The sequence below is a fragment of the Hylobates moloch genome, unplaced genomic scaffold (assembly GCF_009828535.3).
Source record: "Hylobates moloch isolate HMO894 unplaced genomic scaffold, HMol_V3 SCAFFOLD_12, whole genome shotgun sequence".
Classification (NCBI taxonomy): domain Eukaryota; kingdom Metazoa; phylum Chordata; class Mammalia; order Primates; family Hylobatidae; genus Hylobates; species Hylobates moloch.
The window spans coordinates 49,619,645-49,686,549 of record NW_026652287.1 but is presented as its reverse complement, the minus strand read 5'-3'; the positions used below and the strand labels follow the sequence as shown (position 1 = coordinate 49,686,549).

General features: G+C 52.0%; 2 protein-coding genes across 4 annotated transcripts in view; both read left to right on the top strand.

Moving 5' to 3' along the window:
- The first annotated feature begins 9,240 nt into the window (after positions 1 to 9,240).
- MED26 (mediator complex subunit 26) lies at positions 9,241 to 63,081 on the top strand. Of its 3 annotated transcripts, XM_058425837.1 has the most exons (4): positions 9,241 to 9,693; positions 9,973 to 10,101; positions 59,507 to 59,581; positions 60,233 to 63,081. In XM_058425837.1, exons 1-4 carry the CDS (start codon positions 9,622 to 9,624, stop codon positions 61,886 to 61,888), a joined length of 1,932 nt encoding a protein of 643 aa, XP_058281820.1. In that variant the 5' UTR covers positions 9,241 to 9,621; the 3' UTR covers positions 61,889 to 63,081. The 3 variants fall into 3 exon arrangements, with proteins under 3 accessions (XP_058281820.1, XP_032025937.1, XP_058281821.1); XM_032170046.2 differs by lacking the exon at positions 9,973 to 10,101; XM_058425838.1 differs by lacking the exons at positions 9,241 to 9,693; positions 9,973 to 10,101 and adding an exon at positions 13,166 to 13,357.
- A 2,391-nt stretch (positions 63,082 to 65,472) lies between these two features.
- The window catches only part of SLC35E1 (solute carrier family 35 member E1), a 21,576-nt gene continuing 20,143 nt past the window's right edge, over positions 65,473 to 66,905 (top strand). The window contains exons 1-2 of the mRNA XM_032170045.2: positions 65,473 to 65,952; positions 66,315 to 66,385. Coding sequence (XP_032025936.1) covers positions 65,532 to 65,952; positions 66,315 to 66,385 — 492 coding nt within the window. The 5' untranslated portion in view covers positions 65,473 to 65,531. The remainder of the gene's footprint in view (positions 65,953 to 66,314; positions 66,386 to 66,905) is intronic.

The following is a 66,905-nucleotide window of genomic DNA, read 5'->3' as shown; positions in this document are numbered from 1 at the left end:
TCTGCCTAACAGGCTGGGGGGAGGTGCAGGCTAAGGGCCTACATTTCTTTTCTCTTTCTTTTTTTTTTTTTTTTTTTTGAGACACAATCTCACTTTGTCACCCAGGTGAGGCAATCATGGCTCACTGTAGCCTCCACCTCCCCCAGGCTCAAGTGATCCTCCCACCTCAGCCTCCTGAGACTACAGGCACATACCACCACAGCTGGCTAATGTATTTTTTTGTAGAGATGAGGTTTCACTATGTTGCCCAGGCTGGTCTTGAACTCCTGGGCTCAAGTGATCCTCCTGCCTTGGCCTCCCAAAGTCCTGGGGTTATAGGTGTGAGCCACTGCACCTGGTTAAGGACCTGTGTTCCTAAGGAGCTCCCTGGTAATGCTAATACTGCCGGTCCGTGTACCACACTTTTGAGTAATGAGGGCCTGTGTTAAGCAGCACAGTAGCCAGGAGCCACGTGTGGCTGTTTCAGTCTCCGTCTTAGTTAAATAAAACTAGAAAATCCAGTGCCTCAGTGACTGTAATTGCATTGCATCGAGGAAAGTTCTAATTGGGCAGTGCCACATCTTAAAGGACCGAATGATCCACTTTTTCTTTACTTTTAAATTTTCTTTCTTTATATTTTTAAAGACAGGGTCTTGCTCTGTAGCCGAAGCTGGAGTGCAGTGGCACTATCTTAGCTCACTGCAGCCTAAACTTCCTGAGCTCAAGCTGTCCTCCCACGTCAGCCTCCTGAGTAGCTGGGACTACAGGCACATGCCACCACACCCAGCTATTTTTTTATTTTTTGTAGAGATGGGGTCTCACTATGTTGCCCAGGCTGGTCTTGAACTCCCAGGCTCAAGCAGTCCTCCCACCTCAGCCTCCCAAAGTGCCGGGATTACAGGTGTGGGCCCCTGTGCCTGGCCAGCTTTTTCTTTAAAGCCGTATTAGTTTCCTCTTGCCACTGTAAAAAATAACCACAAACTTTGTGGTGTCAAACAAAACAAATTTAGTCTGGCTAGCGTGGTGAGACCTTGTCTCTACTAAAAATACAAAAACTTAGCTGGGTGTGGTGGCGCATGCCTGTAATTCAAGCTACATGGGAAGCTGAGGCAGGAGAATTGCTTGAACCCGGGAGGCAGAGGTTGCAGTGAACCAAGGTCATAACACTGCACTCCAGCCTGGGTGACTCTCAAAAAAAGCGAGACTCAAAAAAAAAAAAAAAAAAATTCCACAAATTTATTCTTTACAATTCTGGAAGTCAGAAGTACAGAATGGGTCTCTGCAGGCTAGCATCAATGTGTCCGCATAGCTGGTTCCTTCCGGAGGCTCTTGGGGAGAAATTTTCCTCGTCTTCTCCAGCTTTTAGAGGCTGCCCACATCCTTGGTTCACGGCCTCTTCCTCCATCTTCCAGACAACCAATAGCCTGTCGAGTCTTTCTCATGACACCCTGTCTCCTAATTCTGACTCCTCTACCTCTTTCTTCCCCATTTAAGGATGCTTGTGACTCCATTGGGGCCACCAGGAGAATCCAGCAGTTGATGAGTTATGTTAATTTCGCCTGCACCCTTAATTATCCCTTGCCATGACATATTTACAGGTTCTGGGGATTGGGATGGGGACATTTAGGGGAGTGGGGGCAAGTACTCTGCTAACACAGGGTCAAATTATATCTATATGTGTGTGTGTGTGTGTGTGTATATTTTTTTTTTGAGACAGGGTCTTGCTCTGTTGCCCAGGCTGGATTGCAGTGGTACAATCTCGGCCCATTGCAACCTCTGCCTCCCAGGTTTAAGCGACTCTCCTGCCTCAGCTTCCCGAGTAGCTGGGATTACAGGCGCCTGCCACCAGGCCCAGCTAAATTTTTTGTCGTTCTCTTAGAGGTGGGATTTCACCATGTTGGCCAGGGTGGTCTCAAACTCCTGACCTCAAGTGATACGCCTGCCTCAGCCTCCCAAAGTGCTGGGATTACTGGCGTGAGCCACTGCGCCCGGCTACTCTCTTGATGTTGCCTTCTGTGTTGGGGTACAACTCTGCACCTTTGTTTCTGGGAAGCTCCATTGGCTAGGGTGAGTTTGTTGTTTTTTTCCTTCAGGTCCACCCTCCTAGTTGGTTTTGGACATCAGCACCTTGGTCCTTCTCTCCTGTCTGCTCTTTGGGGAAATGGCTTATATTTGGTTCAGAGTGTGGGAACCCTGAGCTCTGGGCTGGACTTTTTCTTTTTCTTTTTCTTTTTTTTTTTTTGTCAGACGGTGTCTCACTCTGTCACCCAGGCTGGAGTGCTGTACTGTCTTGTCAGCTCACTGCAACTTCCGCCTCCCAGGTTCAAGTGATTCTCCTGCCTCAGCCTCCTGAGTAGCTGGGATTACAGGCATACACCACCATGCCTAATTTTTGTTTGTTTGTTTGTTTGTTTGTTTGTTTGTTTTTTAGTAGAGATGGGGTTTTGCCATGTTGGCCAGGCTGGTCTCAAACTCCTGGCCTCAAGTGATCCACCTGCCTCAGCCTCCCAAAGTGCTGGGATTACAGGCATGAGCCACCGTGCCCAGCTATGGGCTGAACTCTTTAGCCAGCCCCAAATCCAGCCACATGACTTTGGCTGGGTCACTCCTTTGAGGCACGAAGACCACATCACTGGTTGCATGCTTGGGTGCCCAGTGGGACAGATATGAGAAGACCCACTCAAGAGTGGTGAGAAAGAAGGCTGGATGGGAACCCAGGTGGGACAGGTTGTCTGCACTTCGTGGCTATTATGAGCAATGCTGCTATGGACATTTACATGTACACGTCTCGCTGTGAATATGTTTTCAGTTTTCTTGCTTTTTTTTTTTTTTTTTAAGACAGAGTCTCACTCTGTTGCCCAGGCTGGAGTGCAGTGGCATGATCTCGGCTTACTGCAACCTCCACCTCCCGGGTTCAAGAGGTTCTCCTACCTCAGCCTCCCAAATAGCTGAGACTACAGGTGCCCACCACCACACCTCCCTAATTTTTTGTATTTTTAGTACAGACAGGGTTTTGCCGTGTTGGCTACACTGGTCTCAAACTCCTGAGCTCAAGTGATCCGCCCACCTCAGCCTTTCAAAGTGCTGGGATTACAGGTGTGAGCCACTGCACGCAGCCATGTTTTCAGTTTTCTTGGGGGAGATTCCTAGGAGTAGAATTGCTGGGCTGTGTGTTAACTTCCAGGTCTCCTTAAAGCTTTAGCCTGGGCTGGGTAGAGCGTGGTTTCCACTGCATTCTCTTAGCCACAGTGAGTTGCAGGTTCATCCCAGCATCAGTGGCGGGCGGGAAGTGGGGATGACACGAGGACCTGAGTATCCAAGGGGGCTTCATGGAGTCCTCATGTGAAGTCCCCAGCATGGACCCTGACACATCGTAGGTCATCAACAAATGTCACTCCCCATTGTCACTCTGTTTAGTACTAAGAATAATGATATAAAACTGGGACAGTAAGGAAAACACAAACTGTTGACACCTATATCCGAATCTATTAGTCTGCCTAATAGAAAAGCCACCATCAGGATTTTGGAGATTACAAGCTCACTTTAGATTAGCCGTACAGGAGTCAGTCCTGGAGGCTCCCAGAGATCAGAACAATCCCAGTGCTTGACAGGATGGCTGGGAAACAATACATGTGAATGCCGGAAAATGCGGAACTAATCTAGGAAAAAGTGTAAGAAGAAAATAAACATCATCTGTCATTCTATCTATCAGAGATAACTGCTGTCAATATTTTGTTTTCCTTCCAATATTTTTTCTATGCACTCTGTGCATAAGTATGTATATTTTAATAAAAGTATAATTAAGATCACAATGTATATAGTTTATACGCTGCATTTTATTATTTATTAGGAGCGTTTCTCCATCAATTGTGGGTTCATTTTTGTTGTAAGAGACAGGATCTTGCTCTGTCACCCAGGCCAGAGTATAGTGGCGCAGTTGTAGCTCACTGCAGCCTCAAACTCCTGGGTTCAACCGTCTCAGCCTCCCAGTAGTTAGGACTGCAGGCGTGAGCCACTGTGTCTAGCTCAATACAGGTTTTCTTAGTGACAACATCACACACACACACACACATACACACGCACACTTAATTTACTTTGGAAGTTTAATTTACAGCAGTGTACAGCTTGGTGAATTTCTTCCTTTTTTTTTTTTTTTTTGAGACAGAATCTCACTCTGTTGTCTAGGCTGGAGTGTAATGGCACCATCTCAGCTCACTGCAACCTCTGTCTCCTGGGTTCAAGTGATTCTTCTGCCTCAGCCTCCCGAGCAGCTGGGATTACAGGCGTGCGCCACCTGCCTAGCTAATTTTTGTGTTTTTAGTAGAGACAGTTTCATCATGTTGGCCAGGCTGGTCTCGAACTCCTGACCTCAGGTGATCCACCTGCTTCTGCCTCCCAAAGTGCTGGGATTACAGGCATGAGCCACCGCGCCTGGCCAGCTTGGTGAACTTCTACATGTACATACACCAGTAAGGTCACCACTCACATTGAGGCTTAGATTATTGTAGCACCCACAAGGCTCCCTGTGGCACCTTCTAATTCATAACCTTCCCATTGTGGGGAATTGATCATAGTTTATTTACGTATCCCCTATTGCTAGGCACTTACATTGCTTCCAATCTTTCACTCTTACAAATAGTGCTTCAGTGAACTTTCTTGTACATACACATTTGTCTACATCTGATTGCCTCCTTCAGATAAATTTCTAGAAGTTGTGAATTTCAGTACGCTTATACCCACAGGGTCAGAGGGTATGAGCTTATTAAAATGCTCCCAGTTGGCCAGGCGTGGTGGCTCATGCCTGTAATCCCAGCACTTTGGGAGGCTGAGGCAGGTGGATCACCTGAAGTCAGGAGTTCCAGACCAGCCTGATCAACATGATGAAACCGCATCTCTGCTAAAAATACAAAAATTAGCTGGGCATGGTGGCGTGCACCTGTAATTCCAGCTACTCAGGAGGCTGAGGTACGAGAATCACTTGAACCCAAGAGGTAGAGGTGAGCCCAGATGGTACCACTTCACTCCAGCCTGGGCAACAAAGCGAGACTCTGCCTCAAAAAAAAAAAAAAAATGCTCACAGTTAATGACTTTTTTCGTTCCTTGGTGTCCCAGCTGTGTTGTGTTTGTACAGTGCAATTAAAGTATTGTATTCATGAATTCCCCCCAACCAGGTTCCAGGGTTTGGCTTCAGAACTGGATTCTCAGGAACAGGTATCCTTTGTGTATCCCCATCCCTACTTGAAGATGTGATTTAAAAATTGAGTTCTTCTACCTATCTTTGACATGTCAAGGTTAGTCAAAACCAATTTAAATTGGTTTCACTTTTAGAGTAAACAAGACTTAGTGCAAAGCCAAGCAGAACTATGAAACTCATCTCTAGGTACTTCTGAGATAACTGATACGGTTGAATGAGTTCATATATGAAAAAGGGTTTTAAAAGTTTCCACCAGCGGCCGGGCGCGGTGGCTCATGCCTGTAATCCCAGCACTTTGGGAGGCTAAGGCGGGTGGATCACGAGGTCAGGAGTTCGAGACCATCCTGGCCAACATGGTGAAACCCCATCTCTACTAAAAATACAAAAATTAGCTGGGTGTGGTGGCACCCGCCTGTAGTCCCAGCTACTCAGGAGGCTGAGGCAGGAGAATCGCTTGAACCCAAAAGGCGGAGATGGCAGTGAGCCAAGATCACGCCACTGCACTCCAGCCTGGCAACAGAGTGAGACTCTGTCTCAAAAAAAAAAAAAAAAATTCCGCCAGCCTGTTGAACCCAAAGCAAACATAGGGGTCAAAGCAGGGTGGTTGTTTTTGTCACACTGGCTTTTTCTGTTAATCCCTGGAGCCCTCACATCCCTGTGCTTTAAATGGCCTGTCTCTCAGGGGTTGCTTCTGACATGTCTGATGAGCGCATTCCTGCTGTTGCTCCTGGCTATTACAAGGTGTCGCTGTGGAAGACTGTTCCTGTACAGCTGTGTGAACCTGCCTCGTCACGGCTTCCTCTGCAGTGCTCTTGAATATCCCGGTTTCTGCTTAGCCCACAGTAGTGAGTCCAGGGAGAAGCATCCTTCTACTCCCTCACTGTCCAGGTTGGCTGAAGATGCTCTGCACTTGACCTCCTGACACTAACTTCCTTGCCTTTTCCCATGGCAAGAGCAAGTCATGGACTCTGAGCTACTTCCTCTCCCTTTCTTCTATTTATTTTATTTTATTTTATTTTCGTGATGGAGTCTTGCTCTGTCACACAGGCTGGAGTGCGGTGGTGTGATCTTGGCTCACTGCAACCTCTGCCTCCCAGGTTCATGCAGTTCTCCTGCCTCTGCCTCCCAAGTAGCTGGGAATACAGGTGCCCACCATCATGCCTGGCTAATTTTTGTATTCTTAGTAGAGGTGGAGTTTCACCATGTTGGCCAGGCTGGTCTCTTAACTCCTTACCTCAAATGATCCACCCACCTCGGCCTCCCAAAGTGCTGGGATGATAGGTGTGAGCCACCGCACCCAGCCCTTCTTCTCCCTTTCTCTTTGGGGTTCCCCTCACTAACAGGTGAGGCAGCTTTTTCAAGGGCATTCCAAGCACAAAAGACCTTGTACCTAAATACTATAAGGGACCTGTCATTGAGGAGGAACCATCACAGCAAGAGGAATTATCTCATGCCACATCTTTGCATAACTGACAGGATCCCTGGCAAGGATGTCTCAATGCAGAAAGTTGGCTAAGTGAACTGCAGTATCTACCTTGGACCTAAAAGAACTTGCTAATGTTTTCAAGACTACTATTCAGTGGCTGGCTGATTTAATCTTTGCATTTACAAAAGCACCCTTTTACGTATATTAAATGTGGAATAAAAATATCCGTGTTTTGTGTATCCTGATGTATATAGTATTATATTTTATGAAGTATTTCATTCATTCCAGAAATAGCCCTTGAGACCCATGGTGTACCAGATCTGTAGAAATTGAAATGCATTCATATGTCTGGGGGGTGTGTAATGCCACCGTGTATTTGATGAAACTTTCATTGACTTACTCCACAAATATTATTTTTTCTATCTACTGGGGATACCAAAAAGAGCCAGTGCCCTTGAGGAACTAAGTCATGTCAGTGCTTCTTAGTTTTTAAAAAATTGGTAAGTTGAGTACTTTCCAGATGTTTATTTTTCAAGACAGTCTTGCTCTGTCACCCAGGTTGGAGTACCGTGGCATGATCTCAGCTCACTGCAGCCTCTGCCTTCTGGGTTCAAACAATTCTCGTGCCTCAGCCTTTTGAGTAGCTGGGATTACAGGTGTGTGCCACCATGCCCGGCTAATTTTTGTCTTTTCAGTAGAGAAGGGGTTTCACCATTTTGGCCACGCAGGTCTCAAACTCCTGACCGCAAGTGATCTGCCCACCTTGGCTTCCCAAAGTGCTGGGATTACAGGCATGAGCTACCAGGCATGAGCCACCGTGGCTGGCCCCATTTTGTTTGTTTGAGACAGAGTCTGTTGCCCAGGCCAGAGTGCAATGGTGCGAACTTGGCTCACTGCAACCTGCACCTCCCGGGTTCAAGCAATTCTCTTGCCTCAGCCCCCTCTAGTAGCCAGGATTACAGGTGTGTGCCACCATGCCAGGCTAATTTTTGTATTTTTAGTAGAGATGGGGTTTCACCATGTTGGCCAGGCTAGTCTCGAACTCCTGAGCTCAAGTGATCGCCCGCCTCTGCCTGCTGAAGTGCTGGGATTAGAGGCTTGAGCCACCACGTCCAGCCCAAATGTTTCTTAAAACAATCTGACCCATGCAAAATAAATTGCCTCTTATGTAATCCTTTATTTAAAAAAAAACTGTACATCCGAGTTAGAAATTAAGAGAGGCAAGATCAGAATATGCCTGAAGAAGGCTTATGTTTATTTTGCTTATCAGAAATGAGATAAAGAATTATCTCCGAATGGGCCGGTTTCCAACTTGGACCATGTACACCATGTACACAATGCACCACATTCTGGGAGGGGCGAGATTGGGAGCAGTAAATGACAAGTGTTTTGCCCGTGTTTCTTTTCTCCTCCAAGTGTGATGTAAAACTTGTCACGTGCAGAAGCACGCAACCATAGCCACGTGCAGAAACAGCCGTTTTTGCAAATGAAAATATTTCCCAGAAGCACAACAAATACAAGACTAACAGGTGTCGGACAGCTCCAAGGCACACATGTGGTTCTCATCAGCGGTCTTCCTCCTGTTTTAAATCTAGGTCTTCCTGTAACAGTGGGAAAAAAAAATTTCTCCCGAGGCTGCCGAGCTTGCCTTTCCACCCCGTCTCACAAGAGCATTTCCAACAGAGCTCCCAGAGAGAGGGGAGCAATTACCAAGGCAATAAACAGGGTGGAGGCAGGAGGGGCGCCCTTAAACTTGACATCTGCGGTTCTGGGCTTAACCCCGAAGTCTAGGTGACCTTGGGCCTCTGTTTCCTCCTTTGTGACGTGTTTGGTTAAGAGGATGAGCATCTCCGTTTTACAGAATCTCCAGGCAGGGGCGGGTGGAAGGGTCTTTCAATCACGGGGTTCTCTGCCGGTAGAGGGGGCGGGGAGACTGTGCCCCCACAAGGGACGGCGGCAATGGCTGCAGATTGGGGGAGGGGTCGCTTCGGAGGCCAGAGATGCCGCTCAACTTCCGACAGATTGGGAGACCCGCCCGACGACAGAGCGATCCCGCCCAAATGCCAGTGGTGCCGAGGTGGAGAAGCCGCGGCGTAGACGCAGATTTGCAACCTCCGGCTTTCCGGCGTTCCCAGCTACGGCGGGCGGCTTCTGCCAGAGGCGCTTTGCCGCCTCACGTTTTCGCGATCGGGGTCGCGCGTGGCGGTGCAGACCCCCGCCCCGCCACCACACCCATTCCCACACCCTCTGAGGGGCGGGGGCGGCCGCGGCGACACCCCCGGACTCCGATGACCCTTCTGCGCGCAGAATCACAACTTGGACGTCTGGTTCCCTCGCCCTCAAAAAACTCGACAGCTGCTCAGCCTGCGACTCCCGCCCCCCAGTCACGCGCCGGGAAGGCTCTCCCAGAGGAAGGATTTTCCCGCCGCCCTCCCCGCTCTGAAGTAGCAGCCGCGAGCGTCCGGGTTCAAGGACTCTTTGCGCGCGCGCTTCCGTCAGAAAGCCCCGCCCCGTGACCCGGGCGGGGTCCGTTGCCCCGCCCAACCTCCTCCCAACGGCTGCCTAGGCCGGGCGGCGGGGCGGGGCGTCACGGGTGGGCGAGTGCGCCTGCGCGCGCGTGCGCGGAGGCGCGGGGCGTGGCGCACGGGCAGCCCCGCCCAGGCCTGGCGTCTCCGCCCGCCCCATCTCCCAACCTCCTCAGCGTGGCGCCGACGCTGCGTGCGGCGCGGACTACCCAGAGTACTCCGCGCGGGGGCAGCTCAGTGGAGTTTGGTTCTCGAGGCGGCGGCAGCGAGCGGCGGCGGCTCCAGCGGCTCCTCCTCCTCCTTCGGTGGCGGCGGCGGCCCGGGACCGAGACTCGGCCCCGGCTCCCCTCTCCGCCACCCCGCGCGCCTCCAACCCCCCGGCGCCGCGGGGAACATGCGGCTCCGGCTCCCGGAGGCCGGCGAGTGAGTGACCCCCGTCCCCCGCCTCAGCCCGCCCGCCCGCTGGCCCGGCCGCAACCCCCCGCCTCGCCCAGGCAATGACAGCGGCTCCGGCGTCTCCGCAGCAGATCAGGGACCGGCTGCTGCAGGCCATCGACCCCCAGAGCAACGTAAGTACCCGCCGCGCGAGCTGGGACGGAGGCCGCATGGGCCCGGGACCCTCCCCCTCTCCTGCACCCCTCGCCCACCGGGCTTCGGGGGACCCGTCTGGCGCCCACCTCCCCTTGAGGGCCGCTGCCATCCCTGCCTCTCACTTCTCGGGCCCGGGCCGGGGGCAGGTCGGGCAGCCCGGCAGCGCTCGGTACGTGAGGCCGAGGCTTCCGTGCGGCCTGGGCGGAGGAAGCAGACGGGGGGCTGAGGCTAGAGTTTTTCCTCCCTTTCTGCTCCAGCTCTACGACTCTCACTGCTCTGGACGAAGCTTCCCTGCCTCGCCCTCCCTCCGGGACCCGAGACCCCCGGAAAGCCCTCCCGGAGCGGGGAGGGGAGGGAGAAGGGCTGTGAAGCAACTGGTGTCCGGGGTATGACTCGGGGAACCTGTGTCTCCCATGTTTTGGCCTTCTGGGTGATCAGGGAAGTCCTTGTTCCCCCTCCTCTCGGCTGGAAGCACCTTCCTGGCTTCGGAGAGAACCCCCAGTCTGTTTTGCTCCTGGCCGGGTACCCAGGGTACGTGGAGAGTCTGTCTCCCTTCTGTGACTAGACACGCCTTTGCCAAAACCCTCTTGGGGTCGCTGCCGACGACAGATGATCTCGGGGAGGGTGGGATCCTTCCTGTTGCCTTTCTGGGCCTCAGTACCCATTGCGTCTCTGACCAAGCCGGAGCTCCATTTTTTAGGTAGTGAATTAAAGAGGACTTTTCTCTCCCGTTTAACCAAGAGTTCTGTTTCAGTAGGCTCTTTCCCTCACCTGGGGGTCTCAGCCTGGTGGTTTTTGACCCAGACTGTCAGGGTTAACTCCAGGGTGTCGCTTCCTCGGGTGCCCCTTTGCTGAGGCTGTTTGTGGAGGGACCGCCCCCTCCCCTTCCGTGTGTGTGTGTGTGTGTGTGTGTGTGTGTGTGTGTGTGTGTTGTTGCGGGGGTGGGGGGTGGGTAGGAAGACTGATCTATTCTCATATTTTCTCCAAGAGTTTCTTGGCAGTAGGGGTCATTCTTCCCGCGGCAGGAGCAGGGCGGTAGGAAAATGCAGTAGCATCCAGGTATGAGGGGAGGCCCTGCCTTCCAGGAAGTGGCCATTGAGATCACTTTTTAATATGCTGTGAATGGAAGAAAAGTATCATCTTTGGCTTGGTCAGGTAACTCAGGTTTCTCTCACCGTAGGGGTTTTTGCTTTCATTTTTACATGAGCTTGGCTGATTACTCTTAGCAATATGCTTCACTCTGATGATGTTTTGGGAATAATTCACATTGACTTATACAATTTTTGGTTAAGATTGAAGGGTTATGAGTTTTTTCGAAGGCTCTGGTTGCTGTGATACAAGTACTTCTCTTATCCCTGGTATTCAGGTCCCATTAACATTGACTTGATGGTAATTGTCTTTAACAAATGTTATATTGTACATTTTTGTTACGACTTTGGGGGTGGAGTGGGCACAAGCTATATAAAACCTTCTAGAATGTCCTTTTTGCAGTAACTGGTGCCACTGCAATTTTAAGACTGAAATATTAGAGGATAAAACTAGTGATATGAAAAAAATAGCCTTGGTGACTTGTGCATCTTTTATGGAGCCAGAAGGTAATTTTTTTAATTTCACGCACTCGCTTTCCTTCTGGAGAGTCTGAGAGGTTGCTGAGATATTAGCACTGATCCTTAATGCCACCTCAGAGAGCTTTGGGATCAGGCGGCACTTTGACAGGCAATCACAGTGTTGTAGATTAGGTCACTCCAGTGACCTCACGGTTTCCAGTATTGTGTAAGGCTCTAATCTAAAGGGTTCCTTGAGGCAGAAGAAAGGAGGACGGAACAAATCTTAGTTTTGTGTGTCTTAGCACATGCGGAAATGCTATATAGGTCCCTGGTTATGTTACCTGGCATGGAATTTGCATTTCATACCGCTTATTTTCGGGGACTTTGGTGATGATCTTGGGCAGAGTCCTACTAACATGGGGTGGATGGATTTGGGAAGTTATCATCTTGACTATGAGCAATGAGGAAAGTGCCTCCTTTGTGATTGACCCTCTGAGCGCTGTTAGGGGCCATTTGACAGGACCGTTCGCTTTGAGCAAACACCATGCAGAAACACAGAGCCACGGTGGACAGGGTTGCTGGCGGAGGTGGTGATGAGAGTCGGGGCATGTCAATGAGTCTGCAGTTTCTCTCAGATCAATGTGGGCTCAGGTGAGAGCAGGTGGCTCCAGCACAGGTGCTGCCGGCGTGCCGCTCTCTTCTCTCTGCCCTGTCCAATGATGAACTCCACTACTGGATATTTAGTTGACACATATTTAAGATGCTCATGAAAAAAAAAAAAAACGGGGACAGTGTTGAAGAGCCAACACTAAAATTAAACCTCTTCTGAGAGAAGCAGCAGAGAATTGTGTCATGTAATGCTTACCTTTATGGGCATGCAATTATGGTTAACAAACTTAGCTATTGCTTGCAAAATCAGTGTCAGGAACTGACCTAATATCCACAAGTATCTGGAAAGTTAGGGAAGTGACGAAGTCGTGTTTACCAACCATCTCCTTGACAAAGGAATTCTTAGGAGGAAAGTTGTTTCTGTGCTCTCACTTTTAGCCCCTGGAGTATGCATTTGAATTCCTATAGCAGCAGGCTCAGAGTTAATAATTTCTGCCAATTCAGTAATAAAGTAAATCCTCTACTCCTTTTGAAAAGGCTACTAACAGTTTTTCAGAGCAGTCGGAGCTTTTCTTTTCGTCATGCACCCTTTCAGCCCAGGGTGTTGAAAATCTCTGCGAAGCGCAGTGTGTGCGTGATTGTTACAGCTTACTCTCGCTGCATTGTGGGTAAAGTGAAGGACTGTGTCTTACTCTCGCACAGCAGTCGTAGTGAGCAGTCTCCTCAGCAGGTGATTCGGTTCCCATCTGCCTGGGACACTCGTTTTGTGGAGGTATGAGCTTTATCTTCCTGTGCAGCACGCAAGCTTCTTGGGGATGTTTCATGTCTTGTCTTCTCCCTCTAGAGTAGAAGCATTAGGCACACTTTCTACCTGCTGCTTAAGCTGACTGAACCCTAGCATCTGTCTTGGACCTGTGCCTGAGGAGCTACATTTGAGCCCCATTTTACCAAGAAGCCTTTGTGACCGCTTTATGCCCAAAAGTTCAGTTGTGGAATATTCTAATGCAGAACTTTGGAGAGTGAAAGAATCACAGGTGGCTTGAGACGCTACTCAGTAGAACTGTGAGGAACACAGATGTTAAGTGATGATTAACAAACTTAGCTTTTAGAGGAAAGGTCCGACGGATAGTAGACGGTGTACTGCATCCTCATGGCAAGTAAAATAACAGCACAGGGCAGGGCTTGCTAGCTGCAGGTAAATGCCCTGTGTTCAGACCAGGGAGAGGCCTGAGGAGGTCCTGCAGCAAAGAGGGACTTGAACTAGCCCTGGCCGCGTGTGTCAGTGCCTCCAGCTGCCAGGCTCTGAGCAGGAAACGTCCTTGGGAGCTGCTTTCTTTCTGATAGCTCTTCAGGCAACAGAGACCAAGGGAGAGGTGACCGAGGCACTCTGCAGAGAGACACAGCAAGAAAGATCATTTTCCCACCTAAGAATTGGAAGGTTAGATGTTGCTTACCTTGGCTTGCCTGCAGATTTCTCGTCCACAAGGTGGGATTGGGAACTGGTGTGTGCACCCCATAAAGCTCCTTCCAGATCTAAGTTCAGATCCTTGAAGGGACAGCAGAGCCTAATGTCAATTGTTCTAGAAGGGGTTTTTTTTTTTTTTAATGTATCTTTGCAAGGTACATTGTGTGAAGTTTCTCAACTAACAAAATTCTAAACCAAGGTTCATGCTTTGTTAGTTTGTGTGGCACCCTGTCAGAGAGTTCTGCTTCTTCCCAAAAGCCTTGTGAGTGGGGGAGCCAGTCTCCCCTTTTGCAGGTGCAGAAGCCAGCAGCATCAGGTAATAGGTGCTGCTCAGTGGGTGTCTCCAGGGGTAAGCAGAGGACAAAATGCTTTTATTTCTTACTGACTTAATGGGAGGTGGTGGAACCAAAGTTAGAGACTTACGCAGGGTCATTAAGTGACAGTCCTTAGAGTCCTTCCAACTCTGAACGCCACCACGCTGCCTTGAAAGTTGGAGAGATGGCTCCAGAAGAGGCACGAGGGGGCAGTATTTTTGAGCTGGTAAGAAAACTTGTGAGGCTCCTGTAATGTCCCCTACAAGTGTATGTAAGATTACAGCTTGGGGCTAGATTTACCTATGTTAGATCTAACAGGGTGGTGATATGAGATAGCCTGTCCCATGAACATCTTAAGGTCTCTGTCACAGACAGAAACCTGGGCCAGACCACGGTGTGGCAACTAGCAACCGATGTGGAACTTTTCGTGAATGTGTGTGACCAGTTTGCTCTCTACTTCAACATTACAGCACTTTTGTTACTAACTTAAAATGCCATTTATTCTGCAGAAAAGCAGAATGGTGTAAATTGCAAAATGAAGGACTCTTGATTCTGAACCTATCCAAAATAGTAGAGGATCCTAAACCCAAACACGTAAATGCCACCTGATCCACAATTGCCCAGATTCAGGGACTCTCCTGTCTTTACTCTGTATATTGTGGCCAGGACACAGGAGAGGAGCAGCGTGATGTTCTCTGACTTCGGGAAATAGAAAGGTAGCAAGTGTCACCTGTGACACAGGTGTATGTCCTTGTCTTTGACTCATTCTGTCCCTCAGGAGAAAGTGGACTTTACAGTCTGTCCTCACAGGTTTCTGGGTGGTCCTCAGAATATGTTGTCCTGGTTGGAGGTCCCAGAGCCCTGGAGGACTGTCCAAGACCAGCGTGTGGGCAGGGGCTTTGTTCTGGATACAGATGTAAAAAGGCACCATGGTCACGTCAGCCCTGGGCAGCTGTGTAAGATAGGACATGTACCTTAAGGGCGCCAAGCTCTCTTAGGTGAAGGAGGACACCTGGCTTGCCTTTTCTTGATTTTGGGGTCTGCGAGCATCTTCTCAGATGGAGCTCCAGTTTAACCAGACTGACTCCAGGTGACTCCAGTCCAGTGGGAGGGGTCCCCTGGCCACTCCCCCACTATCATCTCTTTCTGGAAACTGGGTGCTTTTGTCACTGCACATTGTGCTTTTCCTTTGTATTCCTAGTGGTAGGCTGTTCCGCGTCTGCCTGGTCCCTTTGGGGACCAGGAGCTGGTTGTCAGAATGGGTGGCCGAGTTTGTGGCCCAGTGAGTACAGGAGAGGCAGCACATTTCATTCCAGTGTGGTCTCGCTAGCACCCATGCTTGGAGCACCTTCCAAAACAGCTGCTTTTCACTCTCAGAGCAGGGTGTGGATTTGCCACAGGGATTCCCTGAACCGGGAAGCATTTCCTGAGTAAGAAAGACATACTGATAATTCTGCATGCTGTATTTAAAGGTCTTCTCTGAATACATTCCATGCCTTGGGAGGCACTGCAGTTACATTTCAGTCACTAACTGATTAGCAAGTGCTTGTGTGCTGGGTGTGGAGGGTACAGACCTGAAGATGCCCAGCCCCTGTGCCCAAGGGCCCTGGTGCCTCATAGGGAGGAGGGCAGATAGAGCATGGCCATGAACGAGCTGGGCTGGGGTGCTGTGGCATGTGGGCTCGGCAGTCAGGATGGCCTGATGGTGCCGCAGGTCTCAAGTCCAAATGGAACAGTTCTCCCCGTGCCTTATTTGAAAACAGTTGAGAATTCTTAAGAATATGAGATGGCTTTCTTAAGTATATTCTGTCATCCAGGTTTTCAGAATAAGTTCTGTAGTCAGGCAGGCAGGCTCTTCTTCCGTTGTCTCTGGCATGAGGGGAACAGAGCTGGAAGGAATAGTCGGCAAATTATTGCACAGTTTTCCCTCTCTGCCATGGGATGGGGCACAGGCAGATGTCGAGCTGTTTGTGGGTATCGTCAGGGTGTCTGGGCTTGAGAAAATGGGAAGGGCCTTGGGGTAGCATTACATAGCACTGGTTTTCAGTATTTGTGGTGGTGTTGTACCCTCTGGATTAGATTTGCTCTGTGTGGCTTTTGGAGGCAAGCCTAGGGTGGGGAAGGTGAGAGTTCTGTGATATGCTTAGGGAAGTGGTGGATTATTGTCAGAGCTGGCTTAACACAGGCTGGGGGCACTGTGAGGTGGCTATGTGGACATACCCAGGCCCTTGGATTCTGTGTATAGGCCTTTGGATTCTGTGACCATCCAAGTACCGGGCGGTTCTGCGATTCTCTATGGAGCCTATTCAAAAGGAGAGGGGTCATGTCAGGTGAAGTACCAGCAGCCCTCTGGGAACTCACATCCCAAGGATTGCCAGGCAATTGGGGTTAAAGGCCTTTGGATGTTACTGGGACTGCAGCAAAGTTTCCTGGGTTCATCCACTGCAGGAAAATGTATCTTGGAAGGCCTCAGGGGGCTCATCAGGTTTCCCCTGCATGCAGAATTAGGCTCGGTCTCCTGTGTGCCAGCAGCAGTCTCTGTTGGGCAGCAGAGGCTGCAAGACGAACAGCCGCTGTTTACTGAGCACTTACACAGTGCCACACGCTACTGTGTGGAGCGTCTTGTTGCTTCTTTGAATTACTTCTAGGGTAGGTGCTTCATCTTCTTTTTAGGGGCTAAGAGAGATTCACCGATTTGTCTGGTATTGCAGACAAGGGAACCAGAAGCCTTGGGTCTGAATCCATCACTGGGTGGTTCTGATGTCAGAGGGCTTAACTACAACAGTCTTCCGCTTCCCACATCAGTGGTGCCCGGCATGGAAGCTGAACTCCATTGCGTCTTCTAAGGTGTACCCTTGCAAACATGAAGTGTTTTCACATGTTACATTTTGAATTCCATTCCTCTTCCCAGTTCCTATAACTTTTCCCCCTTTAAATTCCTCTAGCCTAGTGTCTCCAAACCTTTTTGAGTATAAGGGTTCATTTTTATCATCAGAAACCTTCTGGAAGCTTCACATAACAACAGGTGTGCTTTGAATAACTGTTTTAAAGACAATTCGAGGACAGAACCTACTCCTAATCCAGTCATGCTTTGAAATGAAGTTCTGTCTTGTCATCAAAACAGCATCAGTGTAACTCTGAGAGCAGGCCTTACCTGTATGTGTGTGACACCTGGAATTTGACCATTGTGCTGCCTCCAGCTGGGAGCCTCCTGTCATCCCTACTGCCTCTCTTTTCTGAAACCTTACCTGGCTTAATCCAAGACCGTCTCCCTCAGGAACCATTCATCATTTTAACACCATATATTCCTGCTGATAACAGGTCTTGTTGGTTACATTTTCCATGTGATTGTGAAGTGCCCAAGTAGGAGAGCAGGAGTTGCTCCCTTAGTATCTAGAACTGCCACAGCATGTGGGTGCCCAAATGCTTGGTGCTCTCACTGTAAACGGCCAGTTTTGGGAATGGCTGTCAGCATTACTGAGCAGGTCCTAGGTGCCAGCAGTTTTCAGCACTTCACCTGCATTCAAAACACATTTAATCTTCATAGCAGGTATAGATTAAACAGGAGGCAGGTGCTAGGGAGGAAACTGAGGCTCAGCGGATACAGCTGGAAGGAGGCTAGGTGGGATGAGGCTGGGGTTGGAACACACCCACCTGCTGCCTCCCGTGTCGTGTGAGAGGCCAGTGGGCACGTGCTGCGCAGGCACTCCCCTTTCTTGCCTGGGTCCAGCTGTTTATGCTGGATTCATCTGTGCACTGCTCTTATGCCAGACTGGGAGGACAGTGGTCCCTGAAATGCTCTGTGCTTTCTCTGGAACTGGCTGAGGAAGGGGTGTGAGGTGTGTTTTCCTCTTTCTTTCTTATCTGGTATTTTTCACCCTAATAGAGAAGGCAGCACTTGATCTTAGATTTCTGCCTATCCATGGTCCCTAGACACTATTCAAATGTCACTTCATCTGTGAAGCCTGGGTCCCCAGCGATCCTTCGGCCTTTTTTGGTCATGTGACGAAACATATGGCATTCCTGGACACACATCCCCCCAGATTTTCATTTGCTATGGTGAGAAAGTGGAGTGCTGCTTTGTCCAGGCCACACCTTGCGGTGGGTCAGCCTCGTGGCTGCTGTGGAGACTCGGGTATTCGTGTGCTGGGTGCACAGCATGGTTTTGTAGGGCGTTGGCTGTGGCTGGCCTTGACTCTGTTGGGGGTTCTGTGGTGCAGGCGTCAACAGTGGGTGAGTTACTGGGAGGACTCAGGTGCGTGTGACCCATGGCCCACACCGATAGCCCAGTGGGCTGGCAGCACTCCCAGGCCCTGGCGGCCCCACTGCCTGCTTGTGCCTTCAGCACGGTAGTGCACTCTTCTGTTTCCCACCCACACTCCTGGTCACATTGGCTCTCTGGGCAGCCCCCTGCACGCACTGGGTTTAAGTTCTTATCCTCTTGATGACTTGTTTTGATGTCCCCCCTTCTAGTCATCAGGTTCCTGGCCCAGCTTGAGTTAGGCATGGAGAGGTGGCCACATCCTCTTTCCCCACAGGGTGAGTGGTAGTTACCATGGTAGCTAACAGCCCCGCAGGCCAGCACTCCAGAACCCTTTATAGATGCTGCCCAACTCCATTTGCCTCCCAGGTGCATCTTGCATGCTGCCTAGGCAAGCATTGAGCAAGCTGCCTTTTCAGCGCTGTCAGTGGGAGACCCATGATACTGATGTGAAGGGATATAAAATAAGAACAGTTTTATCCTTTTGGGTGGTCATTGGTTCACATTGTTTCCTTCCGTATTAATTGGTTGCCTGCACAGCACCTGTCTTTACTTCCTATACTAATTCTGTGGCCCGTCCAGCCCTAGAGGGAGGTTAGCACTGTGCTGGTGGCAGGAGCTTAGACACAAAGGGGCTGATGGTCACCCAGGCCCAAAGGCAAGTCTGCGGTCAGGTGAGGACCTGGTTTTTCTGTCTCCCTCTTTTGCAGTGTTGCCTTCACACAGTAGGGTGTCTTCCTCTCCGTCCCAGCAGTTTCAAGATTTTCCCTCACCGAACTCCCGACTCTTTGCTGGAAGCCCCACCAAACATTTCCTTATGCCTTCTCTGAGCTTTGACTGAATTAGCAGTTTGATTGAATTAGTTGATTGGTTTACCCCTGAATCTGGTGTGGGTTCCACCCAAACAGTCCCACAATAGAGGGGATGTTCCCAGGAGACATCAAGGTCCTGTTAATGGGAGAAGAGCAGTGGATCCAGTGTCCGTGGATGTGCACTGATGTCATCACCTCTCCTGATGTGACCGTCAAATAGTTGGGCCTTGGCTCCAGAAGGCAAATGGGAGTTTTTGGGGAAAAAAAATGGGAAATGTAAGGTCCGAGTAGCAACAGGGTGGTTTGGCTGGTGTGAGGTCACCACATGGAGTTGTAAGTACCTGCTTGTTCTGGTTGAACCGCAGACTCTGCATTTGCCTGTAGTCACCCTTGGGGACCTCGCTGTCATGCTGTCCTAGTGCAGGTGCTGGCCAGCTGCAGCTTCAGATCCTGTCCTGGGCTGGAGAGAGTCTTGAATGGTGCTGTTTTTTCCTCCCTGTCCTGACAGTCTCTCCTGGTGCTTCAGTCACTGCCTGGAATGGAGCCCATGCTGCGGGAGGTGGCCGGTCCAGGTGGCCTGAACACAGCCAGGCCTCCTGTGGTCATGAGGAGACTGTGCTGTGACCCAGGCAAGAGCTGTGGCCCCTCCTGTAGCTTCTCTGAATTTGTGGACCCTGGGCAGAGGCTGGGAGATCTGTTGGGTCTGATTGTCCTGCCTGTTTCCTCTCTTCTGTTCCTCCCCCCTGGGTAACCGGAAACTCATACCTGTGTTTCCTGGCCTGGCTTCTTCCCCTTCGATTAATGGAGAGGGGTAGAGTCAAGTGATCTTTCTTTTGCAGCCTCCATTTCCCCAACCTCACCTTGTGTTTCTGGGGGGGCTCTCAGTAAGCACCTGATGTTGGTGTCTGCTCACCCTTTTGCCTGGCAGTGACGGAAATGGGCTACATGTTAAGTCTCAGCTCGTCTGTGAGTGAAAGGTTTGTGAATGGGTATTCCACCTTCCCTTCTGCTTTAAGGGAGCTTCTCAAGCATTTCATTTCTCACCTTGATGGTTGTTGGGCAAGCAAGTGCCTGAACTTGTGGGCCCCTGAATGAGGAGCCTGTCTTCTCCCAGGAGAGCTTCAGCACTGCCCTCCTGTGAGCTCCTCCTGCATTTGCTCCCCAGCTTTTTCCCTCCACTAAACACTGAGCTGAGCTTAAATAAGTGCTGTTTGGGATTGAAATTAGGGTGGAGAGAAAGGAGGGGGAATCTCTTCTGTTTCTGGTCCTTGGCACCATGTCTGTGTGTGTATATGTGTCTGTCTCTGTGTGTGTGTCTGTGCGTCCGCCTGTCTTGTGGATGGGCTGCTTCATGTGTTGGGAAACAAACTCAGCAGCTCCTGAGTTTTGACCTGTTGTGGACAGGAGTTACTTTCTAGTTTCCAGTTCCGGAAACTTCAGGAGACACACTCTGGCTTGGCTTGGGGTGCCATGGGAGGGCCTTGTAAGAAAGTGGCAGTGCCCACAGGAAGTCAGGGAGGTGTTTCCAGAAGGAGCAGGGTCTTTTGTGCAGACAGAAACAGCATGTGCCCCCAGGCTGCTGCAGCCTTGTGTACCTGAAGGAAAATGGTGAAAACCCTGGCCTGGAGTGAGGAGGGAGCACATTAGGTGTTCTGGTGTAGTTGGCAGGTGGTATTTGTGCTGGACGGTATGCGGAAGACTTGTGCGTTGCCTCTCTGGACACGCTGTCAGCCCAGTGAGGAGTTAGGGGTGTGACCGAGTGGGCACCTCCTCATCACCCTGGTGATGATTCTTCTGTGTTGAGAGCACTGCGAACACGGTTTCCTATCTAGTCGGGTGGTGGGCTCCCTCAAGTTGGGAAGTAGGAAGTGGCATCATCTGTTTAGGAAGATGAGCTGTCCTTGGGCACAAGGATGCCTGTTGTGTTGGTCACGCCAGGTTGTCTTCTCCTTAGGGCACTGTTCTCTGTGCTCACCATGGGCACTTGGAATGAATGACAAGGCCTAACAGTGGGGGATGTCTGCCTCCCTGGTTCCCTTGCCCCTTGCTGCATTGGTCTCTTTTTTCTCTACACAACCCCTTCCAGTGGTGCCTGCTCCCCCTAAGCGTTTTGGCTTTGTGTAGCACTGCTCACGGTCTTCGACCCTTAAGACTTTCCCCAGGTAGTCTCAGAGCCACGGCTTCCTTGGCACCTGGACACTTGCTCTCTCCTGTGCCTGGGTGTCTAGACAGCCCACTCCAAAGTGGATACACCTTCTTCACCTCTGCCCTTGTCATGCTGTGCTGTGTCTGTTGGTGGTGCCATGATCTACTGCTCTGTAGACCACCTTAGGGCCATCCTGGAGTCCTTCTTCCTGCAAGCTGGACCTCTAGGGGGTCTAGTGCAGCAGTGTCCTAGTCAGTCTCCTGCCTCTGTGTGTCTGAAAACAGATTGGGATGTTTGACTTCTCTGGTGGTGTCGTGTTGCTGGCTGGATGGAGTCTCAGCTCTTTAGGTGGCATATAGTGGAGAAGACAGTCTTTCTCCTGGCTGGAGGACTTAAGCAGAAAGGAGTTGGAACCATTGACTCTGCCATTCACCTTGCAACCTTCGACAAGGTTAGGTTTGCAGCCTTTGTTTTTCCAGAAAGATGTAAAAAATGCTGCATAGGAAGGCTTTTAAGAATGGAACATGGCCCTGTGCCTGAGGCATCCTGGGTGCTCACATGCATGCTACCTAATAATATACAGGCTTGGTGGTAGAGAGCCCATCTAGCTCCCATTGCCTTCCTCCGGGTCTCTGCATCCTCGTTTTCCTGAGAGCTGCCCCTTCCTCTCTCCATCCGTGCCCATTGGATGGTTAGTAACATAGGTAGGACTGGCCAGTCATGGGGTTGCATCTTCCTGGGCAGTGATTGGTTCAGAGACAGACCTGTGACCCAATCAGAGCCTGTGAAAGTTGTAGCACTTTGCTGGAGTAGGTTGGGGAGACTTGAATGGAAGAGGTTGTGAGCTGTTTTCTGCTGGAGTTTGCTGCCTGGAGGCAGCCTGTCCAGGATTAAGACCTGGTCAGAGGAGTGGAGAGGACTAAGACCTTGTGGCTTGGCTGGTCTGAGGTGAAGCCTGTCCTAAACTTTTTTTTTTTCCCCCAGAGATCGAGTCTTGCTCTGTCTCCCAGGCTTGAGTGCAATGGCGCAATCTCAGTTCATTGCAACCTCCGCCTCCTGGTTTCAAGCAGTTCTCCTGCCTCAGCCTCCCAAGTTGCTGGGATTACAGGCGCCTGCCACCACGCCCAGCTAATTTTGTATTTTTAGTAGAAACGGGGTTTTGTCATGTTGGCCAGGCTGGTCTCGGACTCCTGACCTCAGGTGATCCACCCACCTTGGCCTCCCAAAGTGCTGGGATGAATGACAGGCGTGAGTCCCCACACCCGGCTGCCCCATGCTTTCAAGCTAAGTGAGCCTATGGTTCCCTTTCTTGATTAAACCTATTTGAGCTGACTTTTCCCTCACTTGCAACTGAGAGAGTCAGTAAAGAATCATCTGAGCACATTGTGCCCCAGGCTCTGGGTCAGGTAGCCCTTCTTATTCCTCTCCTGCTCCAGCCATGCTCAGCTGCTCATCAGTCAGCTCCTCAAGTTTTTGTGCACCCCACCTGATCACCTTCCCTCTCTCCCTCCTTGCCTCTCTGGTCTCAGGGTCCAGAGCCTCCATAAGCAGCCCTGTCTTCTGACTGTTCCCAGGCATCCTGGTCTGATCTTTCCCGCAGTGCCTCCTGTAACCGGTCTGACGTGCCTGTCATTTCCCCCACCCCCATTCCCCTTGAAGGCAAAGACTGGTTGGTTGTTTTCTTGCTGGTATTTAGTGAGCCATTCATTCTGTTAGGGCCAGTGACCAGTTTACAATGGATGTGGGTCCATTTCTGACTTCAGATTACAGAAGTAGCATTGCCTAACCTGGGAGGACCCAGTTGGGCTTGGGGGTAAGAATTCAGGCTTAGTGGGGCTTAGTCATTTAGCTGATGAGTATTGGGGTTGAGATGGCTGCGGCTGGACTTGGCCAGACCCCCGGAGGAAGACCCCTGCCTGTGATGGTTACTTGGCTCTCTCCAAACTTCAGCCCTTTGGATTCCTCCCACGGTTCGAAGGGTCTGTTGGAGCCATACTGGCATGGTCTGCACCCAGGCGCTGAGCCTGTTCTGTGTGTATCGCTTAGCTCCGCTAGGTCTGGGGATTCCAGAAGCCGTTGACAGGACCCAGTGGCCTGGTGAACCCCTCAGGCCCACATGAGCCTGCACATGCCTCCTTCCTCCAGGCCTGGGCAGACACTCACCACCCACTCCCCCACCTTTTTATTTTATTTTATTTTGAAATGGGATCTTACTCTGTCACCCAGGCTGGAGTGCAGTGGCACAATCGGCTCACTGCAACCTCCACGTCCCCGGCTCAAGTGATCCTCCTACCTCAGCCTTCTGAGTAGCTGAGACTACAGGCACACGCTACCACACCCAACTAATTTTTTGTAATTTTTGTAGAGATAGGGTTTCACCATGTTGCCCAGGCTGGTCACAAATTGCTGAGCTCAAGCGATCTGCCAGCTTCGGCCTCCCAGAGTGCTGGAATTACAGGTGTGAGACCCTGCGCCGGGCCAGACACTACCCTTAGCACAGCTTCTGGACCTTAGCTGGAAGGCTTCGGGTCCTTCTCAGCTGCCTCTACTTCGGTGACCTTGGAGCAGATCACTTAATGTCTCCAAGCCTCAGTCTTTTTACTTGTGACATGGAGCTGGCGTTGCCATCACCTGGTGATACTGTCCTGTGGGGCTTGAGGTATGTTGAGAGCCTGGCACAATGCCTAGCCTCCATTTAGTCACCCTGATCAGGAAGATCTGTCTTCCTGTGACAGATGAGTTTGGGATGTTGTCTTCCTGGGGCCATGCGGTTGGAAGGGGGGAAGTGAGGATTTTAACTCCATCATTGATTCTGTCACCAAGCCCAGGGCATGGATCTCATTGAATCTAGTTACCAGTCCCACTTCACAAACCAAGGGCTTGACATCCTTTGGTGTAAATCTTTATAAGGGAGTATAAGGACTTTATCCTGGGGCCATAACAGAAATGGTTGCAAGGACAACAGCATCAACTCTTACTGTGTGCTCACTCTGTGCTAAGAATTATCCAATTTTATAGATGAGCTAATTCAGGAAACTGAAGCATAGTGAGGTTAGGTCGCTGGCACTGCACAGCTGTGAGCCCGACTCCTTCTGCCCTCAGAGCCTTTGCTTTCATCCAGAGATAACACTGCTGCCCACTGTAGAGGGAAGGGGGATGCACATGAAGCCAGTGCCACCTAGACAGTGCCCGTCAAGCGCCTTGCGTAGAGAGCTGGGGATTCTGCTCTTTTTCCACCTCGGAAGTGGGGGAGTTTGTGCCTGAGCTGTTGTGGAGTACAGAGGATCCTGTGTCCCTTCCCCAGCCAGACATGGCCTCCGACATCTCTAGAGCCTTTGAGCCATGTCAGCTCCAGTTCATGAGGTCTTTTCTTGTGGAGAAGGGAGCCTTTTCATTTCTTATGGGTAGGTTGATGAATAGATTTAACAATCAAGCAGAAATCCTCTAAGCCTCCTCTCCCCTCCTCCCAAAGAAAGATGGAAAGAAAGAAAAGTATTTAATATGTAAGAGTTTGGGAATTAGACCTGGATTTGAATCTCTACAGCTCTGTCTCCAAGTTGTATGTCCTTGGACAAATCACATCAAATATTTATCAGTGCTATTAATACGCTCTATAAAGTGAGGACGTCCCTATCCTACTAAAGGTAAACAGTGCCTGAAAGGAAATTTACTACCTAGTAGGTACTAAACATGTATAAGCCCCTTCTCAACTTTTCAGGAGCTAGGGGGTATTACTCCCCTAGATGAGTTTGTAGATACTGAACTTTGATTTTCACAAATGCTGTTCTTTTTCAAGGGTAGTCTTTCCTTTAGTGTCAGCAACGAGCAGTTACAAGACAACGCTGCATAATTTACACATTTCTAAATGCTCCCTTGGGGGAAAACAGGAAGAAATTGGTTGTAGAACAAAATCCCAGATGTCAGGGTCCAGAGCCTCTTCCTTGGAAGAGGTGCTTAGGCTGAAATTCACAAGCAGGTTTAAAAGCTGCCTATACTTTTCCAAATCTCTCTGTGCTGCAGTTGCAGGTGGGGATGATCAAAATACAACTTTGTGCACGTGAAACTGCCTTTCAGAAGCAATAGCCGATATTCTTTCTGTGTAGAGACGTACTTTAGAATCAACAATTGTGGCTAGGCACACGGTGGCTCCAGCCTGTAATCCCAGCACTTTGGGAGACCGAGGTGGGAGGATCGCGTGAGGCAAGGAGTTTGAGACCAACCTTGGCAACATAGTGAGACCTTGTCTGTACTAGAAATCACAAACATTAGGTGGGGGTGGTGGCATGTGCCTGTAGTCCCAGCTACTCGGGAGGCTGAGGTGGGAGGATCGCTTGAGCTGTGTAGGCTGAGGCTAGGGTGAGCCAAGATCACGCCACTGCACTCCAGCTCGGGCGACAGAGCGAGACCCTGTCTCAAGAAAAAAACCAAACAAACAAAAAGTAATCATAATCATAAGATCTCCAAGATTTTACTGGACAGAAAACTGTTGATGTAATTGATACCTGGAACATATACCTTGCACGAAAACATGTGGGCAGAATGGCCTTGGCGGGTAATCAAGACTGGACGTTAAGCCAGCCCGTTGCTGTTTTATCTCTCCCGGCGTATCTCCTACCCCACCCCCAACAACCTGCATCACCCTGCTGGCAGGAGCTCAGAGCCACTGTCACTCTCCTGGAAACTATTTATGTAGCAAGAGGCATAGACATGCTCACGTCCTATGACCCAGTAATTTTACTCTTGGAAGTTTATTTACAGGCTGAGCTTGGTGGCTCACGCCTGTAATCCCAACACTTTGGGAGGCCAAGGTGGGAGGATCACTTGAGGCAAGGAGTTCAAGACCAGACTGACCAACATAGCAAGACTTTGTCTGCATTTAATTCTTTTTTTTTTTTTTTAAATGAAGTTTATTTTTAAACGGCATGGGAGAAGCTTCAGAATCGTGGTGCATCCACAGAGTCAAATAGCCTATAGCCGACAGCATGATTCTGAAGGCTCTATAGAAAAATGGGCAGGCCTTACCGTGAGGGGGAAAGGAGTGGTTTTGTGACTCAGGCATCTGGATAGGCTGGATGCCTAAAGAACTAGAACTTGGGGTAAAATGGAAGCACTTGTGTTGGTTGGGGCAGGGGGAATGGGTTGGTTTGTTTTCCCCTATGCTCCATTGTCTTTTCAATTAAACTGTAAAAAAATGAAAATAAAAGTAGACTGCTCTAGCCTGAAGTGCACTTGAGCACTATTGAGAGCAATCGGCTGTGGAGTGGATTGCGGGCCTCTATGTACAGCAATCAGTGGAGAGGATTATTTCCCCTCTCATGTGTTTCCGAAAGGTTCAGAACACTAGTGTGCAATACGACACTCCAGTCAAGGCCACCAGTCATGTTCTTTATGTTCCCAGAGGTCCATCCCACCAGGAATGACTGGACAACACCTGGTTTTCTCCACACAGTGAAGCCACACCCCATGGCTCTGCTAAACACCCTGGAGTGGTCCATGCCTCTGCCCTTCCTCTCACCTTAGTCACGTACTCCACCTGTGAGGCCCGGGGGCTACTGCCAGGATGCATGTTCTCCAGCCCTCCTCTGCCCTCCATCTTGAGTCCAACCCTGGCCATTTCCCTCTTGGTCCTGCCCCTTCCACACCGATAAGCAGATGACACCACTGTCACTTCACATCCTTCAGTGGTTTTCCATCACCCTTAGAATAGACGCCCACATTCCTTATTGTCATGATCTACACATGCTACAGGCCTTGGGCCCTTCTTTCCTTTCTCAGCGCAACTTGAACCCTTGCTCTCATTCTTGTGGAAGAACCTTCTCCCTCATCCAGTTCTTGTGACAGTCGGACTTCTTCAGGCCTCTCTTGGCCACCCATTATATAGAGCCCATGCCCTCCTGCTGTCACACTGCTTTCAGCCTTCCATGTCATGGCACACGTCGGAAACAATGGCATCCACAGGGTGCAGTGGGTAATTTGGAGGCAAGACTAGGGGAAAGTGCACGTGCTGTTTCTACCATAAAAATTATAAGGATGGTGGCTCACGCCTGTAACCTGTAATCCCAGCACTTTGGGAGGCTGAGGTGGGTGGATCACCTGAGGTCGGGAGTTTGAGACCAGCCTGAGCAACATGGAGAAACCCCATCTCTACTAAAAATACAAAATTAGCTGGGTGTGGTGGCGCAGGCTTGTAATCCCAGCTACCGGGAGGCTGAGGCAGGAGAATCGCTTGAACCCGGGAGGTGGAGGTTGTAGTGAGCGGAGATCACACCATTGCACTCCAGTCTGGGCAACAAGAGCAAAACTCTGTCTCGAAAAAAAAAAAAATTATAAGGAAAATAAAATACAAGGTGTTAGGGAACATAGTTAATACTGAACTTGTGTTGAATAACATTATGATTATTATTATTTTTAGAGGCAATGTCTTGCTTATTATTATTATTTTTTAGAGACAGAGTCTTGCTCTAAAAACTTTAGTTGTCCAGGCAGGAGTGCAATAGCGCAATCATAGCTCACTACAGCCTTGAGCTACTGGGCTCAAGGGATCCTCCTGCCTCAGCCTCCCAAGTAGCTGGAACTACAAGTGCTAGCCACCACACCTCACTAATTTTTGTATTTTTTATAGAGACGGTCTCGCTGTGTTGCCCAGGCTGGTCTTGAACTCCTGGCCTCAAGTATCTTTCTGCCTTGGCCTCCTAAAGGATTGGGATTACGTGTGTGAGCGACCGCACCTGGCTTGAATAACATTACTGAAATAACATTGCCTTTTTTTTTTTTTTTTTTAAAGAGTACTTGTGTCCAAGAACATAACTTTTATATGTTAGGGTATGGGTTTTGTTTTTGTTTCTGTTTTGCTTGACTTTGATCATTGTTGTGGAGAAATTTTGTTTGCACAAGAAGGTGATAAAACTTGGAAGCATTTTGTTTTTAGTAAACATTGAAAAATTTATGAGTTGGCATTTCTAAAAAAATCCAGATTCTTTAATCTTTTTTTTATATGTAATGTTGAAATACAATAATGCAAATGGACTTTAGTTTCATTCAGACTCTCTTTCAAGCACTTCGAAATAATGAAGCTCTAATTTACATAAGGCATATACTAAGGTATAGACAGTGGTGTGCTGGTGAAAATTTGACAGCCAGCTCTCAGGAAAAAGAAAAAAAATCCATATATATACATATGTAAATATGCATGTAAGTTTATGAGTTTTTCTAGTATAAAGGATGGGTGGCATATAATTTGCAAATAATAATGAAATATACAACACGATTGTCAGTTCCATGTAGCCAATTGCTTCTCACCAGCTGCTTCCGTTGATTTTTGCTGAGCTTTTGTATCAGCTTCTGATTGGTTTTGACGTGACTTTGGTTGATATCTTTATTCTTTATTCTTTTTTTTTTTTTTTTTTTTTTTTGAGACGGAGTCTCGCTCTGTCACCCAGACTGGAGTGTGGTGGTGCAATCTCCGCCCGCTGCAACCTCCACCTCCCGGATTCAAGTGATGCTCATGCCACCCCCTAAGCAGCTGCGACTACAGGTGTGCACCACCATACCCGGCTAATTTTCGTATTTTTAGTAGAGACAGGGTTTCTGCATTTTGGCCAGGCTGGTCTTGAACTCCTGGCCTCAAGTGACCCACCCGCCTCAGCCTGCCAAAGTGCGTGATCACAGGCGTGAGCCACTGCACCAGCCTGGTCGATATCTTTGTGTTAATAAGTCAAGTGATGTCTTTGCTGAATTAGATAATAGTTTTCAAATACCTGTACTATAAGAATATTTTCTCAGTTGTCCTGTTCCCATTGTAATGACTTCAGGCATGACACACTTTTTAAGTTTAATTGCATTATTAATATTTTCTCCATCACTTTCTTAAGTCTAAACCCCAGGAGTTGGCTAACTTTTTGTAAAGGGCCAGATAGTAAATGTTTTCATCTTTGCAGGCCATATGGCTGTAGAGTCTCTGTTGTACTGCTATCTTTGTAGCACAAAAGCAGCCAGAGACAGTGAGTGAATGAGCGTGACTGTGTTCCAGTAAAACTTGATGTGATTAATTTACGTCAATGTGAATTTTACCTCAATAAACAACGTGTAAAATGAAAAAAGTAAAACCTTTATTTACAAAAGCAGAAAGTGTTGTAGAATGGCCCAGGAGTTTGCAGATTTCTAGTTTGGAGCCCATAAAATCAAGCCCTGATTTATAGTGTTTACTTATTTCCGTGGTGGAAATACTCTCACCATGGCTGGCTTCAAGCCACTAACATGAGGTCATTGAATGTGAAGTTGGGAAAGAGACTCAGTAGCACACCATGTCCTCCATGCCCATACAGTAGTCATGAATAACCTCAGAAACCTAGATAGTACTAAGTTTGGTAAAATAAGTAGGAAGTGATGAGTTTTGAGTACACAGTACTGAAAACTTCCTCCTTTGTTCTTATCACAACTTATTGTAAGCTTATATAATGTAATTGTTAGTAATGGCTCCTTTGATTCCTGAAAGTGTCACCACGGGCTTGCTCTCTCAGTAAAGCTGGCGTGAGCAGGCTCCAGCACACACCTGGGTAGAGTCCCTGCCCCTTAGCTGGCTTGGATGCCGAAGGCTCGCGGCCCCAGAAGAGGAGATGTATTGGAATGTGTGCAGACGGAGATCTGGCCTGGGCCTGGAGCCTTGCCCACCAGGGCCCTGGTGCCCCTTGGCCTGCTTGCCGGGCTTCAGGCCACAGACAGGCTACTTGTCCAGATGGTGTCTGCGCCTTTGCAGCTGGCTGCTAGGACAGTTCTCGTGATCGTGTTTCCCATTGGTCCTGTCTAGCACCCCTCATTGGCTCACTAGGAGCCAGCTGCCCTGATGGGGAGGCGGGGTCATCATGCAACTTGCTCTAGATCGGGGTGTCCAATCTCTGAGCCACATTGGAAGAATTGTCCTGGGCTGCACATAAAATACACTAACATTGACGATAGCCGATCAGCTTAAAAAAAAAAAATCTCATAATGTTTTAAGAAAGTTTACGAATTTGTGTTGGACTGCATGTGGCCCGAGGGCCATGGGTTGGACAAGTTTGCACTGCCTCTTGCTCCAGATGTATCACCTCCCCGGATTCTCTCAGGGCTCCGGGGCTGAAGTGACCACCTCGTCTGGCCCAGTGGTTGTGAGGGAAGGCTTCGACTCACGTCAATCACACTGTTTATTTTCTTCATGGCTTTTAGTGTGGCTATGATCTTGTCTGTTGCCTGCCTTCCCCAACATGAATGTGAGCCCTCTGTCTGCTCCCTGAGTTCCTCTTCAGAAGGCACAAGGCAGACAATATGGACATGCTCCTTTTTTTTTTTTTTTTTTTTTTTAAATAAAAGGAGACAGTCTCTGTCACCCAGGCATGAGTGCAATGGCATGGCCAGAGTTCAAGTTCATTGTAGCCTCGGATTTCTGGGCTCAAGTGATCCTCCCACTTCAGCATCCTGAGTAGCTGGGACTACAGGTATATGCCACCACACCCGGCTAACTTTTTAATTTTAAATTTTTATTTTTATTTATCAGAGACAGGGTCTCACTGTGTTGCCCAGGCTGGTCTTAAACTCCTGGCTTCAAGCGATCCTTCCACCTCAGTTGCCTGATTAGCTGGGATTACAGGTGTATGCCATCATGCCTGGCCAACGTTCTTATTTTTCCAGGAGATAAATAGCAGCTGAGACCAGATACAGTGGTTCACACCTGTAATCCCGACACTTTGGGAGTCTGAGACAAGAGGATCATTTGAGCCCAGAAGTTTGAGACCAGACTGACCAACACAGGGAGAGCCTATCTGTGAAAGGGTGACTGAATGAATTCTCGTGTCTGCAGCAGTTCCATTGTGCATCCCAGGTGGGTTTGGGTTCCCACCAAACCTACAAAGGTGCTCCTGATGCCAGACACCAACATTGCTTTTTGGTGTGTGCCAGGCACCCCTCCTCTGGGAAAGGAGCAGCCCTGTCTCAGCCTGCTCCCCTCCCAGATGGTGGCAGTCACTGTTGCTGACTTCATCACTGGGCCATCAAAAATCTCTCTAGGTTTCAGCATGGCTAATGCCACATTTGCTTCTTATCCCCCGCTCCCCTCCAAAAAATGGAAACCCTCCCTCATTGTGTCTTTTGTTTTTGTTTTTATTTTTATTTTATTTTTATTTTTTTGAGACGGAGTCTCGCTCTGTCACCCAGGCTGGAGTGCATTGGCATGATCTTGGCTCACTGCGACCTCTGCCTCCCGGGTTCAAGCAATTCTGCCTCAACCTCCTGAGTAGCTGGGATTACAGGCATGTGCCACCACACCCAGCTTATTTTTGTACTTTTAGTAGAGATGGGGGTTTCACCATGTTGGCCAGGCTAGTCTTGAACTCCCGACCTCAGGTGATCCACCCACCTCAGCCTCCCAAAGTGCTGGGATTACAGGCGTGAGTCACCACACCCGGCCCCATTGTGTCTTCAGGTTGCTTTGTGCTGACTGTGCTGGCCTCATTTATGGGGCCAGTCTCCTGAGATTCAAGAGTCACCGCAGCCTCTCCTGCTGGCCACAGGGCCTGTCTCCTGACCTCACCTGCTGCCGTGGGCCCAGGCATGTGGATTCCAGATGACCTGCTAAGGGCGAGGTGGAGCTGCAGGTTGGCTCTGTCGGGCTGTCTGGTGTGGTAGTGATCCAATGCTTTATCCCTTGCCAGGCCTGAGTTTTGAGTGAAGGAGGAAGGGGAAAACTGGCCTGTCTGGATGAGAGATTTGCCTTGCACGAATATCCGCACACAGTGATGTAGAGCTTCGGCTCTTTGTAACCAGGAGTTCGATAGGAAGACAACTCTGAAAAAGCACTTTGTGACTGGCTGGGTGCCGTGCAGCCTCAGCTGTTCATTTCCAAGCGTCATCCATTTACAGGATGAATGCTCAAGCCTCTTCCTCCCAGTGCCATGGAGTCTGCTTGACAGTCCCCTCCTTGCCCAGCATCTCCTGCCTGCCTCCTTGTTCCCCTATGCCTTCACCAAGCCATGTCTCCCACCCTGTTCACCCGAGCCTCTCCTGTCCTTTCCTCTAGTGCCGCCTGGCTGAGACAATGCAGAAACACTGCTCCTGGCCGGGCACCCTGTGCCTGTCCCCTTTCCTGCTGCTCTCTGACTGTGTATGTGCAGTGAGTGGGGCAGCCTGGCCAACCCTACCTGCCTCAGGTGGATGGTGGCCCCAGGTGCTGCTGCCACTGTCTCTGTGTTCTATCCATTTCCCCTTTCCATGGGCGTTGTTCATTCACCTGGTCACTCATGGCCTTCAGTTCTCATCTCAGTCTGAGGACCCCCTTGGGCCTCATCAGTGTCCTGCCCACACTGGTGTCTCAAACTCCAGGCGTTAAAAACCATACTTAGGGACTTTCCTCTCAGCTGTCTTTCTGATTCTACCTCCAACTATTTAAAAACTGCCTTTAGTGAGGTCTAATTTACATACAGTACAATGTGCGTATTTCAGGTGTACATTTGGCAGTGGAAGTCCCTCATTAAACAATTATGTCAGTCTTGCTTTTACATTTGTCTTTTTATTTAGCTCTACGGTACATTTTGATGCATTTTTGACAAATTCATATACCTGTGTAACTACTCCAGTTGAGGTGTAGAATATTTCCGTAACTTAAAAAGTTCTCCCTCCCCCCACTGAGGGGCTACCACCAATCCCCAGTTCACCCCGCCATCGGCACCACATTGGCACTGCTGGTGGGTGCCGTCGAGTACTGCAGGTAGGTACTGATTTTCTTACCCGTGGTGGGAAAATGGGGTAACAGCACCCATATGAACAGATGAGGCTCACAGAGGCTTGGGACAGACAGATATTTTTGTGGTCCCCAACCTAGCTGTGTGGACATGTGTCACCTTGGGCCAGCATCCAATTTCTCTGAGTATCTGCATCTGTAAAATGCTCCTCCCTCCACCCGAGTCCAGCTCTCGGACTCTGTGGGGCTGTATCTTTATAGCGGTGTGGTTCCCAGGGGTAGGGGTGGCACAATCGCTGTGAGCCACACCCTGCCCCCTGTAGCTAGGGTGACTGTGCATCTTATCCAGACCAGGACACTTTTCAGATGAATGAGGTGCTATTAAGAATGACAATAACAGGTGTCACCCAGCAAACTTGGCCTAAGGTGGCCTTCTGTAACCCGTTGTCTCTGATATCCTTATGTACAGTCCTTAGAACCAGCCTTCCCAGTGCAGAATGGAATCTAGGTGGCTCATGGTCTTCGAAGCGTCCTGGGACCCAGCCTCAGCCTGCACATCCAGGCATGGCCCTGCACTCCTGGGCGTTCCTGAGCTTAATCGTTCTCCTTAATATGTTTCTTTTCCCTTTTTTCTCACTGACTTTTCAGTACACAAGCAATAAATACATCTTCCTTTAAAAAAGTAAAATGTGGCCGGGCGTGGTGGCTCACGCCTGTAATGTCAGCACTTTGGGAGGCGGAGGCGGGCGGATCACGAGGTCAGGAGATCAAGACCATCCTGGCTAACACAGTGAAACCCCGTCTCTACTAAAAAATACAAAAAAATTAGCCGGGCGTAGTGGCGTGTGCCTGTAGTCCCAGCTACTCGGGAGGCTGAGGCAGGAGAATGGCGTGAACCCGGGAGGCGGAGCTTGCAGTGAGCCGAGATTGCGCCACTGTACTCCAGCCTGGGCGACAGAGCCAGACTGTGTCTCAAAAAGTAAAATGTTTGAGTTACAGCTAAAGGCCCCCTTTGACCCCTGTCCCTGTTGCAGTTCTTCTGTCCCTCCGGAGAGGACCCATGTCACTAGTGTAGAGTCCATTTTCCTGCGCTGTGCAGGCATAGCCCAGAGCACTGGGCCATACTGTGCATATGGCTTTTCAGTCAGTTCTGGCACACAGAGCAGTCACTCTACACCTGGCTCATCTCCCTCCACAGTGTGTCCCAGCTTTCTGTGCTTGGTCACACGTGGGTCTAGCTCACTCCTTTAACTGCAGCATAGCATTCCCTGCTAGAAGCCGCTTCATGATCATGAAACTGGCTTCCAGAGTTTTGCTAATGAAATGGTGTTTTGCAGATATTCATGTGAATGTCTCCCTGTGCACCCAGGGGAGCCTCTACTTGTGCTTACATCTGCCAGGCAGTGAAAGTGCTGGGTGGTAGTTTTCACAGTGGCAGATAATGGAGGGGAATCTTCTGTGGGTGCCCCTTGCAGGCAGAGGCACCTTTCCATGGCTACCTCTTCCATGGCTACCTCTTCCATGGCTCTGCCCAGAGCCTGTACTCACAGGATGTGCATTCCAACCTCGGGGTCCTCTCACCACTGCCTGGAGCCTTACGGAGTCAGAGACCCTTCCCTGATGCCCTAGCTCCCCTAGACCCCCACTGCTTTACTTGAACAGCTGAGGTTGGGTGTGTGGGCTCCAAGAGGCCTGCCAGACTGAGCCTGGGGAGAGTACCTGTTTACATCTGTCCCCCACATACCGACATAGGCAGTGTTGGGGCCCTGCTATTGACCGATGGGGAGACTGCGGCTCAGGGGCTGAGGTCCATTCCCCAGGATCTTCCCATAGCTCCTGCAGATGTGGTATTAGCATTCAGAAAGGCCCTTGATACATCAGCATAGTGTGGGAAGTTAAGAGGAAAAGAAGGGAAGAATTTTTATTAAAAAAGCCCTCAAGCACTCATGAGCACTCATGGCTTAACAGTGGCCCTAGAGGTGATGGTTTCCATGCTTCCCATTGCACAGATCGAGACCCACCTCCAGCTGGCTGACACTTGACTCTGCGCCTTGCACGTTCTCCCGCATGGCCATCTGATCCCTCCCACAGTCCCACAAGGGAGCAATGTTCATGCTTATCTTGGAAATACAACTTGCTCCACAGCCTCAGGAGGTTTTCCTGGTCTCAGTTCCAAGCCCAGCCCCTCTCTTCTTTGGCTGCCCTGTCCATTTATTTACACATGAGACTCCCGTTAGCCTCAGTGGCCTGTGCAGGAGGAGCAGAGGGCCCAGGAACCACCTAAAGGATGCCTGAGGGAGAGTGGTCCTGGCAGGAGGACCTCTTAGGAACTTAGGCAGCAGGGGCTCTGCCAGGATCCCGCCGGTGTTTTTGTTTTTTTTTAATTGTAAAATACACATCCCATAAAACTTAACCATCTTAGCCGTTTTTAACTGTACAGTTCAGTGGTCTTACACACTCATGGTTGTGTGGTCATGATCACCATCTGTCTCCAGTACTCTTCATCTTGCAAAACCGAGCTCTGTTCCCATTCAACACTCACCTCCCTCCCCTTCCCGAGCCCTGGGCGCACCTGCTGTTCGACTTTCCACCTCTCTGATTTTGACTGCTGAGTATGAGTGGAATTGTGCAGTGTTTGTGCGACTGGCTTCTTTCCCTCAGCATACTGTCTTCAGTCTTCATCTGTGTTGTTGCATGTGTCAGGATTGCCTTCCTTTTTAAGGCTGAAATACTGTCCTGTTGTTTAGATATATCACACTTGACTTATTCATTCATCTGTTCCTGGACACTTGGGTTGTATCCACCTGTTTTAGCCACGGCAAATAATGCTGCTGTGGACATGGGTGTGTAAATGTCTGTCCACGTCCCTGCTTTCGGTTCTTTTGGGTACATACCCAGAAGTGGAATTGCCCATAGCGGTTGTTTCTGAGTTAAATTTAGAAAGGTGGTAGAGGTGTGGCATTCAGAGTCCCATTCATGATGGTTGAGGGGAGAGGGTAGTGGGGATGGCTTATGGTTCCAGGCTGTGTGCAGGGTGTGAGGAAGACTTTCCGCTTGGACCTACCTCCAAGTGCTCAGGGTTGCTGGGAGAAGGAACGACACGCCCATTTCAGTCGCATTTCTGTGTCTTTGAGGAGAAGCTGTGTCTTCCAGTCAGCACCATTTTTTCCCTCATGGTCAGTGATGTACTGGTGTCCCAGAATGGGTACAGCGTGATCTGCCGGAAGTCTGTGCTCAGAACTTTCCATAGGGAATGAATGAACCAGCACGTGCACGTCAGTAGGACAGGCTGACGGCGGCTCCCTGGTGTCTGGCTACAGGTATCCCCCCTTCCATCCCCTGACACCCCTGCAGGCACACAGCCTTCCTCTCCCACCAGCCGAGTGGTGGGCTTCCCGGCCTGCCTTGAGTCCTCCCTCTCTCAGCCCCGCACCTTCCCACAGCCACGTCCCTTCCTGCTTCTCACCATGTCGCTCCCTGAGGCTGGCCAGCCCCCACAGAGCTGTCTCCCTGCTTCAGCTGTGTGTTTGCTTCTGCATAGCAGAATAAGCTATTTAAAACGACAGTCTGACCCTGTCACTCCCTGAGCTGAGCATGGCCCAGAGTGGCCTGCCGGGAGGTGTCCCCACCTCGTCTGGCACTCTGCCCATGCTGTGCTTCTCTGTACCCAGCCCTTTATTTGTGCTGCTCCCGGATTCTTGCCTCCCCAGCTTGTCCAGAGGACTCCTGCTTACTCTCCAGGTGTCCTTGCAGACTCCCTCTGTCACCCTTGTAGGGGCCCCAGAGCATCCTGAGTGTCACAGCCCTGCCTGTTAACACACTTTGAAGCTCTCTCATCACATGTCTGCTCGCCTGGCCAGGCCAGGAGCACCTTCAAGGCCACAGGCGTGCTTTATCTGTGTGTTGCTGTGAGTGGCAGCTGAGAGTGCGGTAAAAGAGCCAGTACTTAGGCCGGGCACGGTGGCACACACCTGTAATCCCAACACTTTGGGAGGCCGAGGCGGACAGATAACGTGAGATTGGGAGTTTGAGACCAGCCTGACCAACATGGAGAAACCCTGTCTTTACTAAAAATACAAAATTAGCTGGGCATGGTGGCGCATGCCTGTAATCCCAGCTACTCGGGAGGCTGAGGCAGGAGAATCGCTTGAATCCGGGAAGCAGAGGTTGTGGTGAGCCGAGTTCATGTCATTGCACTCCAGCCTGGGAAACGAGTGAAATTCCGTCTAAAAAAAAAAAAAAAAAGTCAGTGCTTGTAACCAGGCTGCCTGGGCCCCAAACCCAGCTGTGTGACCTCAGGTAGATTAGCTGACCTCTCTGTGCCTTAGCTGCTTGTAAAAGGGCTGGAGTGCAATAGCGCAGTCTCAGCTCACTGCTGCCTCAACCTCCTGGGTTCAAACAATTTTTGTGCCTCAGCCTCCCCAGTAGCTGTGTCTACAGGCGTGCGCCACCACAGCTGGCTAATTTTTGTGTTTTTAGTAGAGGCAGCGTTTTGCCATGTTGGCCAGGCTGGCCTTGAACTCATGTTGGCCAGGCGGGCCTTGAACTCCTGGCCTCAAGTGATCCACCCGCCTGGCCTCCCAAAGTGTTGGGATTACAGGTGTCAGCCACTGCTCCCGGCCAAGAATTTCTTAATAAATAAAATAGTGCCTGATCGGCCTCACTGAGGCTGTGAAGAACCAGCTCTTCCTAGTCCATCTTCAGCAGAGCTCCTACAGCAAGCAGGAGGGCCTGTGGGATTCTCTTTGGGAGGAACAGGTTGGGGAGGAGAATCCCAGAGGCCTCATCTTACGCTTGGGGTCAGTGGGGGAGGTGCAGTTCAAGGCAGTCTTGGAGGCCACTGGCAGGAGGCTGAGAACCCAGGGAGCTGATAGGGGCTTAGAAAGTGAGGCTGAGGCTTCCTCACAGGGCCTCTGGCGTCTGTGGGGAGAGGCAGGGATGTCAAATTCTGGCAGTATTAGCAGATGTGCAGTTGGATAGGGGGATCGCTGGGCATACCTGAAAAGGAGAGGGCAGGCCCCCCGCACCCTAAATATCAGTGAAGCTCCAGGTTAAAGTGGATTTTGAGGCCAGATCCAGCTTCAGGGCCAGGGGTCCCAGTCATTGATCAGTGTTGATGCATCACTAGAGGGGGTGGTATCTGCTTTCCTTCCCTCAGCCTGGCGCAATTCCAGGGCTGTGCCACGGGGAGGTGGAAGTAGAGCCCATGCAAGGCTGTGTGGAGCAGGAGGGGGCTGCTGCAGGGACCTGTGGCAGGAGGGCCCGGGGGGGGGGGGGGGGGGGGCTAGGGAGGGTGCACCACAGCCAGGGAGGTGCTCCTGGGCTCCTGGTGGGCCTGGGCCTGGGCTGGCTGCCTGCTGACTACCTGTCCCCCCTCTCATGGGTGGGTGCTTGGAGAGTGTGTCCTCACCCCATCTCAGGCACCAGAGGGGCAGAGGATAGAATTTGCATCCATCTAGGTCTAACTTTTGAGGCTTCTGTGGCAAGTGGTTAGTGCCCTTTGGTGGTGAGACCTCTACGTCAGGCCCCAGGGCAGATGCTTTGCACATAGCCTCTCTCCTGTCCTCAGAGCACCTGTGGGCTCAATGGCGCAGTCCCCTTTACAGGTGTGTCCTGTGGTGCACAGAGAAGTGGCTTGCCCAGCTGCGCTGCAGGGTGCTACAGAGGAACCCCAGTTCCAGCCCCAGGCCAGCAGGATAGGGGAGCGATTTGGCAGGGGCTGGAACTGGGGTTCCTGAGGGAATCTGCTGAGCCTGGGCTTCTGGGGGGAGGGGGCGCAGCAGTGAGGGTGATCAAGTGTCAGAGGGCCGGAATGCATCAGAGCCTTAGGGCTTCTTCCCTGGCCTCTCCCACCAAGTATCACCCCCTTTTAATATGGGATTCTGGGTGACAAAAGCTAGTATTTAAGGGAGCTTGGATGGACTCTTCCCTGCAGCTGTTCCTGGGTCCTGCACATCTGCTACCTGCAGGTCCGGAGACATCACACATCACATTTACTCTGTGTTTGTGAGAGGCGTGGCATTTGTTTAGGATGGCCAGAGTCTGCAGCTTATCTGTGATTTGAAGGGGCTGCTGATAAATAAAGCAAAGCATATGGGTTAGAGGATCCATGTTTCCTGCCGTGGAAAAGGACTTTATGGGCTTGTAGGTGAGCATGTTTTATTTTGATAGCTATGCATTTATTTTCATGGGTACTAGGGAAAAGTATAACCCATGAAATATCACCCAAGTCCAGGTATTAATTGCTTAAGACAAGAGTGAAGTAGAAAAAAAATGGAAAGGGCAATCAAAACGATTCGATGGCATCTGGAGCCCTGCCTGACAGCAGTCTCTTCCCCCAGGCTTCCTACTGCACCAGCGCCAGGACACATGAAGCCCTCCAGGAGCTGTCCAGTGGAGGACATGTGTCCCCAAGTGGGGAGGGGCAGGGAAGCTCAAGAAGTTTGACTGGTGGGACTTGGTACTTGATTTCAGTTGTTTCCGCAGTATGTGTACTGTGTTTTTTATTACTTTTGTTTTATTTATTGTAGCCGTTAAATTTTTCAGCAACATTCTCTCGGTTTTCAGCAGCCAGTGAACTCATTATATTTGATGTCATCATAGCACATTTTCTCCCTCACAGTTTGTCCTAAAGCTTATTACAGATGATGGGTACGGCACAGTAGGCCTGATGTGCCAGTGTCAGAAGTGAGGTCTTCAGTGGCCTGGGATCTGTGGACCTGTGGGGTGGCAGAACTGGAACTGTCAGTGCTGGTGGTGGAACTTGTCAGAGAGTGTGCAGGGGAACAGCACTTGTTGATACGACTTCTCAACTGTAGCAAAAGCAGTGGATTTTTTTGCTGTGTTGCTGGGAGGGAACAGTACTGGATGCCAAGTGGGGCAGTTCATGCCACCAGCAAGTGCTGCTGGGTTAAGGAGAATGATGGGGTGCATCTGGGAGGCAGGCCAGGGCATCACCATCATGTCGCCAGAACCCAAGTGGGACCTGAGTCAAGGGGCAGTCTTGTGTTCCGACCTTCTGGGGGTGGGGCGAGCCTGGGCTCTGGAAGCTCTAGGGAGGTAATTTTTTTTTTTTTTTTTTTTGAGATAGAATCTTACTCTGTCGCCCAGGCTGGAGTGCAATGGCATGATCTCAGCTCACTGAAGCCTGCGCCTCCCGGGTTCAACCCATTCTCCTGCATCAGCTTCCTGAGTAGCTGGGATTACAGATGTGCACCACCTCGCCCGGCTAATTTTTTTTATTTTTAGTAGACAGGGTTTCACCATGTTGGTCAGGCTGGTCTCGAACTCCTGACCTCAGATGATCTACCTGCCTTGGCCTCCCAAAGTGCTGGGATTACAGGCATGAGCCACTGCACCTGGCCAGGGAGGTAATTTGAAAACAGCCTTAGAGGCTGGGCACAATGGGCTTGCGCCTGTAATCCTAGCACTTTGGGAGGGCAAGTTGAGCGAATCACCTGAGGTCAGGAGTTCAAGGCCAACATGGTGAAACCCTGTCTCTGCTAAAAATACAAAAAAATTAGCCGGGCGAGGTGGTGCACCCCTGTAATCCCAGCTGCTTGTGAGGCTGAGGTGGGAAGATGGCTTGAGCCCGGGACGCGGAGGTTGCAGTGAGCTGAGATCACATGCCACTGCGCTTCATACCGGGTGACAGAGTAAGACCCTGTCTCAAAAACAAACAAACAAAAAACCAGCCTTAGAAAGTGGCCGGCTCTGATGTGGTGAGAACAAAAGGTAAACAAAGGCTGCACCAAGCAGCCCACAGAGCCAGACGCACCTCTGTTTGCTGCTGGGAACCAGGAGAGAGAGGGTGAACTCAGGACCATGTTTGCATGTGCCTCCTTTCATATTTTCTGATGGCAAACTTTGCAAACAAGCTTAACCTGATGCTCACCCAGGCATGATTGTCTTGGTGTGTTGTTTCTGTTGTCTAACCTTAAATGTTACCTGTTTAGGAAGTGCAATGTGAAACAACAGTGGTAAGTCAACTTCTTGCCTTGAGAGGTGCTGCTGAAATAAACTAGGAAAGTGGGAATGTCAGAGAATGTGTCATACTGGGATTTGGTATATAACAGTAGCAGGAGGGCCCTGAATGGGTCCTGCACTGCCTGTGAAGCGGGGGAAACTTAACTTGCTTTTGAGGCTGTTCTGAATTGAGATTGTTGTCAGCTGGCAGTGCTGGGCACAGGGACATGGGATTGGTAGCTGAAATTGTCATCTCAGGCTACAGCTTTTGTACTGTACCCATGTCCTAGAAGAACCCAGAGTTCCTAGAGAAGGATCTAGGCTCTGCCACCATCTTGGCCCTGTCTGGTAGACATGCTCGGGCTCAGGCTTGGTCTTCTTATGAACCTGGGGACACTTTTACCCTCTGGCATCTGTCACCCTCTGGCATCTGTTACCCTCTGACCATGTGGGCGTGGTCTGTGAGATATAGGACTTCGTGATGGAGTGATGGTCTTCTTGTGAGGTTGGAATATGAACTGCTGCAAGTTGGCCCACCGCATTCTTGGCCATTTGTTTGCAACTTTGGGGCTGTGGCACAGTGTGCCGTGCAAGGGCCACAGGCTGGGAAGCCAGCAGATGGGAAGCGGCTAGGCTGTGGAACCCCGTCCAGGGCCTCACTTTGCCCAAGACACGTGGAGGAGTCTTGGAAGACCTTACCCCAGGTCCTGTCACCCCTGTTCCTTTGTGAAGAGGGGAAGGGAGCAGCGTGGAAGAGGAGCTAGATCTGCTCTTGCCTCTTCCACTTCAACCCCGCATCCTGCCCAGCATCCCAGGAACATCCGCACCCTGTGCCAGCATGTTCCTGAAGGAATGTAACCTGCTCCAGGTAGAGCAACAATGGCATTGACACATGCCTGTCTGAGTTAGAGCTGGGTGTGGCAGCGTGCAGCCGAGTTGTCCGCATCTCTCCACACGAGGAGGTGGCCCACGTGTGCACTCGATGGCTGAGGCTGTGGTCAGCAGTTGTGGGCAGTATGGCTTCAGTGCCAGTCCTAGGAAATTATTTATAAATGTCTGTGCCAGATCCTCTCTCTTGTCCGACTGGCCTTCACGTTTGGAGACACACTGCCATACCTGTGCAGAGTCAAGGGAAACATAAGGAAGGCAGGATAACAGCTCTGACGCAGCGTGGGGTTGCTTTCTGGGACCCTTGGCAGGGCACAGCAGATTTAACTGCTTTCTCCCTCCCTTTTGTGATGGGGTCATTGCACTGTGGAAGCCAAGAGCTAAAAACAGTTGAAACATGGCTGGGCACAGTGGCTTGCCTGTAATCTTAGTACTTGGGGAGGCTGAGGCAGGAGAATCACTTGAGCCCAGGAGGTCAAAGCTGCAGTGAGCCACGATGGTGCCACTGCACTCCAGTCTGGGCTACAGGGCGAGACCCTGTCTCAAGAAAAACGAAAAAGAAAAAGTTGAGGCAGTACCAGTTGCTATGACAGTATTTGAACTCTCTTGGAGTAAAGTTTAACACCTGGGAATTGATTCCTAAGGAAAAAATCAGAGAAGGAAGCATGTTTGAAGATGTTCATTCCAGTACTGGTTGCAGTAGGAGAACCTAGAAAGAAATGAACTGCCCAGCAATCGGAGAAGGTTAAGGGAATTATGATACATTAATAGAACATTTAGCTGCTAGACATGATCTTGAAGATTATGTAGCAACAAGAAGTGTTAAATGAAAAAAGAATGCAGTATCTGTGATGCGGTTATATAATTGTTACTGGCACTGGACTAGGATGGGAAAGTCACCCAGGAAAGCATTGCTGTTGGGGGAGTGAAGGGTGTGAGTTGGCTCCACACTTTGTTCTGTGCAGAGCTTGGCCTCTGAGGTCAGACCTGAGCACTGGTCTCCATTCTTGGGTCTGCTGGGCACTCTCAGCCTGAAGCCACAACAGGATGTCATCCCTTCCTGAGTGTCCAGGTGTCCATTTGTGCAATGACAATGTTCATCTCACCTCCTGAGGCTGCTGGGGTTCAAGACAGCACACATCTGACAACAGCAGTGGCTCAGTAGATGCTCTCAGAGGAGAGGAAGACCACAGGGGCAGGGCGAGACCTCCGATATCAAGGGCGAGAGCACGGGCACAATCAAGTTGCCAGGTCCCTTCTTGCTTCCCTCGGTGTGCTCGGTCAGCACAGCATTAGGCCCAATGTGGTCAGAGTGTCTAGACAGTAACAGAGCTGGAAAGGGGTGCGCACGTGTCACAAGTTGGGTTTGAGGAGGGCTGGGGTCAGCCATCTCAGGGCTTTGAAACTGGGGTCCAACGCAGAGGCACCTACCGGAGGTGACTCCTGGACTGCAGGCTTTCCTACACGGGGGGTGCCGCCACTGCTCCTGGAGCGTGAATCTGCAGTGAGGGAGGAAGGATCTGGGGTTGGGGCCTGAGGAGCCCCAAGTGGAGGAAGTTGAGACTGTAGAGGGGCCACCGGCAGGAGCAGAGTTCAGGAAGAAGGAGCAGCCCTGAATTCAAGGAACTGCGCTGAGAGGTGAGGCCGACGCAGGCTGATGGGTCCCTGGGCAGAGCCGTTTTGGTGTGGTGACAGGTAGGGTCCAGAGCCAGCACTTTTTAATGCTGCCGTAGGGTGTAGTAAAAACATGCGTTCCTGCCCTTAATTGCATTGTTGCATTTTCTGTGGCTGTGGTTGACTGTCAGCACTTGTGTGGTGAAGACAAAGGTGGGGGAAACCAGAATTTTTTTTTTTTTTTAAGTTAAAAAAGGTTTAAAATATTGAAGAGGTGCTGTTTTCTAATGAAGAAAGTTCTGGTTTTTTCCCTCCTCTTCATCTTTACCATGGTGAAAAATGAACCTTCTCCATGTCCAGTGGTCTGCCACCTCTCCAGGCCACTTCAGTGCGTCTCCTAGAACCCAGCTCAGACCCCACCTTGCCTTGGACATGTCATGACAAGTCTCGCTGCAGGGTGTCCTCTGGCATTTAGCCCAGGCCAAATCATGTCCTCTCAGGTTGGTTTCGCTGCCCCTTCCCCACTTGTGAGATGCGTGTGGTGTGGTTCAGGTCCACAGCAGGAAGTACTGGTGAGATCCGCTCCACCCCACTTGGGGCTTGACTGGGGCCACTGCTGTGTGGCCAGGCTTTTCTCAGAGCCACCAGGGGCTGCCTAGCCCTTAGTGGGAAAGGAAGGAAGTGGTTGATTTGGCTTTCGGCGGCAAGTGGCCTCGGGAGCCCTGGTGGCCCTTGAGTGTGCCCTCACTGTAGCCAGCAGATAACACAGGCTTCTACCAGCAAGCTTCCACTCTCCCTGCCTTGCCACACTGTGCCGCCACTGTATGGATGATCCCGTCACTGAGTTACCACAGTGGATTGTTATGTTTAATTTCCACATTGCTTTAATTCGTGGCTTTGCAAAAATCTCATGTGGCTTCCCTTCTCCCTCCTTATATAACAATTTGGAATAGCCTTAGGGTTGCCGAGAAGGTAAACTGGAGAAAATTTTTGTGGTCATAGTAACTTCCAGGACCTCTGCATTGAAAACGAAGGCTCTCTCAAAACGCGTTGAGCCTTGCTGAGTAAACATGTTTGCCTGAGAGAGAGTAGCAGAGCCAGTGCCACCATTGACCACAGCTTGGGAGGGACAGGAGAGGTGGCCTTCTGTCTAGCAGCATCTCCAAGACCCACTCAGAGATGGCACCCTTGACCTGGACTTTGATGAAGCTTTGTGAGGACCACCAAGGGTCACTGTGTTCTCATGATCCTCTGGGATGGCCAGTGCAGGTGACAGCTGACAACGGGACGAAGCGTGTTTGCTCTCTAGGTGTTGACTTGCCACAGGGGCAGACCCCTGAGATGTTTGTGATACTGGAGTAAACATGGTGGCCAGCAACTGTGGATGAGGGACTTCATCCACCCATCATTTGGCATGTATCAAGTCCCTGCTAGTTGCCAGGCACTGTTCTGGGCACTTAGGAGGCAACAGTGAACAAAACCAAGGTCCCTGCACCTGAGGAGCAGACCTGCAGGTGGAGGCTGGACCACATGTGAGAAAGCGGGTGTGTTGCAGGCAGTGAGGGCTAAAGAAAGTCTGAGCAGATGTGTGGGCAGGTGGGAGGAAGAGCTCTGTGAGCCAGATGACCAGGGGAGGAGCTCCCTCATCCCTCCCTGCCTCTCCCTTGCTGGAAAGGGCTTGCTTTCCAGACCTAGTGAATGGTGAGGTGGTGATTTGGCCCTGTCCTCTGCACAGCCTGGGGCAGAGGGTGCCCATGAAATATGCAGTGACTTCAGATAGGCACGTCGGCATCAGGTTGTTGGGTCTATGAGATGTCCCTGAGGGCCGTAGGAAGATTTCTTCTTTTCTCCTTGCAGGCCGTGGGCTGGTGGCCCTCCTGGGGACCAGGTGCTGGTGTCTAGATTGGTGGGCATCAGTTGCCTGCATGGCCCACCTACAGAGTCGGCGCCAGCCAAGCAAGGCAGAATTCGGCCAGTCCTGTGGGAGGTTCGGCTGTGAGTTGGGGGGAGGGGGGAGACTTGTTATTTTTGTTGACTTGTGTTTTCAAAACAGAGGGTTGAGTGATGCCGCCTTTGGAACAGTTGCATTCCGGGGCAGTGGTTTGTAAGGCAGTTGATTGGAACCAAGACAGCCATCATCTGCCCTTAGAAAATGTCCCCAGTGCAATAACTGGTCATCGGTCCAGCCCGCAGAAGCTACTCAGGTCCTTATTGGAGCTGAAGTGGAATTATCTTAGAAACACCGGCTTTGGGGTTTAGAAGAAGGGGGTGCCGTTTTGGCCAGGAGCTCTGGGAGCCAAGTGGATGAAGGTGGGGACACTGGTTATGAAGTTGGTGACAGGCTCCACATGTCATGCCTAGGCGAGCGGGTGAGACCTGCTGCTGCTGAACTTCTATTTGGAAGGGACATGTGTGGCCTGATTTGCTAACATCCTCTGGGAGCTCCCCAGCCTCTGCCAGATGCCATTGTCCCTGACAGTGGCCATTGCTGGTTGGTGGCGGTACGTCCCCCACCAGCCTGGATATTTCCTGTCCTTTCATTCCTGTTGTGGTTTGTCTGGACCCTATCACACCACCGTTGGGAGAGGCTTTCTCTGAGATTGGCATGGGATGGGACAGGGCCCCACAGCTGTGCCTGGTGGGCTCTGTGGGGTCGTGGTATGGACTCTGCAGTCCCATCCTGCAGATGGAACTTGGGCATATCACACCCCCTCAGGGTTTACAGTCATCAGAGGGATTGGATGGGGTCACACCTGGGAGGGGCTCTGGAAAGCAGGGTGCAGGTGGTGCCAGGAGTATTACCAGGGAGCCTCTGATTGGCTGGCCACAGAAGTAGGGGTCAGGGCTGCAGCTGGGCACGTGGTGCCAAGCAGAGCCCACAGCCTTGGGTGCCTCTGCCCATCGTCCCTGTGGGGCTGGGCCTCCGTGAGGGTTTGTTGGAATGCAGCTTCTGATGCAGGAGGTCCAGGAGGGATGGGGATGGGGATTGTGCGTTTTGAAGCAGCTCCCTGGTGATGCCTGTGCTGTTGACCCCTAGGCCACACTTGAATAGGAAGGATCTAGATCAGCTCTCTAGCGGGAAAGTCAGGATTTCAGACAGATTTCTCACTCTAGGAGCTTAATTCCCATAGGAGAAAACCATGCGGAGTTAGGAAGGAAAAGACTCTGTCGGATGCATCGTGGCTGCTTTCAGGTCAGGAGGATGGATCCAGCATCATTGCTTGCACCGTGTTTTGGGGAGAGCAGACTGTCGTTTGCCCAAGACTTTGCAGATGTCTGCAGCCGCTGGCCTTTTCTCAACTGTAGGAAGTTGGTTCCTTCACCTGGGTCTCCAGTGAAGTATGACCAAACCCTACAGGTAGGCATACAAGGGTGTGTGTGTGTAAGTTCAGCCTTGGGAAGTGGCTTGGTGGCTGTTTGGCATTTTATTTCACAGCTCATAGGACACTGTGACCCAGCATCAGCTACAGCTTTTTTCCAAAGCTACAATCAGGATGCCTAATCAATGCAGTGCACAAGTGTTTGTGGGTGCATACAGAGTGTCCCAGAAGGAAAAAGCAGGTGCCTACTGATGCCTGCAGGAGTCTAGTCTGAGATGGGGAGTGCATTGTGTGCATTCTCAAGTGTATCTTTCAGTCCTTACAGTCCCTCCGAGATCCTAGGTGTGACAGTCATTCTCCTTCTACTGAGGAGAGAAGGAGCCTCCCCAAAGGGCCCACCCTCCATCCCCAGGGAGGACAAACCCAGGTGGCGTTTGGTTCCCCTCTAACAAAGAAGCAGTCCTTCTCTCTGCCTGCCATCTCTCCTACTTTTCCTAGGACCTGTTGCATCTGTCTGCCTCCATGGGTGTTTTTTTTTTTAATAGCTTTGTTTATTTATTTATTTATTTATTTTATTTTGAGAAAGTCTTGCTCTGTGGCCCAGGCTGGAGTGCAGTGGTGCAATCTCAGCTCACTGCAACCTCCACCTCCCGCGTTCAAGTGATTCTCATGCGTCAGCCTCCCAAGTAGCTGGGATTACAGGTGCCTGCCACCACGCCTGGCTAACTTTTTTGTATTTTTAGTAGAGACACGGTTTCGCCATGTTGCCCAGGCTGATCTCAAACTCCGGCCTCAGGTGATCCACCTGCCTCTGCCTCCCAGAGTGCTGGGATTACAGGCATGAGCCACTGCACCTGACATTAATAGCTTTATTGAGGTATAATTGACATACAATAAACTGTGCATATCAGAAGTATACAATTTGATAAATTTTAACTTGTAAGTACGTCAGTAACACCATCACCACAATCAAGGTAGCAAAGAAAGGGAGTTGAAATTAAAGCAAGGGAGGCAGATAATGTTTGAAAATGTGTGTAATTGACCATATTACAAGGCCAGAAATGAAAAGCCTTATAATCATCCCAGTACATGCAGGAAAAGCATGTGACAAAATCGGATGTCTATTCCTGATAAAACCTCTCAGCAAACTAGGAGTAGAAGAGGAATTTCTTCACTGTCCTTTTCCGCTGTACAGATGTGCAGATTTGCCTCATCCTAAAGTGTCCTGTGTCACAGTGGAGCAGGGAGGCAGGTGTGTGCTGGCTGCATGGGGTAGCAGGTTAGGTTAGTAATGAATCTGTGGCCAGCTGGCACCCTGGCTTCTTGGATGGGAAAGTGGCTTAATACCTGTTGGGGGTGGGGGTGGGGGCGCGTATCTGTGGTCTCAGGGGAGACCATGGTGTGGCAAGACCCCAGTGCCCTGCAGGGTGCTGGAACCATGCCCAGTGGGTGCTTCCTGCCTGCCTCTTTCCAGTAGCGTTAGTGCTCGCTTCTTCCTGGGGACACTCATCTGTTGAGTACTCCTGCTGGGGAAGCTTCAGAGTGCCCTTGTCCTCCCCAGCCCCATCCAGGGCAGGAGAGTGCAGACACGTTTCTCAGTGAGCAGTGAAGTGCAGTGCACATGCATCACTGTGTGTTGTAGAGGTGGCCAGGGCTTGTGTTGAAGCTGTTTTCAGACCTTGTTCTGTGGGGCTCTCAGAGGGTCTGGGCCGTGGGGAACAAGGGGCTGCTTTGCCAACACCTCCCCCTCCTCCACAACCATCTGTTTCTGTAGGATGAGGTGGCCTCTAAGATCATGGAATTCACACACAGTAGGTTATTTTTAACCTTTATAAATATAGTCTAGAAAATGTACATCTAGAAAAGTGTACAAGTCCCAAGTTTTACAGCTGAATGAACATTTATGAACACACCTGAGAACCCCAGTCCACTGAGGTCAAGGAACAGAGCCTTTCCCCTGAAGCCATCTTCAACGTCCTCTCCTAGTCACTCTCTGCCTGCCACTACCCTGACTGCTCTCACCATCTAGAAGTCTTGCCTGCTTTTGACCTTTTAATCCAGGACAAAAAAAAAAAAAAATGTGTTTTTTTGTGTTTGGCTCTTTGACTCGACATTGTTTTGAGATTTGTCTTTGAGGTTATGTGTAGCAGCAGTTTGTTCATCCGACATTGAATGGACAGACGGTGATTTATTTATTCGGTGTTCTGTTGGTGGCCGCGTGGGCTGTTTTCAGTTGGGGCTGTTCTGAATACAGCTGCTGAGTGCATTTCTGTTGGTGCTGCCTGGAGTGGAATTGCTGGATTATAGCGTGAGTGTCCATCCTTAAATGGTGGTTACCATGGGATCCACAGAGTCACCAGACTCTTCCTTGGGTGACAGTGTCCTTGGTTCTCTCCATGGTGGCCCTTGTTGCAGGAACGCCCACTGAGAAGGCCCCTGTGCCCACTCCTGTCCCTCCAGCTCCACACAGAGCCCAGGAGCTGTGGGGGAAGGGGTGGCCCTGGACCTGAGCCAAGTGTAGTCCTCCCCTGGGGTTTCCTGGCAGCCTGGGTGAGAGCCTCAGTGGTGGCATTTTATCTGTTTCTTCTGTTCTTGACCTTGGCTGTCTCTGTCTACTTCTCCGGGTCAGTACGCAGGGATCCTAACGCTCCCTCCCAACATCCAGCGGGCCCGGAGTTTGGTAGAGCACCTGTGTGCAGTCGGTGCTCAGAGAGCATTTGATTACTCGTCTCAGGGAATTCTAGAAGGTCGCTAGTTCTCAGGATCTTACAGCAGCCCAATTGGACAGGCAGGCGGGGGGCTGCTCTCCTTCGGCTTCCTCTCTCAATGGGCCTCTGAGGCTGCCTCCAGGCGCCGTGCTGGGCACTGCCCTGCCTGAATGGATCTTACAGACCAGAGAGCAGCCCAGCAGAAAATGCAGTGTGCGGGTCCTCGTGGCCTGGCCCCTGGGGGCGTGGTCTCCAGCACACCATTCATGCTCTACAGACACCATCTTGTGGTTTTCTCATGCTCTCAGAGGAGGAACTGGGCTCCAGTCAGTGATAGGTCTTGCTTGCGTCAGCGCTGGAGGCCAGGTGCAGTCCCCTGCTACAGCTATGCACGGCTCCACCATCAGGTCCTTGTCTGCCCAGCCTCAGCTAGGATCTTCCAGGCGGCGGCACAGGGTGCGCTGTCGTGTGCATCTCTGTGCTTGGCAGTCTCTTGAAGGTTTTTCCCTGTTGATTCCTGAAAAGCTGGCTCGTTCTTATTTGGGCTCTGTCTTTGGCGGAACATATATGGGCCGAGCACTGTGTGTGTATTTCCCCCAAGGATGTTGGGTCATTTCCAGTCTTCTGCAGCTGGCATTCTTACCAGCTGCTCCTAGAAGAGAGAGGCTGGGAGGGAGAAGCCCCTACCCAGCGTGCTATCACCAGGACTCTGCTTGGCTTCCCACTGCCCCAGTTCTATCCACGTAGCAACGAGTCAATTTACAGATGAGCTTTGAGAGCTCTTGTGCCTTCACAAAGGGCCAAATGGCAGTAAGAATTGTAAGTCCTAAAAAGAAAAAAAAAAAAAAAAAAAAAAAGAATTGTAAGTTCTGCAGACCTGAAGCAGAGGTCAGGAGAGTCTAGATTGGTAGTTTGGTTGGGAAGAGCTGCTGAAACAGAAAGTGGGAGGGAAGGACGCTGTGGGGGCAGTGGCTGTGGAGAGCAGCGCTGCCTGCCTCCTGGCTTCATCTGCAAGTTTCTCTCGCTGCAGAGGTCAGGCATGCCTACTGATGGAGCTCCTACTTCTGCCCCAAGCCCTGGGCTTCCTCTTTCTGAGTTGCTCATGGGGTTCAGTCAGGGCTCCACGTGCTGCCTGTGCTGAGGTGGTATTTCCCGTCCCTGGGCCGAGTTGTAGCGTGCAATTGCATACTTGCCCAAGCATTACAGGAGCTGTGGCTGCAGGACAGGGAGGGCCACATGGACATGACAGACCACTCAGGTGGCCGGATGCTCCTGGGAGTACAAGGAGGGCCCCAGCGGGAAGTGCTTTTCAAGTGGTGAGGTTGGTGGCTATGGCTGAGACATGCACCCTCCCGTCATTGTTCCTCCCAGTGTCATTCTTCCTCTGAGAAGCTGTGAACTTGAGGCTTGGCCCCTGGAGTTTGAGGCTCCCATGAGGTCCCCTCAGAGGAAGGTGCCTTCACTGGGCAGAGCCTGGTAGACCTGCACCAGCCCCATGAGGCTGAGCGGAGAGTTCAGGGTGGCACCCACCTGAGGGTGAGCACAGCAGCACCCCTCAGGGCTGCGCTTTCCAGAGCTGAGAGGGAGAGCAGAGCTGAGGTCTTGGGGTGGAGGTGGGGTGGGGATCCAGGTGCCACCTCTTGTACTGACTTGCACCAGAGGCAGTTTGGCTCCTAGCTGCCTGGGAACACGTGCGGAGTTTGTCAGAAGCAGGAAGATTTGGTGTGGCGGGAACCAAATCATAGACACACACTCTACCAGTAAAGCCCCGTTTGATTCACCCGTGTGTCCTCAGCAGACACGACTGTGTTGGGGGTTGGGGGGTGGGCGAGGTGACTCAGCCACAGACGGCATTAGAATGCTTAGCACATTGAAGGCAGACTGTCTGTTTCTGGGTGCCATCTGTGGCGTGTTTGGGTTTGGAAGGACAGCTTGCTTGCTGATGAACACTTCCACAGTCTTTTGAGCTAAGTAGTTTTTGTAAATTAGTCTAGACCATTCTGCATTAAAAAAAAAAAAAAAAACCCAACAACTTCCCCATTGTTGGTTTTTAAAGTGAACCGGTTTTTACAGGTGCTTTGCCACTGAGGCCTCAGCAGGGGCTGTTTTGAGCCCAAGGAGCAGGTTATGTGGGCTGTGGGGCACGGGTGTGGGCCCACAGGCTGCCAGGGCAGTGCCGCCCACCGTCCAGGGTGGTCAGGAAGGCTGGCCGGACCCCGAGGTGGGGGAGTGCAGAACTGCAGTCTGTGCTCCATGTGCACTGTTCCCAGGGCCAGTCCAGTGGGGAGTGGGCTCCAGTGCCATCTGAAGCCCTGCTGTGGTGGCCCGTGCATGCCTGGGTCACCCTGGTCCTGCCTCTCAGGCATCCTGGGGACAAGGCATAGACAGCACGGAGACTGTGGAGGTGGCCCTGTGTGGGTTCAAGGAACTGTTTGTAACCTGTGCATTTCACTGCAGGATCACAGGAGAGTCTTTACAGAGTGCCGACATCACCACAGGCTGATGGCACCTGGTACCCTTCACCCCACCTACTCAAAGCACCAGATGGGCCCTATGTGTTTGGTAGCCATGTCAGGCTAGTGGAAGGCCAGGCCTCACCGTCTTCTAGCTGTGTGGTTTACCTGGGACCTCCATTATCTTCCTGGCCCTCAGTTACCTTATCTGTAGAGTGCGCTTGTGAGGATGAAGTGAAAGAACTTGGCCCAAGGGCAACCCACCAGTGATGGTCCTGTGCGAGTTGTGCCCGGTTGGGCCTGCCCAGGCTCGGCACCCTTGGGTCTGTTGGTTGGTCAGACCTTGGGCAGCACAGGGTTTCCTGTTTGCCACCACAGCTGTATTCCCAAGAGGCTGGGGATCTCAGGCGGGGTGGGAACAGTTCAGATGTGGAGAAAATGGAGAGGCAAGCCAAGGGGCTGCTGGGACGCAAAACTCAGTCTCAGTTCCTTGTTTCAGACCAGCGCTGGAAATCCCCAGCAGTAATTACTCAGGGCCTGGGGGTTTTACCTACACACGCCTGTAATAAAGCGAGGAAGAGGCTGGCCAGTAGCGGGTCCACTCCACTGAGCAGGCCCCAGCTTTGCACTCAGACCCAGTGATCCTATTCACAGAAGAAAAACTCAGACACATGCCGTGGCCCAATTAAAATATTTGCTGACAGGAGTTTGGTTTGAAAGGTGACTCCACGCACCCTGTCGTAGGTAGGTTTTCAGAAGAGTCCAGTGTTCTGGACTCTGGAGGGGTCAGAGGTGTCACTGGATTTCACAGGGCCACAGAGGAGTGCTGCTGGCTGGCCTTTGGGGGAAACCTGGAAAGAAAGTTCTGAGTGGCCATGTCCTGTGGCTCAGCTGTGCCCAGAGCCATAGGATGTGGATTGCAGATGGGAGGGAGGCAGTGCTGACTGGGGCTGGGCAGGTCCTGGAGTGACCGCTGTCCCTTCCCTGGGTTACTGCTGGCTCATTGTTATGTTTCTCCCCTTCTGGGAGAGTGACCTAGCCCCCGCCCCTTCTTGCAGAGTCCTCCCTCCTGGTCTGGGCCACTTGAGGGCCTGTCCTGTCTGTGGTGGTGGCTGTCCTGGCCTCTCCCTGCAGCAGCTGTCGACCTAGCGTGTGCCCCTGGTTCGGGCTCTCTGTGGTTTCCTTTAGAAGAGAGGCGTGAGGACACCTGAGAGTCGGACTGGGATGGACAGCTGGCATGGGTACTCAGAGCTCCCCTCTCCAGCCCCAGGGGTGCCTGCTGTTTCTGCACCAGGTCTGTTAAGCAGCAGCCCAGTACCAGGGTAGTGGAGCTTGGTGAGGGGCTCCTGGGGTCTCACCAGATAGATGGTGTTGTGCAGTTCAAATCAGTTAGGAGGTTTGAGACTTGAGGCAGGCTCACGTGGAGGGAGGTGGCATCCTACCCAGCCCTCGGCCCTTGCTGCCTCACTCAGGGGCCAGATGGTGGACAGTGAAGCCACTATGAGGAGTTGGAAACAGCTATTTGCTCACTTCCCCTTTAGATGGCTGCTAGTCCTTCTAGATCAGTGAACTCTCCCAAACAAATGCTAGGAAATAGATGTATTTTCTCATCTTTATTTGTGACAAATTTCAAGCATAAAAGTAGAGAAAGGTAACCATCCTGCTTCAGTAGATAGCTGCTTACAGCCATGTGACTTTGTTTCACCCGTCCCCCTCCTGTCACTCACCCTAGGGGATGATTCTGTAGCAAATTCCAGATTGTATTATTTCTTCAGGAAAGTGTCACTGAAAGACGAGGATGCGTAGTGGGTCTTTAATAGCTCACAGGGAGCGTGGTGTGCTGTGAAGTCGCACACAGGGTTCCCCACTGCTCCCAGGGTGTGGGAGAATGAGGTGTCTCACACAGCTCCAGGCGCCTGACCCAGGCTGCTTCTGAGGGGTGCCGGCCCCTCCCTCAGGCTGTCTCTGTGCGTGTCCAGCCCCGCCTCCTTCCTCACATTTCCTGTGAGCTGAACAGCACATGTCACCAGTTAGGCTGGCTGGAATTGTGGCTTAGCACAGGCTATGGGGCTCTCCGGGGACAAAGGTGCCAGCCTTTCCAGAAGCCTTTCTTTTTTTTGGGGGGGGGGGCAGTGTTTGGGTTTTTGTTGTTGTTGTTGTTTGAGACGGAGTCTTGCTCTGTCGCCGAGGCTGGAGTGCAGTGGCGTGATCTCAGCTCGTTGCAACCTCCACCTCCCAAGTTTGAGCGATTCTCCTGCCTTAGCCTCCTGAGTAGCTGGGATTACAGGCGCACACCACCACGCCCGTGGAAGCCTTTCTAAGTTCTCATGTGGAAGGATGACCACAAAAGAGCCCTGGGACAGCCAGACCTCCTGTGGTCTTGGGTGAGAAGTTGTCCCCTCCGTGCCCCCATGCGTGTGTTCCTGGGGCATCCCTGAAGTGTGGGGCACCTGTGTGCTGAGGGTTGTGCTGGTGGCCCCGGTTCACCCTCTGCCTGGATGCAAACCGTTTCCTCATATCTATGTATCTCGGTATCTGTGATGCCTATGACCTGAGACCAGGCCTCCCCGCTTGGTTTCTCTGAGATTCCAGAAGGACGAGATTAACATTCACATTCCTGTTGGCCCATGTGTACCTGATCATGCCTCATGGATTTCCATTCTAAGACCTGAAAGTGTTCGGTGTGACAATAGAGTCAGTTCCATCAACATTCATGTCCCAGGCGGCTGGGCTGGACCTGCATGTATACCTGTGCCACACCTGGTCCCACCTGCTAACTTCCTGCCCTGCCTGCCTTTGGAGCAGGCACCTCAGGGAGGTCCCACCTGCTTCCAGAGTGCTCCCTGCTGCATTTACCCCTGCCCTTCTCCTAGTAGCTGCATGGAGGTTCTGCTGTCGACACCCCCGACCCCCACCCAACACCCTTGCCCTTCACAGGCACTTCCCACAGCAATGAAGAGGCCAAACTGAAGCAAATTAAGTGGGCAGGGGCAGTCAGTGTTGGTAGAAAGGGGAGGCAACACCTGTCTTCGTTGATGGTTAAGGAAGTTCAGACCCATCTGCATCTATTGAGGGGTCCCTAGTGGAGAAGTGAGAGGCTGCAGTTCCTGAAGGGATTCCTGTCCCTTTGGGAAAGCCACTTGGCAGGTGTTTTGAGGTTTTTTTGGACTGGGAACAAATCCCAAGGGAGAATCCAAAGGAGGAGGGGGCCTCAGATGTGCCAGGCTATTCCTGACAGCAAGAGGCTGCAATTGGCTATCAGGCCACAGACGTGGCCCTGGCAAGCCCGAAGAGCTGCCCTAAAGCCATCCTTTGAGGCCATCGCCTGGAGCAGCTCCCCATGTGGAGTCAAACTGTGTCTGTGCTGAGATTAGGATCTAGTGTACTTCCCCAGATAGACGGACAGGTGCCAGGGGCATCCCAGAAACAGGGCAAGGGCAGGTGGTCTGTGGGGACAGTGGCTAAGGGGGATAGAAGACAGGTTGTGAAGGAGCCACCTTGGGTCTTTTGGGTCTGTTTTTCCTCCCAGTGTCCTTACCCCGGCCCCTCCCCTGCCGCAGGGCTTTGGTGCTGTCTGGCCAGCTCCCTGCCCATCCTTCTCCAGCTCTTTTCTGCTTTCCAGCGTGGAAGTCAGTCTCCAGCCCAGGTGGACACAGCTCGTTCTGCCACATCCTTTTTTGACCTCCCTGGGAGGCCACCTTAGGTGCTGCCCTCCCCCTGTGGCCTGCCTCCCTGCCCTGAGTGTTCATGCTGGACTTAGCAGGCCTGGAGTCAGAGCGGGAGCCTCCCGTCAGCCAGATACGAGTCCTGGTGTCTGTCAGTCACAGAGGGCCACCTCCGTGAGGGTGGGAGACCTGCCGCTCCTGGGTGGGGGTGAGTTGGTTGTTAAGGCAGGGTCCCTAGGGCCAGGGTCAGAAGCCAGCTCATATTTTGCTCCTATGGGACTAGCACCAATTGGGTGCTAAGTGTTCTTTGGGACAGACTGTGGCCATCTATAAAGATGCTCTGTGGAGCCTTCTGGCTCAGTGTGCCTGGAGTCGGGACCAGGCCCTTTGCAGGGATTCCTCGCTGCATTGCTCAGTGTCTGCCTCCTGGGCCTGGGAGGCCTGTGTCTGGAATGTCCAGGTGGTGCTCTCCACACAGTACTCAGGCTGCTTGACATCAAGGCCCCAGAGGTCGCAGGGCAGGGCAGTCTCACCTTGCCCCCATCTTTAGCTCTGCTGACATCACTGACTGCCTTCTGCTGGCTCCAGGGAGTGGCCACACTGGACACTCACCCTCTCTCTATGTCTTACACAACACACATTTATCATCTCAGGCTCTAGGGCTCAGAAGTCAGCTCCAGTCTCACCGGGCTGGGATCCAGGAAGCAGCGAGCTGCGCTCCTCTCTGGAGGCCGTTTTCTGCCCCTTCAGGTGTTGGCAGAGTTCATCTGTTTACGGCATAGGACTGTGGGTTTCTAGCACCTTACAGGTACAGCAGACGGGCTCCTCTACTCCTCAGGTGAGCAGCTCACACAGTGGGGACAGAAAGGAGACTGCCAAGGCTGTAGCATTTCCCTTGGGGCTCCTAGAGGCTGAAGGCCTCTCTGCACACGCTTAAGCGTGGCTCATAAGGCAGGGGCCAAGGGTAAGGATACCCAGTCGCAGGGCCCTCACACCTTCGCCTGGTGTCCCCAGCTCCCACACAGCTTCCAGGAGACTCTTGGGACTGGCTGTTAGTTCAGCGGTGATTTCTGGGGCACCAGCTCAGTGCCAGACCCTGGGGTTGCCCAGGTGTTCTGTCTCCTCCCTCCTGTCTGGCAGCAGGATGGTGTCTGCCCAAGGATAAGGACACTTTGTGCCACCAGGCTAGTGGGGCCTGGGCAGTGTTCTGCTCTGCAAGGACTGCTGCTTCAGGACTATGTGGGGAACCAGGGCTCCAAATATACCAGGGTGAGGTCAGCAGGATGGAGGTGAAGCCATGTGGCAAGCCCAGGGACTGAGTCGGTGCTGGAGTGCCTGGGGCAGGGAGTGGTTGGCCTTGCTGTCTGTCTAGGACTGGCCTCCTCATGGCACAGTCTTCCCCTGCACTGATCCCTGCCCATTGCGCACGGAGTGTGGACAGGACTGCATCTCCCCTCATATCACCCGTCCACCCCCACCATGACGCAGCTCGAAGCAGGGTTCTCAGGGTCATTTGGAGCCCTGAATGAGAACATTGCAAGGCAAGGCCGTTGTTGCCAAGGAGCAAATGGGCCCCTTGGCAGAAGGGCAGCTTTGTGGGAGTTCTGCGGGGACTGCTGTCGTGGCTTTGCACCTTTACACCCAGAGGAGACAACACAGGGGAAGGGAGGGAGTGGCAGTGGCTGCCTCCCGCTGGAAGTGGGGCAGAAGAGTAGAAAAGCCAGAATCCATGAGGCCAGCAGAATTAACACCCCTCAAGGACGTCCACATTCTAGTCCTGGAGCGTGGGCACATGGTACCGTACATGACAGATGTGACTTAGGGAACAGCCTGGAGATGGGGAGGTGATCCGAGATCATCTGGGCGGGCCCTGCCTAGTCGGGGAGTCCTTAGAGATGGCACCTATCCTGGCTGGGTCAGAGAGATGCAGGATGAGGACTCAGCCTGTAGCTGGCTTTGAGCATAAGGGGAGGGGGTGTGAGCTGGATACAGTGCCCTCCAGAAGCTGGGAATGGCTTTGGATGACAACCAGAAAGAAAATGGGCCTCATTCCTGCAGTGTAAAAAGCTGAACTCTGGGCCGGGTGCAGTGGCTCATGCTTGTAATCCCAGCACTTTGGGAGGCCGAGGAGGGCGGATCACCTGAGGTCATTTCAAGACCAGCCTTCAACATGGTGAAACCCCTTCCCTACTAAAAAAATACAAAAATTAGCTGGGCATGGTGGCGGGCGCCTATAATCCCAGCAACTAGGGAGGCTGAGGCAGGATAATTGCTTGAACCCGGGAGATGGAGGTTGCAGTGAGCCGAGATCGTGCCATTGCACTCCAGCCTGGGTGACAAGAGTAAAACTTCATCTCAAAAAAAAAAAAAAAAAAAGAGCTGAACTCTGCTAACACCTGCACCTGAAGGAGCAGGAAATGGATCCTCTAGAGAGGATCCCAGCCCAGTGAGACCCAGACCTGATTTCTGAGCCCTAGAGCCTAAGATGATAAATGTGTGCTGCGTAAGATGCTAAGTTTACAATCATGTTATGGAAACTCATGCTACGCAGTTTTGGCAAGGATGTGGCCTGGTGGGAATGGAATGGAGCAGCCTCCCCGGGGGTGAGGTGACCACCCTGCATGGATGTAGAGCCCCGGCTCCTCCGTGGCTGTCTGTGCACTAGCCCAGAGTCAGGTCTGTCACTGCCGTCGGTTGCAGCCTTATTTTGTAATGGCGAACGGAAAGTGCCTAAGTGTCCCACAACATTCAAGTCGGGCCTTCCCCACTCTGGAAGGGATGGTGAGCCAAATGAGGGGCTATGTTTGAGGCTGGACATTGCTGATGTTAAGTCAGAAAAGGCAAGAACCACCGTCAGTTTGGTTTTGAAATATGTGATAAGGTAGATGTATACGCCTATATATACAAGGGATATTTTTAGGAAAAAATTTAAGGAAATGGTACAGTGGCTGGGTCAGAGATGCCCATTTCCTTGTGTGCCCTTTTATGCTGTTTTAATTTGTATCATGTGCCCGCTTAACTCCTTTATCATGTTGGGGTGGGGGGAGTTGTGTAATCTACTCACTGTGGTTTCCTCCCCTGGGCTCCCACCCACCAGCCAGCCCACCAGAAACCTGTAGCTGCTGGAGGTGGCGGTTGAGCGGTAGGAATTCTTGTTGTAACAATTAAGGGAGTTAGTAATGTGTGGGAAGTGCTTGGAACAAGGTGTGGCTCCTAGCAAGATCCTAAAAGGGAGGGATTACTTGGTCATGGGATGTGTTCATGTTTCACTCTGCCAGACAAAGCCCAGCAGTCCCCAAAGTCGGCTGTATCCCCAGAAGTACCTAGTGTTGTCAGTGGGGCACGTGTATCATGTATCCGTTTGTGGGTTCAGTTTGAGTTTTCCTGATTATTGATAAAGCTGAGAAGCTGAGCATCAGCACTGACATTTCACTGCCCTGTGCCTGTGCCTGTTCCTGTCTTGTGGCCGCTCTACCCCAGCCTCCTGGTCAGCTGTACTGCCGCACAGGCAATTCTCTGTGTGCTCCAGATACAGCTCCTTGGGGCCTGTGGCCTATGCCTTCTCCTACTTTGTGACTTTCTGCTCTCTTTATGGTGTCTTTGGATTCAGATTGACTAAGTTTATTATGCTTTTTGTTTGTTTGTTTGTTTTTTTACACGGAGTCTTGCTCTGTCACCCAGGCTGGAGTGCAGTGGCGTGGTCTCAGCTCACTGCAGCCTCAGCCTCCCAAGTAACTGGAACTACAGGCGCATGCCAGCACACCCAACTAATTTTTGTATTTTTAGTAGAGATGGGGTTTCACTATGTTGGCCAGCCTGGTCTCAAACTCCTGACCTTGTGATCCGCCCTCGTCGGCCTCCCAAAGTGCTGGGATTACAGGCATCAGCCACCGCGCCCAGCCTATGTATTGATCTTTTAAGCTTTGTGGATTTTATTCGATGAATTCTTCACTGTCTCCTCTCCCACTCCCATCAGATGGCAGAGTAGAGGTCATCTTAAGTATGAGGAGCAGCTCTTGTTTCACAGGCATCCTGGGTTTCAGCAGGTGGGTGGGTATGTACCATGTACACTGGAGGGCTTGGGGCAGCCCTCACACCACACACTGGAGGAGGTCAGACAGTGGGTGAGGATGAGCACTGGGTGCCAGGTTGGCCCAGGGAGCAGGTAGGAGACTACATGGAGTGGGGGCTTCAGGGCTGCCGGCTCCTCTTGCTCTGGGGTTGGGAAGAGACTGGAGCAGGCTGGGGCAGGGTGTTCCAGCCTCCCAGGGGAGAAGGACAGGGACCTGACAAATGGCTTTTTCTTTATTTCCACAGATCCGGAACATGGTGGCGGTGCTGGAAGTCATCTCCAGCCTGGAGAAATACCCCATTACCAAAGAGGCACTTGAGGTGAGTATCCCAGACCCCAGCATTTGGGAGGGCAGAACAGGGGGCAGGGGACAGCACCAACCAGGTCCTTCCCCAGCTTCTGGGAGCGTCAGTGTCTTTGCTTGGGAGGACCAAGAGAGGCGGTGTGCCCTCACAGCTTGTGCCTCGCAATCTTGCTCTCCCATGGGCACTGCAGAGACCAAGTGGTGTTAATCCCATCCTACATGCCCAGCACACTTCGTGGGCACATGGGGACATCAGGAGAGGTATGCTTGGGGGAGGCTCCAATGAGAGGCACCATCCCCAACCCTCCACTTGAAGCCGACCCTCTGTGCTGTCACCTTTGCCACGGCACCCTCTCACCCAGGAAGCCTCTCTGGCAGTGTCCTTAGAGTGGCCTTGATGGTCCACAGCCCCTGGCACCAGGAGCCTGGGTGACAGCACTGCTGAGAAGCCACTTGGGACCCTGAAGGTCTGGGAACTAGGTTTGAGAATTTATATTGTCACAAAGGACCGGAAATCCCCAGAAGTTTTGTGTCAGGGAAGCTGGCAGTTTAGGGCTCAGTGGGAATCGGGTCATTTCATTGTCAGGGCCACTTCCCACCATTTCTGGCTCAGCTCATGGAGAAGTCCCTGTCCCGAAAGTATGTCATCATCTCTCTCTGGTTGTAGGAAACACGACTTGGGAAGCTCATCAACGACGTCCGCAAGAAAACCAAGAACGAGGAGCTCGCCAAGCGGGCCAAGAAGCTGCTGCGGAGCTGGCAGAAGCTCATCGAGCCGGCGCACCAGCATGAGGCGGCGCTGCGGGGGCTGGCGGGGGCCACCGGCTCTGCCAACGGGGGCGCACACAACTGCCGGCCAGAGGTGGGGGCGGCTGGCCCGCCCAGGAGCATCCATGACCTGAAGAGCCGCAATGACCTCCAGAGGCTGCCCGGGCAGCGGCTGGACAGGCTGGGCAGCCGCAAGCGCCGGGGTGACCAGCGTGACCTCGGCCACCCAGGGCCGCCACCCAAGGTCTCCAAAGCTAGCCACGACCCCCTGGTCCCCAACTCATCCCCTCTCCCCACCAATGGGATCAGTGGGAGTCCAGAGAGCTTCGCCGGCTCCCTGGATGGCAGTGGGCATGCAGGCCCAGAGGGCGGCCGCCTGGAGCGTGGCGAGAATGACAAGCACAGTGGCAAGATTCCCGTCAACGCCGTGCGGCCGCACACCAGCTCCCCAGGCCTGGGCAAGCCCCCTGGACCCTGCTTGCAGCCGAAGGCTTCGGTGCTGCAGCAGCTGGACAGGGTGGACGAGACTCCGGGGCCTCCCCATCCCAAGGGACCCCCTCGCTGCTCTTTCAGTCCTCGGAACTCACGGCATGAGGGCTCCTTTGCCCGGCAGCAGAGCTTGTATGCACCCAAGGGCTCCGTGCCCAGCCCCTCACCGCGGCCCCAGGCACTCGATGCCACACAGGTGCCGTCACCGCTTCCACTGGCACAGCCGTCCACACCCCCTGTGCGGCGGCTCGAGCTGCTGCCCAGTGCGGAAAGCCCAGTGCGCTGGCTTGAGCAGCCTGAGAGCCACCAGCGGCTGGCAGGGCCGGGCTGCAAGGCAGGGCTGTCCCCAGCCGAGCCCCTCCTGTCCCGGGCAGGCTTTTCCCCAGACTCCTCCAAGGCGGACAGTGACGCTGCCTCCTCAGGGGGCTCGGACAGTAAAAAGAAGAAGAGGTACCGGCCTCGAGACTACACGGTTAACTTGGACGGGCAGGTGGCCGAGGCGGGTGTGAAGCCTGTCCGGTTAAAAGAGCGGAAGCTCACCTTTGACCCCATGACAAGACAGATCAAACCTCTGACCCAGAAAGAGCCAGTGCGGGCAGACAGCCCTGTGCACATGGAGCAGCAGTCCAGGACAGAGCTGGACAAGCAGGAGGCCAAGGCCAGCCTCCAGAGCCCCTTCGAACAGACGAACTGGAAGGAGTTGTCACGCAACGAGATCATCCAGTCCTACCTGAGCCGGCAGAGCAGCCTGCTCTCATCATCGGGCGCGCAGACCCCGGGGGCTCACCACTTCATGTCTGAGTACCTGAAGCAGGAGGAGAGCACCCGGCAAGGGGCCAGGCAGCTGCACGTGCTGGTGCCTCAAAGCCCGCCCACAGACCTCCCCGGTCTGACCCGGGAGGTCACACAGGACGATCTCGACAGAATCCAGGCCAGCCAGTGGCCGGGGGTGAACGGGTGTCAGGACACACAGGGTAACTGGTATGACTGGACGCGGTGCATATCGCTAGATCCGCACGGCGACGACGGGCGCTTGAACATTCTGCCTTATGTCTGCTTGGACTGACCGGCCTGTCAGCCACGAAGTGCATTCCCATCTTGCAGAAGCCGGGTGGGCGGGCAGGCAGGTGGGCAGGTGGCCGGGGCCCAGCTGCCTCCTGTGCTGGGAACTCGGGGAGTCCAGCCCAGGCGGGAGGGAGGGGGCGGGAGTCACGCGGTCTCTCTGCGCTCTTCCCTCAAAACTCCTTTTGTGAAATGCTGCTACCAGTTTACTAACAAAATTGCGAAGGAAGGACCGCGTGGAAGGAAGGACGGCAAAGTGAGTTCAGAACTCTATAGCAAACCAGCTATAAAAAGCGTTAGTCCCTCACCCCCGAAGAGGTGCGGACACTTTCCAGCACCTGAAAGCTGGGGCCTCGGTTGCAGGCAGGCACAGAAAACCTGTGGGAGAGGTTACCTTTAACACAGCAACAGAAGCACGCATCTCATCTCTCTTGCATTTTCTGTTCTTTAATTTGGCCCTGAGTGTCTGAGACAGTGGGCCATGCCACTGCCTCTGTTTGCTCCCTACCCAGCCACTGTCAGGCCAGTGTTGTCCATCACGTGCCAGAAGCTTCTCAGCTATGGTGAGCCACTAGCATTGGGCAGGGCCAGCTGGCCAGCCAGTGTGACCCACACTCCATGGGCAGCCACCCGTTTATATCTGGTTTCAGTTATAACCTAGTTTTTAAAGAAATGCTGCAAAAATTTAAGTTTTCTCATGTTTATTTTAACAACTCCTCTTCCATCAGACCACCAGACAAAAAAACCTTTCCTTTCTTCCTCCCTTTCCTGTTTTCCCTTCCTGTACACATCTAGAAAACTTCACCTTTCTAGAGTCCCCCCAAAACAACACAAAAGTTACTGTGGGTGCTACTGGTTTTACGCTGTACTGTGGGGCGAGGGGGAAGACCTGTCTGTACGCTGGAAACACTCATAACCATTCCTTTAGATTTGTTTGCCTTATGGTTATTTGTCATAAACGCGATTTGCAAAAACAAGGAGCCTTAGTGAATGTACAGTACCTAGACTTCTGTGTTCTCAGGACGCAGAAGGGAGCAACTTTGCTATTTGGTCCAGTAAGTGGACACCTTGTGATATAAATGTGGAAATAAAAAAAAAAAAACCATTTGCACAAACCAGTCTGAGAATCTTTTCTCATTTGGACCTTCACAACCAAATCAGCCCTTTCCTGGATTGTGGATTAGCCAGGAAGACCCAGACCCCAACAGCTGCAATGCAGGGAGACAGGGCAGGGCACAGCCTTGAAGTCCACCTGTTAGCCTGCTGCTGCATTTGGGAGGACCTCCACATTTTATTCAGGGCCACATTAAGGAATGTTACCTTGTCTCACCCAGACTTTACCTGGCCTAGAGAGCAGCCCTCCGTAGGAGGCTGCATAGCACAGGTCTCAAGTAACTATCCCCACCTCAATAAAATACCTAGTTCTTACAAGGTATGACCCAGAGGCTTAGAGCTGTGTGTGTGTCTGAAAGCCCACCCCATGGCCCTGGCCCCCAGCTGCCTTACTAGCTGGTTGGTGCTGACTCCAAAAAAATTTTTCTCCCTTGACTATAAAGTAATCATCTTTTAATTCCCCCTCGTCCCTGAAACTGTAGGCTAAGACTTTGGTTTTCTAGTTTTTCACTTTGGAATAGGTCATCTTATCCATATCTACTTAATTTCACAAATGAAGAAACAGCTACACCTTAAGACATGCAGTCTCACAGGGCAAACCAAGGATTCCTTCCAGCCTGTAAGACTACAGTCAGTCCAGAGCCAGTTTCAGAGCTAGCAGGGATTCCTGGCAAAAGCTTGGTGCAGAACACACTCCCCTCCCCAACAAAAGGCCATGGGCAAAGTGGCTTTGAGGGCAGGATGAGGTTGAACTCAGGCCTGCCACCCACCAGCTGTGTGGCTCTGAGTTCATCTCTTCACTCCTGTGCACATGTCCCAATTTGGGGGGTGAAAATACCCCAGAGTTGTGAGAACTAATACAGAAAGCATGTCAGTGTGTCAGTGGAAGTATCTGACACTCAGCTGTGCTGTAGGGTGCCTATAGTTATACTTTCCTAAGTTCACTGTGCCTGTGTTTAACAGCTCTGCTGATACGTGGTGTCTCAAGGATGTGACTTTACTCTGACACACACAGGGTACAGCTGGAGGATATTAGGGTGCAGAGCTTGGCCTCCTATCAGCATCTCTAGAGTTTTGGGACAGGCTGCAGCTCCCCCCTACCCCTGCCTGCAGGGACTACCATGCCTGTGTCCATGTATCCAGGAGGGCCTAGGGCCTTTGAGAATGCAAGGATAAGCTAAGATACCTTTCAATATTTGGGGAGCCAAGTTGGGTTGCTGCTTTCTACTTTTCTTTGAGACGGGGTCTCGCTCTGTCACCCAGGCTGGAGTGCAGTGGCGCCATCATAGCTCACTGGAACCTTGACCTGGGCTCAAGCCAATCCTCCCACCTCAGCCTCCCTAGTAGTGGGGACCACAGGCGTGCGCCACCACGCCTGGCTAATTTTTGTATTTTTTGCAAAGATGAGGTTTTGCCATGTTGTCCATGCCATGAAATCCAACTCCTGAGCTCAAGCAATCCGCCCACCTTGGCCTCCCAAAGTGCTGGGATTCCAAGCTTGACTCACTGCACCCAGCTGGTTGCTGCTTCTAATTTGACAAGTAAAAACACTGTAACGGAATTTTAACACCCTTTCCCCGAAAAAGTTGGAGGCACACGATTTGGAGAACAAATTATAGTCCTTGAATTAGTATAAGATCATCTTACGGAAAATCTCATTTTGTTTTCCTCCACTGGGGCCTCCTGGGGCTGGTCCATCCCAGCTGGTCCTTGGACATCAGCCGTCAAGGCCCGGCACCTCCCCCTTCTGCAGAGCCTTGGAGACAGATGTCCAAGGACGCTGCCATGACCACGGTCCCCAGAGTGGCCAGGAAGCCCAAGACAAGTCGCTTCCCCATTCTGGACTTCGGTCTGTGAAATGGGGACAGTGATACCTACCGCACCGTGTTACTAGGATTCAGTGGGGTGATACCAGGGCCAGGCCCGAGAACTGCGCACGTCGCGGTGGTTTCCAGAACATGATTCCAGGGATCTGGTGCTCCGGAATAGTCCCACTGCCAGAGTTTGGCCACGAGCGTGCGCCTCCAGTTTGCAGAGTGAGTTTAGCCCAAGAGCTTTTCACAACTGGTTTCTTTCCCCAAAAGGTCTTTTACCTTCAGTGTCAGCCGCCGCCAGCCATCAGGAATCAGGAATCTAGTTAGCGGGTGTCCTTGTATCCCTGGTCGAAGCCCTGATGTTTGGCCCACGCACAGACGCCGACGCTGCGAAGCCCTCCGCGCTCCTGCTCGCCCGTCCCGTTCGAGCTCTGGCTCCCGGTCACTGGGACGGCCCACGTCTCAGGTGGCACAGCTTGGATCCAGGTCTGCGTCCCCTTCTTCCGCTTCCGGCCTCGGCTCCGCCGGAAGCGCATCTACAGTGGACTGGGCCTGCACTTGAGACGTGGTGGCTGGCGCGTCGGCCGGCGCGGGGGTATGACGCGCAGAGGCAGCGACCAATGGGAAACGGCGTAGACCGGAGCCCCGCCCCCGCCCAGCCCCGCCCCCGCCCGGCGTCGGGCCGTCGGACGGGCTGGAAGGGGCGGCCGTTCGGGCAGGATGGCGGCGGCTGCGGTGGGCGCGGGCCCTGGCGCGGGGGGCCCGGGCGCAGTGAGCAGCAGTGGCGGCGCGCGCGAGGGCGCGCGGGTGGCGGCGCTGTGCCTGCTGTGGTACGCGCTGAGCGCGGGCGGCAACGTGGTCAACAAGGTGATCCTGAGCGCCTTCCCGTTCCCGGTGACCGTGTCGCTGTGCCACATCCTGGCTCTTTGCGCTGGGCTCCCGCCGCTGCTGCGCGCCTGGCGCGTGCCCCCCGCGCCGCCCGTCTCGGGCCCCGGACCCAGTCCGCATCCGTCGTCCGGCCCGCTGCTGCCGCCGCGCTTCTACCCGCGCTACGTGCTGCCGCTCGCCTTCGGCAAGTACTTCGCGTCCGTGTCAGCGCACGTCAGCATCTGGAAGGTGCCCGTGTCCTATGCACACACCGGTAGGTTCCGCGCCCGGCCTCGGGGGCGGCCGCCGGGCCCGCCGCTTCGGGTTTGGGCGCATGGATAGGAGTGCGCCGCCCGGGGCGCGTCCCGCCGGACTGAGAAGTCAGCAGAGGAGCTGCCAAGGGTTTTGGTAGGGGAGGGACACGCATGGGGTTCTCAGGGAGAAGAGGGGCTGAGAAGAGAGCTGAGAGGTAAGCAGGACAGACCACAACAGCCATGGTAGGAGGAAGCGCTACCGAAAGAGAAGGGGTGAAGTGGTGTGAGGGCCTGCCAAGCCCTCCCATCCTGCCGTGGAGGTGGAACAGGTTGGGCCCTGGAACTCAGGCAGCCCCCTGAGTGCCCTTCCCTCTCTTTGCAGTCAAGGCCACCATGCCCATCTGGGTGGTCCTCCTGTCCCGGATCATTATGAAGGAGAAGCAGAGCACCAAGGTAACCCCGGGCAGGGACTCTGGGCAGATGGGAGCTCCAGGGGGTTCCTCCCTGTTGCCAACTGGTGACGTGGTCAGGATCCTGGTCTGCAGGCTGCCTGGCTTCCTGTCAAATAGGGAAGTCAGTGTAGAGGTCTCCAGTGGCCTTTTACTACTCAAGTTCTAGAATCACCTTGTGAGCAATGGTGTGTGGAGTATGTGTCCCTCTGTGATCTCTGCTGTGTGGTCTTAGGAACACTGTTGTCCCTTTCAGATCCAATTTTCCTCCCCGTTGTGATTCCCTACCTGGGTTTGCTGGTAGGTGATGGGTTGGTCACATCTTGGCCATACACCCCATGTGTGGCCTTTCCAGTGGGACTAGGGATGGATGGATCAGAACGCTGTTAGATAGGTTTTCACTTTTTTTATTATTATTATTATTTTTGAGACGGAGTTTTACTCTGTTGCCCAGCCTGGAGTCCAGTGACACAATCTCAGCTCGCTGCAACCTCCGCCTCCCAGGTTCAAGCAATTCTCCTGCC

Coding starts and splice junctions, on each gene's coding strand:
- MED26 (XM_058425837.1), top strand. CDS start 9,622: ATGACAGCGGCTCCGGCGTCTCCGCAGCAGATCAGGGACCGGCTGCTG. Junction 9,694..9,972: donor CCATCGACCCCCAGAGCAAC/GTAAGTACCCGC, acceptor TTTCTGCTCCAG/CTCTACGACTCTCACTGCTC. Junction 59,582..60,232: donor TTACCAAAGAGGCACTTGAG/GTGAGTATCCCA, acceptor CTCTGGTTGTAG/GAAACACGACTTGGGAAGCT.